Source organism: Rhinopithecus roxellana, chromosome 21, assembly GCF_007565055.1.
Source record: "Rhinopithecus roxellana isolate Shanxi Qingling chromosome 21, ASM756505v1, whole genome shotgun sequence".
NCBI classification, from domain to species: domain Eukaryota; kingdom Metazoa; phylum Chordata; class Mammalia; order Primates; family Cercopithecidae; genus Rhinopithecus; species Rhinopithecus roxellana.
In genome coordinates, this window is record NC_044569.1 from 31,260,458 (window position 1) to 31,332,546 (window position 72,089).

Consider the following 72,089-nt stretch of genomic DNA (forward strand, 5'->3'; position numbering starts at 1 on the left):
TGCTCATTTCTGAAAGTAAATATACAAGTAGAGATACTGACAAAGCCAAAAATGAAGAGATGAACATGGTGCCCTGTATGTACTGTCACCATCCGGAGAAAGAGCAAGTGGCACAACAGCATAGGTCACACTCGGGAATGTCACTTTAAAAAGCGAGTGAGAAATAAAATGCAGCCAAGGTGCTAAATACTGCAGCATTATATTGAATGAAAGAGGATCATCTACACAGTCATTTTCTGCAGCCCTTTTCAGAATTCAGTGCCATTGTTGGGGAAAGTTGTATTTCAGTCAACACCTTATTTGTTTACTCTGCAGCTGATTCTAACCATCCATGTGTACAGACTTTGCTCTGAATCTTGTCCTATCTGAGAGTAGAGTAGAATTGGATCATCATCATAACATGGGCACTAACTATGCATTAAACTAAATATTTCTCAATATTTTCCGTATATTTTATGCTATTTGGTTGGTGTAAACGTAATTGTGGTTTTTGCCATTAAAAGTAGTTGCCATTGATTCTATAATTCTAATCAGTGATAATGTTTTTTTTAAAAAAATACACTTACAATAAAACTCAGCAATTCAACTTCTAGGTAATTATCCAAGAGAAATACTTATATCTACTCAAAAAATTGTTTATAAATGCATAGCAGCCTTATTCATAATATCCCCAAATTCAAAATAACCCAAATGTTTATCAATTGATTAATGAATAAAAATAGTTGTGGTATTGGTAAAAAAAAAAAAAAAAAAAAAAGTAGTTGCCATTGAAAGTAATGGCAATGACCGCAATTACTTTTGCATCCATCTGGTAAATTATTCCTGTGTATGTTGTCACACATTTACAACAGATTCAGAAACATTTAATGGACTAAAATTCCCTTCCAATGTCATTTGTGATGACATTGGAAGACATTGGAATAACTCACTTGGAATGAGTACTTTTCTTTCCCATTTCCAACTCTTGCCAGTTTCTCACCCAGACAAAATTATTACTACTTGATGAATTTCTCTGCCACTTCATAAACACTGCTTTTCAAGGGAGTCTAAACATAATGCAATGCATAGAAACTATATATATATATATATATTCTTCTTGACTACATTTTGAGAGAAGTAAAATGACAAAATAATTTTTTATTTTGATGTAAGTATAAACTTGCCATTAACACAGACTTTCTTCTTGCATTATATTTTTTACAAAAAAACTTGTACATATAAAAAATAGAACAATAAAAACTAAATGAAATGACAAAATTGAACTCTCTAGGCATAAACCCTATTAAGACACACAAATGTGCCTTTTTGAACCTTTTTAACACACACAACTCACACACACATATGCATGCGCACATTTTACAGTAATAGACTCGTAATACACATACAGTTATGTGAATTGGTTTAAAAAATGCAACAGTATAACATGATTAACTTTTCGTATCAAACATGGAGACTTAGCACATTATTTTTAATAGTTTTATAAGTATTCCATAATATGGCTTCTTTTCACTTTTAATGTATGAGGAATAAAACAAAAAAAGGATATAGAAAGTTTTAAATATTTTTTACTATGTCTGCATTTCTTAAAACCCCTCAAGTCAAGGTTGATTGTAGGCTTTCTTTCAAAAGGTTCTTTTTTGATTAATAGCACCCCGATGACACTGAAGAAAGATGCTTCATCTGAGGTGGTAACTGTCTTCCTCAACTCACAGTTGATGAATGGATGTGAAACCCTGTGAGTCCCTGTGAGAACGGTATAACCTCAAAGATGGTAGCCATTATTCTTTGCTTCTGTGACTGTCTTTTCTTCTTATTAAAACACTTCAAAAGTATCCAGTATTACAAATATTACTTTAAACTGAGTATTTTATTCAAATAATATTTAGATAAGTATAGGGTATGTCTGTTTTAAATTTCTATCAATAAACAATATATATTTTTCATGGAAGTCAAGAATAAGAATTAAAAATGTCCAATCTACTAAATTGTTTCTTTTTTATAGCCAATAAGTGTCTTGTTTTGACTTCTTAATTTATTAATAATACCAGAATTAAGATAATTTTCAGCATAACCAAAGACCATGTATCTTTAATAATTTCTGCCCTGATATAATAGAGGAGTATTCATATTCTTGTGACTGCTGGGTGTTTTAATATTTTCCTGTTTCATGGATATTTAAACACAGCTGCTGTTTTGTACTGAACTACATCACCTTTGATTTCATTGCACCCTTTGTAAACTTAATTCTTTATGATGAGAACTGTAATGAAAAAAATAAAGGTATTACTTGGGTCTAAATGCCTTGCTAGACTACATTTATATGAGTCACAATTTGTGACTATCACATTTCTAATTGCTATGATAATTTCTATGACAGCTTATATATAAAACAAAAGCAAAAAACTCACAAAAATTTAAAATATCTGACATCAGTGCATGAGAGCTCTGGAGAACCATGGTTAAGGGATAGAAGCTGAAACAGGTTTGCTGAAGTATTGCAGGAAGATGTGATAAAACCAAAGCCCCAAATTTGGCTTCTGAAGATTTGTTTGTTCAAATTCTAGTCATACTTGTGTCAACCAAAGCTATTCCCATTTCTACTGTAAGAAAAGAGAAGTTTTATTCCAGAGAAAGGCAAAGCTGCCACCTAAAACCTAGAGGCAGCCTAATATCCAGATGAATATTTCCTTTGAGGCAGAAAAATTGTCTTTGTTGTGAGGTTTCGGGGAGTATTTTGACAATGGGCACAGATTTTAGAAGGTAGCTTACAAGGAAATTTAGAAAGAGACTGTTGGGAAAGAGCAAGTGATAACAATGTTGTAGAAGTAGTAAAACTAGTAGTAGCAATACCAGTAGTAGCAATAAGTGGTAGCAGTAGTAGAGATAGCAGTAGTGGTAACTAGAATAAGATGGGGAGTGTCAGGGAGTTGAAATTGCTTGTGAGTAAAGCAGAGTGAGTTAGCTTCAAAATTGCTGACACTCCCGAAAGTAAAGAAACAAAACTCAGAACTAGCCAATCTTTTTAATAGAATAAGCTCTGTGGTCAAACACAAAATCTTTAGTACAACTTGGGCCTAAATGATGTTCTGTGTGTAGGTCTTTCTCCCCATCTCCTTCCACCTAGTACATTCGCCTCTACATGAGGGATTCTAGTCCTGCTGAGCCAGGGCCTGGATTATTTAGTGACACAGATACCAGGAATGAGACAGGACGAACAGGTGCCTAGAGGAGAAAGAAGGGGAAGGACTTGGTGAAAGAGGCTAAATCTGTTTAAATAATTCAAAATCTAAAACTAGGTAAATAGCAGGCTGAAAAACTAGGATAAGGAAGTGGAGTTTTCTATAATGTTTTGGCAAGTGAGAAACTAAAGATATTGTGGAATAACAAATTTGAGTAGAGAGAACGTGGGATACATTTATTAATGAGATGAATGATTTGTATTCTACTGCCTGTCCTTCTATGGACTAGAATCAAGAGCAATAGCAATTCTAAATTAATTTTCAGTCTTTTTTGAAATGTGCTTTTGAAAATATGACCTAGCTCCTGTAGTAAACCACATGGACTGAGGCTTCAATGTAGTTATTTTCTTAAACAATGTCACTCACGTGCTAGAAATGCTCATGGCACTGAGATTTCTTCCTATGCAACCTTGTGTGTTCTACATATGTTTTGGGAGGCTGAGAATTTATGTCAGGTTTAATTATATGAGGGAAAGGGATTTCACCCTCTCTGAAAGTTCAAATTATTTAAATGAATTAAAACACAGGCAAAGGAATTAGTTTTCAAAGGGAATCTGCAGATGAATTTCCTTGATTGCTTGAGAAGGTGAGGAATACAGAGAGCATGCATAGCGGGGCTTCAGCAGGCTGCTGGGGAGGGTCTCCTCAGTGAGGTCCTGACCAGCAACCAGGTAAGAAGAAAATGCCAGAATATCCACGACTGGGAAAGGAAGAACTATGAGCAGTTTCCCAGCTGTTAGAGTCAGAAGGATTAGTTGAAAATGGAGAGAAGGCTGGCAGGGTAAAGGAAGACAGTCTGGAGTTAGTGGAAGGAAGAGATAAATTGATGATATTGTCTGGCTCGGTGTCCCCACCCAAACCTCATCTTGAATTGTAATCCAAATTGTAATCCCCACGTGTTGGTGGAGGGATCTCGTGGGAGGTGATTACTTCATGGGGGTGATCCCTGCATGCTGTTCTTGTGATAGTGAGTGATGGTTTTATAAGGGGCTTTTCCCCTTTTTGCTCATTCTTCTCCTTCCTGCTGCCATGTGAATAAGGACATGTTTGCTTCCCCTTCCACCATGATCATAAGTTTCCTGAGGTCTCCCCAGCCATGCTGAACTGTGAGTCAAGTAAACCTTTTTCCTTTATAAATTATCCAGTCTCAGGAATGTCTTTATTAGCAGTGAGATTGGACTAATACAGTTGAATAGTGAAGTGAGAACGGTAAAGAAAATAATGCCTGGCTTCCGTGAGAATGGCCCTTTACACAGCATCAGTTAAGGCAGTAGGAAGTATAGAAAGAGAGACACTTGTAGATCTGGTTCAACCAAAGTCCACCAAGCGATAATCCAGATGACTGCAGGGAGAGAAATAAAGGAAAATAGAGAAAATGAAAGTGAAAAAAATAAAAGAGTAGTAGCACCTCTTACACACACACACACACACACACACACACATACACATACACGCACAAAATAGGATATTCCATCAATTGCTCCTGTGGTCTTGTTGGTGTGGTTTGTAGATATTTATATTTATTTATTTATTTATTTATTTATTTTGATTGAGAGGGAATGAAGGAGTTAAGATATTCCAGGGAAAGTCCTTGTAGAACTGCAGACCACAGTTGGAGAAAACCCAGGCAATCGCAGCTCCTGCAGCTGTAGCCATTCCAAGTAGCGCAAGTGCAAACAAGTGTCAGCATGAGACCAGAAGAGGAGACATGAGTCTTCTTGTCTCTAAGTTAATAAATCATGTTTCTCATTGGATTTATTAATGAAATATTTGTGTGTGTGTGTGAGTTTTCTGTTGCTGTTATAACGAATTTGTAAGAAATACAAATTTATTACCTTACTGTTCTGAGGTTACAAGTCTGACATGTGTCAGAGGGGGGTAAAGTCAAGATGTCCCCAGGGCTATGTATTCCCTTCTGGAATCTCCAGGGGAGAATCTGTTTCCTTTCTTTATTCAGCCTCTAGAAGCCTTCAGCATCCCTTGGCTCATGGCTTCCTTCCTCCATTTGAAACCAGTCATGTTGAGTTTCCCTGACCCATTGTTTTATGGCAACAATTCCTCTTCATCAGACCTGGGATGGGATGGTTTTTTTTTTTTTTTTTTTTTTTTTTTTTTTTAATGACTTACGTGATTATATTCTCCCCATGTGTGTAATTCAGGATAATCTTCTCATGTCAAAATTCTTACATTTAGTCACATAATGCAACGTAACTTATTCACAGTTTCCTCAGGTTAGGACATGGACCTTTTTGGGGGCAGGACAGAGAGGGGGCATGATTCTGCCTACTATACTTTGTAAAACTTAAAATCCTGCTAGTTAAGTGAGTGAGGAGAAAAGTATTATTCCATATTACTCTACCTTAAAAGTTTCTTGATGCATGAAATACCTTACACATGTATTCGAATTAAAAGATTTGAATTGTTTAAGTGAACAAACAAGCAAACTGGGAATCACAGAAAACAATGATAGAATCAAGAGTAAATGACCTCAACAGTCACACGTATGTATTTCATGCACAATAAGGTGAATCAGCCTCTTCTCTGATCTCTTACTTATGCAGTCCAGATATGAAAGTCGGTCATGAATTTGTTTCCTTAAATTTAATAAAATATTGATCCTTCTAAGACTGAATAAATTTCTAGGTGGGCAATTGCCATATTCACTGTTTCTGTTCTTTCCACCCGAGCCAGACAATTCAACCTCAGAGTAAAATTTAAAACCAAAACTCTCTCTTTACTCTGTCCTTATCCACCAAACAGGATTTTAGAGATAGAGAGAGAATAAATTATTTCTTTGACAATATAGCATGTGTTTGTCTTTATTTTCAGATGAAATAATGATTTGACAACTGCTACATTTATAGTTCAATGGAATATTGAGTATGTTTTAAATTGAATGTCTGTGGCTAAGAGGGTACAGACTTCTTGGAGGTGAGACACGTGATAAAATGTGTTTGTGTGATAAAATCCCTATTGTAAAAAAAAATCGTGATTTTTTTACTGCATTAGCAAAATTCATCATTTTAGGTAGTTTCCAAATTTACTCTAAGGCGTAACAAAAATTGAAATTGAGAAATTTGAATAAAATTAAGGCCATACTTCTCTATTTAGATTGATGGAAATATGTTCATTAGTAGAGGCGTGCATCTGCTTTTGACAAAATAAATTAATTAAATCGATTTGACATAAATAATAAAAGTTTTTTTTTCTTTATTAAGCATTAGAGGATGCACACTCTGGTAGACAGTCATCATTGAACCTTTAGTTTCAATAACAGTTTCAGTTACTTCTTTAGCATAAGAGTTCTGTAAGATGGGAAGATGATATGTATGCAATTTGAAATGTGTATTGAGGAAATAGGAAAATAAATTTGAGGCTAATTAAAATATTTTTAAAAGTTAGAAACAAAGTATCTTTTTCTTTAAAGTATCTTTTCCTTTTCTTTATTTGTCTGGGTTTTGTAAAAATAAAAAAGAGCTCAACTTCTTCCTATGAGCTGGAAAGCAATGACCTCTACTGAGCTGTTCAACAAGGATAGTATAGGGTAAAAAGTGAACATTTGTTCATGTGTCTGCAAGTGGAGCTCACATATGACCCAAGGTTACAATTGTCTAGAACTGTCTGTTTTTCATCTGTTTTTGGAGCTGATTTTATAAATCCAGGACTTGGAAGTCTTTTTATTACTTTCAGAGTATTTTTCTGTTATCTTGACCTAGTGCTACCATAGTCTCTGTGGACAGAAGAACTAGATTTCACTTTATGCAGTTGAGACAAGGAAATTAACTTAAAAAATTTAGACTTACTATTACATTTTGAGCACCCTAATATTTTGACATTCCATATTCACTAGATTGTGATCTCCTTGAAAGCAGGAATTATGTCCAACTTATTTAGCTTTATATTCAATAGGGTCTATTAGAATGGGCACAACTAAACAAATATTAATATGTAATATATCTGTTGCCTATTCTTCAACTAGAGCAATATTTAAATAAATCAATTTCCAGGTGAAATAAAATGTGATTTGTACTTGAACTTTATAATTTCTAAGTGGACATTTCTCTTGTTTCTCCCATAGAGCTGATAATTTTGAAATCTGGGACTAATTTTTCAGTTTCTCTGGAAATTACCTTTGTGATTTCCTGTACTTAGGAAAACATGCCAATATAAATAATATAAAACAATAACTTTCTTTTTTTATTTATTTTTATTTTTTTATTTTTTATTATACTTTAAGTTCTAGGGTACATGTGCATAACGTGCAGGTTTGTCACATATGTATATTTGTGCCATGTTGGTGTGCTGCACCCATCAACTCGTCAGCACCCATCAATTCATCATTTATATCATGTATAACTCCCCAATGCAATCCCTCCCCCTTCCCCCCTCCCCATGATAGGCCCCGGTGTGTGATGGTCCCCTTCCTGAGTCCAAGTGATCTCATTGTTCAGTTCCCACCTATGAGTGAGAACATGCGGTGTTTGATTTTCTGTTCTTGTGATAGTTTGCTAAGAATGATGGTTTCCAGCTGCATCCATGTCCCTACAAAGGACGCAAACTCATCCTTTTTTATGGCTGCATAGTATTCCATGGTGTATATGTGCCACATATACTTTCAATTAAGTTTCATGTTATTGGAGATTATGAATGTAAAAAAAAATCTGAGATCTAAAAGAAGGCATCAGGATACAAAGAGATACATTAGAATTCATTCATCACCTATTATGTATTGATATTGTATTTTATAATTGATTAATATTTTAACAGAAGTATCCATAAAGAATAAAATTTGGAACAATGAGGATTAATAGCTTATCCTTCACAATTCCAGAAATGTCATTGTTGAATTTGCACTGGAAAATCCTTTACATATAAACATGTTTATCTATGTTTGTAAGTTAGTGAGTACGTTTATTTTGCAATTTCTGGTTTTGAAGCAGAATCCAGTGCTTATAATCAGAAAATCATTGTGAAAAGAATGATTCACACGATGAGCTTTGCAGATATTTAGTCCTAGATCTAGCATGGCCTTGTCATGTGGTCGTAGAAAATTTATTATTCTCCTTGAGTCTCAATATCCTTCTCTTTGGAAATGTATAAAGTGATATCTATATCTCACATGTGTGATGATTTCCGGTATACATGAAAATGCCCAGAAAAGAGTCAACAAATAATAACTATGATCTCTCTATACTTTTAAAATCAAATAATAGAATATTTTCTCTAAGAGCTTATATACACATACATACAAATATATATTAATGTCATTAACCTTGGAATTAGTTAATAGTTTATGTTAACCCGCATAATTTGTAAATTTTTTTTTTTTTTTTTTTTTTTGAGATGGAGTTTCCCTCTTCTCACCCAGGCTGGAGTTCAGTGGTGTGAACTTGACTCACTGCAAACTCTGCCTCCAGGGTTCACGCCATTCTCTTGCCTCAGCTTCCTGAGTAGCTAGGACTACAGGCCCCACCACCATGCCTGGCAAATTTTTTTTTTTTTTTTTTTTTTTTTTTTTTTTTTTTTTGTATTTTTAGTAGAGACATAGTTCCACAGTGTTAGCCAGGATGGTCTCAATCTCCTGACCTCATGATGCGCCCGCCTTGGCCTCCCAAAGTGCTGAGATTACAGGCATGAGCTGCTGCACCCGACTGGTTTATTTTAATGAATATCTCAAAATATCTTTATAATTTTTCTTGAGACATTGTCTATTAGTAGTAAAATATAATTTATAAACATAATCATTGTGCTAGACTATATAGATGGGTTTAATATACTTATGTTAAATGTGAAATAATATACATTTTTCACTTATAAATGTAAAAGATATACATGCATTTTTAAATTCTAGTGGTGTTTTATGACTGGTTGTATTTCGGCAATTTTGTTGTGGTTTAAGATAGAAACTAACACATTATTTTATTTTTTCTATTTTCAGTTCTTTCCTTTTCCCAGTGAAACACTGAATTCTAAATTACCATCTGTCTAAAGTGCTTGTGTTGTAGGAAAAAAAACTGATTTATTTACAAGGCACATCTTGGCAAATATTCTTAGATCTCACCTAAAGCCTCCGAAAAACCAGAAACTCTTTCATCATTCATAGGATCAAATGAAAGTACTTCACATCACTTTGTGTCATCTACACAGAGCACATACAATATTTAAACTGTAGTGTATGATAGAGCCTGAAAATCTGCTTTGTCAATTTTTTTTTGGCACTTGCCCATGCCTATGGCTCCAGCAGAAAGTTAGAACAGCACCTTCTATCTACATTTGTGTCTACAATCAATGTCACTATCTAATTCAGGGAATTGCTTTGTGTAGAACAACTACAAATGGAGATGCAGGAACACACAGAGAAATTGGAAACACACAGAAAAGGCATCACATGAAAAAATGCATTGAATTCAGTTCTGTTGAAGAAAAGGAAAACAATAATATAGTAATGTTAAGCATATAAAAGATTTGTGGAAACTATTATGCCATTAGCAAATATTTGGACTCAGGTAAAAAAGAAATCTGCAGCAATAGTTAGCTTGTATATTTGGGTCATTTCTATGCTGTATACAGATATGACATCCCCACTCCCCTTTACAGATAAAAACACAGTATAGCAAAGTATATTTTTATTTAAAGTATAGGCTGTTTGAATTCTGAAATGTTCAATGATATTATCAGTATTGTCGAAGATCTACCAGGGAAAGCCAAAATAAATTAGCAAATAAAAGAAAAATAACTCAACATTTTGTTTTCTTTCTGATCGAAAAGGTCTGGGGGCAAGGGACCAAAAAGAAGGTAGCTATGGTGTCATGGCCAGAATCAGTAGGCAGTCTCAGAGGACTGGGGTGGGGTCTGTGGTGCACTGGTAGCCGGCGCAAATGATGGTTTCGGCATTTCGTATGCAATCATGTAAAGATGAATCAATCAATTGAAAGGTTTGGCAGCAGTAGCTAGGGCTATTTTATTTTATTTTATTGTTTCATGTGCAGGACATGCAGGTTTATTACATAGGTAAACGTGTTCCATGGTTTTTTGCTGCACCTATGGACAGTAGCTGAGTCTTGATCCAAAATAAATAATTAACTATACATGTGTTGTCAATCATATTCTATCTGAGAAAGAAAGTTGGGATCACAAGCATTTTCTCCTTTACGTCAAACATGGTTAAATTGAAGGGGAGTAAATCTCTATATCTATACTATCTTGTGTTGCTTCAAAATAATCTCTTAATTCCATTAAATTAAATTTCCCTCATGGATAATTAAAATGGTACTTCTTTAATCAAATATTCCAGATTCTATTTTCCAATAATTCATTATTACATATAATAATATATAATACAATACAATAAATAATACAACACAATACAATACAATACAATAAAAACAAAATACTACAAAGGTACTTACAGACAAAAAATTCATAAGAGCACCATTGACAGTAAGATAATCCAAGAAAAGATCAGCAACAAGTAAATTGCGATTAGATAAGTTGACATTTATTGATAAAATGGAATATTGTACAAACATTATATTTTATAAATACTGTGCAAGAAAATGCTTTAGCTGCAATACAATAAACATCACTGACAGACTTAAACTCTTATTAAATTCAGGCTGACATCAGACTTCTTACATTTGAAATTGTCTTTTATCCCACTTAATGATTTTGAATAGAATACACTAAAAAGAAACTGAGGAGAATGTTTTACAAATCCTAATGTAATTGAGAGATGCTTGGCACAATTCATATGAACATCATTTAAAATATTAAAAATTAAGAAATAAAAACCAATGGTCGCACAAGATTTTATTTTAAATGAGAACATTCAGTCATTTCACGCATTTTAACAATGTATCTACTATGTGCACAATGCAATGTCAACTGCTGTCAGTAAGGGGTGATTACAAAAATCAATGAGGAAAAGGAAAAACATCAGAGAGAAGAAAAAAATAGTAATGTTTGGTCAGAATTTAAAGAAAAGCATTGTCATTTAGAAGACTTAGAATTAAAAGCTCTGGGGTACTTCTACCTGAAGGATAATAGTCAAATACAAATAGATTGGACAGTGAAAAATAGTAATTCATAAATGCACTTTACAAAGTAATTCCTGCTTTGCAGGTTGCTCCGAGGCATACTAAGGTCAGCAGATGTTCTCATGTCCTTAATATCAAAGTAAGACTTGCTGAACCTTACTCTTCATGGACATTTTAATATTTCGTATGATTACGGTGATTGTATACCATGCAATGCATTCTTTTATAAAGCTCATAGTTACTATACGAAGTTTACATTTTATGTGCAATTTGTCACTAAATATGATAGCAAATTTTGTGCTGTTTTGTGGCTAATGGTCACATTAAAATGACTAAAAAGTTAAAAAATATAAATATGAAAGCTTTTTAATCCTAAACATTATTTTAAAAACAAAATAGAATTTAAAAATAGTAATACCTCATAAAGCAACCGGTGTTTGGTTAATCCAAGCAAGGTTTCGTTAAAGTAATAAATTACTTTTAAAATAACAAACTTTGAGGAAACAATTACATATATGCATATATGTCAGAATAACAAATGCCTATTTTGGTGACCAGACGAAAGTACAGATAAAGATAATTGACTTCCCCATGGAATATTGGAAGGCAGGAACTTGAAGAATCACATAATTTCTGCATTTAAAGCGCCTGATGTATATGTGTGTGTAGGAAGGCATGTCCCTTGTATTTATACACTGTCTATTATTATGTAGATTTAAAATAAAAGGTTTTCTGACAGCAAGAACTAAGAGAGACATTTACCTGGCCACCAAACAGTTGTGTCTCTCCTTTTATAATGTTACTGCTGAGAATAGGTTGTCCAGTTAAGAACTACAATTGTATCTTGCTGGATCCATGTGAATAAGCTTTTGCGTGTGGGATGTGATTGGAGTTGCTTTCAGATCTCCCAGTGGAATGTTAACTACAAGACAACCTAGAGGAGGGTTGAGTTACTACACTGAAGAAACCTAGCACCCTGAGTCACCCTGTGACATGCTGCTTACTGATCAGCAACACACGTGGAATTCTTTTTTTTTTTTTTTTTTTTTTTTTGAGACGGAGTCTCGCTCTGTCGCCCGGGCTGGAGTGCAGTGGCGCGATCTCAGCTCACTGCAAGCTCTGCCTCCCGGGTTCACGCCGTTCTCCTGCCTCAGCCTCCGGGTAGCTGGGACTACAGGCGCCCGCCACCTTGCCCAGCTAGTTTTTTGTATTTTTTAGTAGAGACGGGGTTTCATCGTGTTAGCCAGGATGGTCTGGATCTCCTGACCTCGTGATCCGCCCGTCTCGGCCTCCCAAAGTGCTGGGATTACAGGCTTGAGCCACCGCGCCCGGCCGGAATTCTTTAAGAGTGAGAGAGAGACTGCCTTAGTGTTAAGACGGCTGAAATGCATGGATTGTTATTATAGCAGCCACTGTTGCCCTAACTAATCAACCAGCTCTTCTAGTTCAACAGTGCTATGAGCAAGGTGTGTACTAAATTGAAAATAGGTAGAATAAGCTAAAATTGGCATAGTGAGTGGTCAGTTGAAACATTTTAAATAGCATGTCTTTGCTATTGTGAATCATGTTGCTATGAACACATGAGTACAGGTGTCTTTTTGGTAGAACAATGTATTTTCCTTTGGATATCTACCTAGTACTGAGATTGCTGGGCTAAATGGTAGTTCTGTTTTAAGTTCTTCGAGAAATCTCCAAACTGTTGTCCATAGTGGCTAAATTAATTTACATTTCCACGAACAGTGTATAAGTGTTCCCTTTTCTCTGAAACCTCTCCAATGCTTGTTATCTTTTATCTTTTAAATAATGACCATTCTGACTCTTGTGAGATGGTATCTCATTGTGACTTTGATTTGCCTTAATGATCAATAATGTTGAGCATTTTTTATATGTTTATTGGCCATATGTATTCTTTTGAGAAGTATCTGTTCAGGTTATTTGCCCATTTTTAAATAGGGTATTTGTTTTTTGCTTGTTGAATTGTTTAAGTTCCTTATAGATTCTGGATATTAGACCTTTCTCAGATGCATAGTTTGACAATGGGAACTACTAGAGAGAGGAGGATTTGAGGGAGACCAGGGTTAAAAAATTACTTATCAGATACTACGCTCAATACCTGGGATGTGGGATCATTCACAAACCAAACCGCTGCATCATGCAATTTACTTATGTTACAGACCTGCACATAGATATCCCCAAACCTAAAACAGAAATTGAAAAAAATGAAATAGATAAATACAACTCATTCTAAACTACATCAAATGGAATTCAGTGCTTCTCTTAGAGTTCAAAAATTCAATCAGCAAATATTGAAGTGCTTCAGAAGCTCCAGGAATTCTATTAACACTCATGCTCTAGAAAAAAAAAAGCATTATGATGCCTTGCAAAAAAGTGCTGAGGACTCTGAGTTCTCATTTCACAGGAAAGACAAACATTTCTCATTTCTTCAGTCAGAGCACCAAGACTCTGGTGAATGGAAAAATGAATGCTCAGAAATGAACAAAAGATCTTGAAACCGTAAAGAACCAGAAAGCGCTCAGTTTACTTGGTCTTATTGCCACTTCTTGGACATGATAATGTCAATCATTCTCAAATTTTCTACTTTTTATGAAAATAATTTCCAAATCTTCATTTCCATTTTTATCAGCACTTCTTGTATATTCTTTCATGTATTAATCTTATGTATTTCATTTTTTCCTGCACATTTTAACTAAGCTACACTATTCTGCCTTCCAAATTAACAAGTCAGAAAGCCAATTCTTGACCTGGGTGGAAATGATAATAATAATAATAATTTACTAAATTAATTATATTATCTGTTCATGACTATTTTGTATAGAACCCCATAAGGCAAAATATAGATGAATAATTTCTCAATGATTATGTAATTAGTGACAATTAAGTTTTCAAACATCTTTGTTTTTGACACACCATGTATTCAATTTACATATATTTACTTAGCAAGAGAAAGTTTTATTGGTCCTGGGGAAATAAACATGAACATGAAGCATTTTTTTCTTCCTTTGTGGAGTTTAAGTGACATTTTGACATTTGATTAACCTTTTAAGCTGTCCCCTTGCTTTTCATTTCCCCTACACCGTACTGACAGAATTCACATTCTAAGAATACCATAGAACATATATCCCCCCGTTACCCAATAATATAAATAGTTGTTATTAAATGTAAATTGAATTTCAAATGTCTTAGTTCAGCATATAAGACATATGTGACATTTCCTTTTGTATTTCCATTAACCCCTTTGCCTATTCTTCCTGGTGCTTTAATTATTGTGTCAAAGTATGTTATGAAATATTCCACTTGTGTCTTGGTTGGTTCCATTGAGCTTCATTTGCCTTGCCCATTATCTGTGTGAGACCCATCATCCAGCGTTATGCTCAGTCATGATGTTCTTTAGGAAGTCCTTCCCTGGCATCTGCAGTTTCAGCAACGATCTGATAGATGTCATCTTTTAGAGGTCATAGCAATTATAATTTGTATCATTGCTGATGCTATAATTTATTTTTTGTATATATGTGTGTGTGTCTCCTCAAACAGATCAATAATTCACTGCTTATTGTGAAGTACAAATTACTAAATAAAACTATCACAAAAATTAGCTTCATGGAAAAATTATCTGATTTTTCAATTATCTTATTAATTGTAGCATGCACCAGATTAGGTGATAGAACTGAGGTACCAATAAAGAACACAATCATCAGTCATAACAAAAATAAAATGACATTCAAATTCCCATATTATGCTCATAGTGCCTACCAATTGTGTGTGACTTCTTGAATTTTGCCAGTATGTTTATTTTTATGTGATACTCAAAATACATAGAAATAGTTTAATAAAATGTAATTATTCTGAGAGAATATTATGTTAAGTCAACAGTTCATGTAAGTTTTTTTTTTTTTTTGAGACAGAGTTTCAATCTTGTTGCCCAGGCTGGAGTGCAATGGTACCATCTCGGCTCACTGCAACCTACGCCTCCTGGGTTCAAGCAATACTCCTGCCTCAGCCTCCCAAGTAGCTGGGATTACATTGTACCACTCCCAGCTAATTTTTTTTTTTTAATGTATTTAGCACAGGCAGGGTTTCACAACGTTGGTCAGGCTTATCTTGAGCTGCTGACCTCAGGTGATCCACCCGCCTTGGCCTCCCAAAATGCTGGGAGTGCTGGAGTGCCGGACCACCATGCCCAGCCCGTATAATCTTTTAAGAGAAATCAAAACATGAATGTAATTAATTTGCTAGTAGTTGTTCTTGCTTGGTCCTAGCCAAAATCTATCATTATTCTCCATATAGCCATCGGTAATCTGTTAAAAATGAGAAAATATCAAAATATAAGATGAGGATATGAATTTATATACTCACAAGAAATTCATGACAGACAAAAGAACTCAATTATGAAAGGAAAAATAATTTAGCAGAAATCTAATAAAACCTCAGTCATAATTTTTGAATTAACTTGGGAATGTTATCGGGTAGAGAAGGAAACATTAGTATTTAGTAGTTATATTAAAACTCATTCAGCAATAAAAAGAACATGTCTTAAATCAAAAAGAAAAAACTAATAACTTTTAGTCAATTAGAGTAATTAGATGGCACAGGGTAAAAAACAAGAGAAATTTAAATGGTTACCTTTCCTTATTACTGAGCAAATTCTATTTGGTATTTTTTTCTATATAAAACTGTACTTTTTAATATTCTTATCATTTCATTTATTTTAATTTAAAAATGTAGAGTTGTCAATTGCAATTTAATATTTCCCTTCAATTATTTTCTCTGACACATTTTAAAAATTCATTTATCACATATGTCCCAGTACAGTTAAAAGGCAGGAAAATCACCTCATCACACATTTGTTCAGTGCTTCCTGCGGGAATATGTAGTTGTTCATATTATCATGCATGTTGTTATCCATGAATAAGTAAGCAATCATAGTAGGTTAGGAATAGAAAAAAAATTAGATGCCATTGAATTCATTCCTTTAACTATATTAAAGAAATGGAATTCCAGATGTTTCCACAATTAGGTAATAAATCAATACTATCCAAGTATCCCAACAGAATACAGACCTAATGCATGTAAATTATTATTTTAATTCACACACTAATAAATTGGCAGTAAGTTTGTGCAATAGTTTTGCTAAAGATTCACAGACCAAAAAACAGAACATTGTTCAGAATAAGGGAGCAGTCAATACAAATTTATTTCTGTTGGAAATAATGAAAAATTATTTAAGTACCTATCCTAAAGCATTGGCACACACACAAAAAACAAACAAATGAAAGCAAAAGCAATAAAACAAACAGTGTAAATGTACTAATTTCTTCCATTAGTGAATTAATGCAATTAAAAGCTTGTAATACAAGTAATGAAAGTTAAAGGATATTGTCTAATATTAAAATGTAATCAATAGAAAAGCAAATATCATCTGCAGATCTATCAGTTTTTATAATACAAAATACATTGAAAAACTAACACCAAATATAAAATTGTGCACTAAAATTAATAACTGAAACATGAAGATGATGTATCAATGCAAAAATTTGATAAAATCCACCATAAAAAGGAAAAAAAGTAAATAATTGATTAGGCAATAGGGAAAAACCCAACTTTTATCTTACATAAGAGATGGATCTTTCATAAATCTACTACACAGTTTGGAAGTTAAAAAAAAAATTAGGATACATATGCTAAGCAAATGGACAAACAGGAATCAGGATATTAAGTTTCCTTGAGACAAAGATAATTCAACCACTTTATAATGAGTGGTGAAATCTACAACAAAGATCCAGCACTTTTCACTAATAAATAACATGAAACTATGAATTAAAATATATAGAAACTACAAGAAGAAATATGAGATATACTGTATGAACACAAGGCCTTAACAATCCTGTTTCAGGGCACAAATATTAAAATTATAATGCAGTCCACCTCCAAGACAGAATATACTTGCCTTTCAACTGTTTGAGAGCATGTAAATGTGACCATTTTGAAATGACAAGGATAATAGGAAACAAGTATATTGGAAAATTTTAAAAAGTAAACATTTTGTTCAACTACACATACAAAAACATTAGTAATACGAATAAAGGAGGGCCAGGCGCAGTGTCTCATGCCTGGAAACTTATCGCATTGGGAAGGTTGAATAGGGAGAATTGCTTGAGCTCAGGAGTTTGAGAACAGCCTGGGCAGCATAGTGAGACCCCATCTCTACAAAGATCAAAAAATTAGCCAGGGATAGCAGTGCACGCTTGTATTTCTAGCGACTTGGTAGTCTGAGGTGGGAGGATCGCCTGAGTCAGGGAGGTGGCAGCTACAGTGAACCGTGATTGCACCACTACCTTCCAGCCTGAGCAGCAGAGTGAGACCCTGTCTGATTACATCACCTACTGCAAGAGTTCAACCAAGAGTGCTCACCCAAGACAACAGAAGAAACTGACCTTGCTCAATATATTTATGTGTAGTATGGGAGACATAAGTGTTGCTTCCTTGAAAAACCATGCAGATAAAACTGATGTAATAGGTGGTTTTGATATTGAGATACTAATGGATATTAACTCATCTCTTTTGCTTTTACTATGAACAATTCTACAATAAGCATAGTTTTAGGTATGACTATCAATTTAAATGTAAAAAAAATGACAACATGTAGAAATACTGGAAGAAAACAGAAGCTTTTATGTTTTCTTTTGTAATCCTGGAAACATAGCCGTTACTCTAAGAAAAATATAGTGACTAGACTATAAAGAATAAATTATTTAATTTCAGCAAAAATACATAAAATAAAATAATCAAGCAAAAACAAATAAGCACAGAAAAAATTACCAGTTGCAATTTATGCAAGAAAAGGGGAGAATGGATCATTTCCTAGGAATGATTACTGAACCCATGAGGAACCATGGAGCCTTTTGTCTTTGATTTACCATGTTTGCAACCTTTGATTACCATGCAAAATTACTATTATTTTATATGAAAAACATAAAAGGATGAATAATTTATTTTAAAAAATCAAAGTCATGAACAACAATGAACAATTTCCATTTATATCAAGTACAAGACACATATGAGCATAATTACTCTATCATTTAGTGTTATTATGGACGTTTTTCACATAGCTAGTTAGAGCTAGTTTAGAAATAAAAACAAAATATTGGAAAGTGTAAAGGAATATTGACATTATTTACAAATGATTAAATTAAATCTGGAAAATTTATGAGAATGCAAAAAGAAGTATTAGAAACATATCATGTAAATGTCTCTTTGTAAATCAAAATAGTTTTATAATATGTTAATTAGAAATTCATTACTGAAGAGATCTTATATGCTATGGAAAAAAAATCAGGAAAATGCCTAAGTAAATTTAAAAGACCTAGATTATTTAAAAAGTAACCATTAATTCAAGAAAAAATATAAGGTACTAAAACAAAAAGGTTTTTTTTTTTTTTCTTAAGTAGAAAAATTCAGCATTAAGGAAAAATAGTTAACCTAGGATTTTGATGAAAATTCAAAATGAATTAAAATTAGTTTACTTACTCCCTCTATATGAGAGGGAGTAAGACTGTGACAGTGGCATACCAATTATTAGGAAGAAAAATAAGATCTAGTTGTGACTTACATTAAAATACATTATAAAGAAAATTTAGTTATATCATTTAATACTGGTCTCATATATTGAGTTATCACCACCTATAACTCCTTCACTCCTCCTTAAAAACATAAATATTAATACTTTTCTTTCTATGGCTCTTTGGAAGAAAGAAGTAGTCATTACAAGTCAATGCTATCACTAGAACAAGTAGAACATATTTAATGTACATAACGAAATACATTAGCAAAATCATCAAAGAAATTTAAAGCAACAAAATAATGTAAAAGTTTAGATGGACAGAGCTATGTCTTAATGAGCTGATGATTGTATAACCAACAGTTATTTTTAAATTTTATTTTCCCCTTCAAGAAGGGGAAAATTTGGGCTCAAGCAGAATGTCAGATCTAACATAAGCTGCCAAGAAGCAGAGAAACTAGCAGTTTTTGGGAGTTTCACTGAGACGTATGACAGATCTGAAAATTGAGGGACTTCTAACAACAACTAGGTATTCCTTCATACCTTCTGTGTTTTGGATCTTTGTGGGAAGTTGAAGAAGTAGGCTATTTTTTCTTTTTTCAAAAGTTAGATGATGATGTCTTGAAGTATTTTAGCATTCACAGAAGAAAATTAAAAGAGGACCCACACTGTAGCATCCTTCAAGTCTCGCCATCACAATTTTGCAGATTTTGAAAACTTGCAATAAGAGACCGGGTAGACTGTGGAAAGTTTTCAGTGAAAGAGGCAATTTCTTTGCAGAAATTGAAACTGAAAACAAAGGAATCTTGTGAGTTTTAAATCAAATGCCCACTAAAACAGTGCTTGAAGAACACGGGTAAAACAGAGCATCACTAAGGCTGACTTAAGGCTTGAACCTAATGACAATGGTTGAAATCCAACACTGGATTCAGGTGATTGTTCTCTCAGTCTGTTGTCTTAATAGGCAATTAAAGAAACAATTTCAGGTAGAAGATATTACCATTTGAGGGGACTCTACTTCTTTTATAGTCAATGGTTAGTGCACTATGAAAATGTACTAGACATAGACTATAATCAGAAAGATTTTAAAAAATTAAAAAGGGCTAAGAGAGGACCCAGAGAAGATCAAGTTGTTGGAGCTGATGAACAAGTTTTTAAAATAATAAGGGTTAGTATTTTTAAAATATAATACACCATGCACAAAACAGATTAAAGAATCAAAATTGTACCAGATAATTAAATTTGAATAAAAGTATCAAAAATCACTCTCAATACATAAGGGGAAAAATTAATTTGAAATACAGATGAAGTTAACAGCAAATGGCACTCACCAAAACACAAGAATAGAAAACTCAAAGGACTGTCAGTAGAAAATACCCAAACTGAGTCACACAGATGGACAATGAATGAAAAATAGGTCCCCACAGCTACTAAAAATATATATAACTGCATTACAATAGTAAGAGAACGTATAGGGCAGAAAATATAATTACAGCAGTAATTCCTGAGAACTTTAGGAAACTGATTTGGAAAATTCAACTGACTGATTCAAAGTCTCGGAAAAACAAGTATGATTAACAAAGATTGTCATACTTGGGTGTATCATACATAGTACAACTCAGGTAAAGGAAACAAAAACATAAAATTAAGAAAGAAATTAGGGGAAAATGATACAATACCTTTAAATAAATGACCAACAACTCAAAAGAAATAAAATCTAGAGAAAAAATGCATGATTAGAGCACTGAAAAATAACTGCAAACCAATAATTTTGTAACCGGACAATACACACTTTATATACGCACACACAAAGATGCTTTCAGACAAAGTTTGAAGGAATTTGTCTCCAACAGACCTTCAATAAAATGAAAAATTATTCAGGTCAGGCCCGGTGGCTCACGCCTGTAATCCCAGCAATTTGGGAGGCCGAGGTGGGCGGATCACAAGGTCAGGAGATGGAGACCATCCTGGCTAACAAGGTGAAACCCCGTCTTTACTAAAAACGTACAAAAAATTAGCCGGGCGAGGTGGTGGCGCCTGTAGTCCCAGCTACTCGGGAGGCTGAGGCAGGAGAATGGCGTAAACCCGGGAGGCGGAGCTTGCAGTGAGCTGAGATCCGGCCACTGCACTCCAGCCTGGGCGACAGAGCGAGACTCCGTCTCAAAAAAAAAAAAAAAAAAAAAAAAAAAAAAAAAAAAAAAAAAATTCCTTTGTATTATTACTGCACAAATTAAGTCAATTTGCATAAAAGTCGTGTGAATGCTGTAGTTTCTAAAATAGCCATTAGATGTAGGAAAAGAAAAACTAGTGAATTGTTAAAAGATGAAAAAAATGGAATATTAAAATTATTTTGTTAATACAGGTAGACAGCTTAAGAAACACAGAACATTGCCAGGCACAGTGGCTCGTGCCTGTAATCCCAACACTTTGGGGGCCCGAGGCAGGCGGATCATGAGGTCAGGAGTTCGAGACCAGCCTGGCCAGCATAGTGAAACCTCGTCTCTACTAAATATACAAGAATTAGCCTGGCATGGTGGCGTGCACCTTTAGTCCCAGTTACTCAGGAGACTGAGGCAGGAGAATCGCTTGAACCCCGGAGGCGGAGGTTGTGGGTCAGCCAAGATTGTGCTACTGCACTCCAGCCTGGGCCACAGCATGAGACTCCGTCTCAAAAAAAAAAAAAAAAAAAAAAAACCAAAAGAAGGAAACAGAACATTAAGTGAATAAGTCGAAGAGTCAAAGAGAAAATCAGTGAGATAGTAAATAAAAGTCTTAAATTACATGTATTAATATAAAAAATAAAGACTAATATTTTCAGAGTGTATTAAAATATATACGTATCAGTCTTAGGGGAGGTACACTTTAATTATAAGGGCATAGAAAAGTAAAAAGTCAAAAAAATGGAAAAAAATTATGCAAAGATTCTCATCCCACAATAAAAGCTGGTATAGCTATGCATATATCAGAATAATATGTTTAAAGATAAAAATATTCCTGGGAATATATCTATTTCAAAATGCAAAAAGATTTTATCTACCAGCATAGTATAATGATTTTAAACTTTCAATCATCATACTCGAAAGCCAGACAGCATACGAAACAAAATAAATATTTACAAAGCTCAACTCCTTTTTTGTAGAGGAGGCAAAAGTGTATAGGTTTAGATTTAAGAGATTTATAAGTGGCAAAACACACCCCTTTGGCTCCTCAGTTTCTCCATGCATCCTCCACACACATTTGAACTTCTATACTTCAGTGAAACAGCTATATACTTCCACTGAAAGATACAAGTATTTTTCTTTTAAGAGAAGTTCTTGCCCTTACCCCAACTGAGGACATGCAGAATCTTAGCAGACATGATCCATTGTTAATTATATTAATTACTCCACAAGCTCAGTTACAGAGTACTCTTCTATCTAAAGACTAAATGGTAAAATTAATGTTTCATAACTTGATGTCAAATATTTATAGAAAAATAGGTAATATAAATAACTAAATACTTCAGCTGTTTCATGGAAGTATGTAATAAATATAAATAATAACCAGAAAGGAAATCAAATCAATACAGTTCTCATTTCTGAAGTTTGTCACAGGGTGTAGTTGATATCAAGGGCTTCCTTCTTTTACTGTTTATTCCATGTTTCACCTTCCCTGAGCCAGAACTTTCACTGTTCAGGTTGGTTTGTCAGTTTGTTTGTTTGTTTGTTTGTTTGTTTAATCTATTAGCATAATTCAAAGCTTCATCAATAAAGTATCTGTGTCTTCAATTATCTTGCTTTTGTTGTGGTCATCTTAGTTGTTGTTGTTGTTATAGTTTTGCCTTAATCTTTACTCTTGGATATGGAACTATTAAGAGACCACAAATAATTGCCTGGGTTCCAAATACAGTACCTTTTACTCCCATTATGTAGCAGCAACTCAATTTCTTCATGATCATCAAGATCATTTTTTCTGGCCAGTAGATTAACTCTTTTTTTTTCCTCCTGCCTGTTCAGTCAGTGGCACAAGGAACCCAAAATGTCCAGAAGAGAATCTCATCTTACAATTCAATTGAGTCATTATTGTTTTCCCTGTTTGAAGCACCACCCAAATGGGTTTTGGGTTTTGGAAACCAAGACCCCAAATCAGCAGGTTTCTGGCTAAAATTGTTTTTACTTTACTTATAACATAAAATGAAGCAATAATGAATAACATTAATAAAGAAAGCAAGAAAAAAAAAAAAACAAGAAAGAAATTACCAGGCCCAGGATATTTCACTGGTGAACTCTAGCAAACACTTAAGGAAGATGTAACACTTACTCTTCAAGATCATTCTCGCTTTCAAAAAATAGAAATTAAAGAAACACTTTTTACTTCATTCTATGTGGCCAAAATCACCCTAATTCCAGAATCACGTAAAGACATTACAGAAAAGAAAAATTACAGGCCAATATCTCTCAAAAACATAGCAGATGTATTAGCAATCAAATCTAAAAAATGCATAAAAATAATTATATACCACAATTTACTAGGGTTTACTCCAGATATTCAAGGCTAAACATTTAGGTATTCAAAAATCAATTAATGTAATCAGTCATATTAACAAACTAAAAAACAATCATATGAGTGTGTTAATTTGTGCAGAAAAAGATTTATTTGTATTCAATAGCCATTCATGATAAAACCTCTCAACAAATGAGATAAAAGGGAATTTCTCCTATTTTAAAGAATATATACCGAAAACACATAGCTGGCATCATAGTTAATGAATAGAAACTGCATTTTTCCCCCTATAACTGGAACAAGGCAAGAATGGCCTCTCTTGCTATTCCTATTCAATATTACACTGAGACTCCAACCTAGTGCAATAAGATGAGGAAAAGAAGTAAATATATAAACATTGGCAAATATATCATAAAATTGTCTTTACTCACAGGTGACATGATTGCCTAGGCAGAAAATCTCAGAAAATGCAAAAAGCATAACGAACAAAAGATCTTCAAAACTCTTGGATTTAATGAGCATGCATAACAAGGTCGTAAGATATGTGATTAACATGCAAAATTTGATTGCTTCCAAAGAGGAAAGTATGAAAAGGGGAAAAAATAGAATAACTTTATACTGGAGAAACCTGACAGATATTAACTCAACTAGGTGATGAAGTTTAGTATCAACAGTGACGAGTCAGGATGAGAGCGTAGATGTGGTCTTGATCTCATGAAATGAAAATGGTACTTTACTTCTATGGTCTTCTTCCTAAAAAATTTCTTAGTCTAGCATGAAATAAACATTAGACAAGTTCCATTTCAGATACTTTATACAAAATTACTCATCAGTACTAAGCGTCAAGGTCATCACAGACAACAGGAATCTGAGAAACTGTCACAGCCAAGAGGAAGTTAAGGATATATGACTATTAAATATACCATGGCACCATGGATAGGACTGTGGATACAAGAAGAGATGATAACTCAAAAATAAGGAAATTCGAATCTAACAGGGACTTTCGTTAATGTTGGATCTTGAAAATTCATGCTTAAGAAGAGAGGGTTTCCCAGCCCGGTAATAACATTTGGATCAATAGACACAGCAATTCTTGCCTCTGTTTGAAATCTTAAGCAAACTCCTCCAACACTGCTGTCCCCAATTAAGAATGGTAATAGTAAAAACCTATCAATGATAAAATTAATAATGCATCAACATGAGTTCAACATTATGACAAATGCATCATACTAATGTAAGATATTAATAACAGGAAAAACAAGAATTATGTACTACCTTCTCCAGAACACACACACATATTCTAAACTTAAATATTTAATTTAAATACCAGTGAGTAGAACACACAAAAAATGAAAATAACTAGAAGAGGCAAACTTGTGTAAAATTTAAGCAATAGACTTTTGAAACAAGCAATGGATCCAAACAAATATTTTAAAATACAGGACATATTTTCAACTAAATGAAAATGGTGGTCTACCATATAAAAACTTGTCAAACTTGACTAAGCATTGCTCAAACGTATTTTTAAAACTTTCAAGTTATGTCAGGGAAAAAATTAGAGAAAAATCTCAAGAATAATGCGCTTTTTATTATTTTAATGTTTTTATTTTATTTATTTGCTTTTTTTTTTTTTTTTTTTTTTTTTTTTTTAAAGGACAGGATCTTTCTCTGCCACCTAGGTGGTTCTCAAACTCCTAGGCTCAAGCAGTCTTCCCACTTCATCCTCTCAGGTGTCTGGGATTACAGGCACAAAGCACTGTATTATTTTATTCCAAGAAGCAACCACAACAAAACCCACCAAATTAAACTAGAGAAATATAGCAGGAAGAGAATCATAAGGGTAAGAGAAAAAGAAATTAAATAGAAAACACAAAAACTATACAAAAAATTAGGAATATCGTGTTAGATTTCACAACATTGATAAAATCCAATAAAACTGATCAAGAATAGAAAAATAAATACTTTATTAGCCATGAAGTATGAGACCTCACACAAGTTTCTAGAAACATTAAAAGGTAAGATGATATAGTGAAAACTATACAATAAATTTAACAGTAGGGACACAATTACCAAAGTTTTTTAAAATTATACTTAAATCTGAGGATTTAATTTCAGATTTACACTTAAACCTGAAATATACTTTTGTGACTTAAATGTTTTTTACCATATGCCTAAGACCAGATTTATAATTATTGCACATTAGATGTATAAAGCTCACAGAAATTTTATTTATGTTATTTTAATTTTTGATTGCACTGATAAACACATTTATGGAAATAATCATAAACATTGAATTCAGGAAAACAGAAAGGTGGCATTAATCAGTGGCTATGTATCATAATATATTTTTTCAACCCAAAGTTATAATAAATTTGCCAGCATGATAATTAAATACAGGATATTTGGAGAAATCGTTTCAGTAATATTGGAGCTAGTTAATACCTCTATGAAGACTTTAAATATAAATATATCTATAAATATAACTCACTGCTTTATGTATCACCCAGACAACTATTTCAGAATGCAGCCACACGCATATGAAAGTCAGTCCAATTAAAGGATTCTTAACATATACATACACAGGAATTCAGAATTATAATATGAATTTCGAAAGTTAAAATAATCACTAATATAGGATGACAATGATGAGAATAAACTACAACTTCAATTTAATAATTTTAAAAAGCACACCAAGAGCTACACTTAAAATGTTTGACTTTGTTTGATTTCCTTTTCTTATACTACTTCTATCTGAAAATTGTGTATTTGTATTCACAGATACACACAAATGCACATCTAGCCACATAATTTTGTACACATATGCATTTCTTCCTCCCCTCATTTAAGTCTCCCTTATCAAGTTTGCCACAAAGTCCTGTAAGTTCACCCCAAAGCTTCACTCAATTGTTTTTAATCCATTATCAAGGGATGAAAATGTCACCTCTCTAATTCAGGCCCTTGTAATCTCTGATATACAATAGAAGATTCTATTTTTCAGCGTTTTTATCTTCAAGTTCACTTCCATAGTGTCACCGTACGTATCTTCTGAAAGTAGAAATAGAACCATGTCATGTCAGACCTGGATGATTTAAACTTATTTGTTAGTTTTCTAGTATGCTCCAGATAAAATGTAAGTCTTTAAAAATCCAGTATGCTTTTCAGCCTGAATGTAAATTAAAATAAAATGTTATTAATATCATCACTTCCTATAATCAGGACCCACTTTTTGTCAAGCAAACCTAATAAAGGATCTACACATCAGAGATGTTAAAAGTTCCTAGGTGATATTGATGAGTTGAAACCCACTCTCTCAGCCTCATATAGAGTTTTGTATAATCTGGTCCTTGTTCCATGGGGCTCATGAATCTTCACTTTCTTGTGCAAACGCTATCTTCTCCTGACCTCAACGAGCTCCCTCATGTCCCCCCACCCTCATCACCACCCACATATTTCTCCATGGGAAACTCTTCTTTCTTCCCCATTTTTCTTTGTGGGAAACTCCTTTCCTGTTTTCACCAACCTGACCATTTTCTCAAGACTCATCTCCTACTCCCTGTCCTTTCACTACTCTTACCTTATCTGTTCCCTCATAGCCCCTCATGTCACCAGAACACCTTAGTAGCTATGACTCCTTGTGCTCGAGGACTACCTAGCACTCCCATCTGTCTCTGCCCTTCTCACGCTACTGTAAATCTGTCCCTCTATATGCATTGTAAGTCCTTTGGCGATAGAAGACACCTGTCTAATTCAATTTAGTAACTAGCAGAGGACTATACACATGGGAGATGTCTGTGATATACAAATTAATGGCCCTCCACCCCAGTATGTTCACATCTTGATCCCTGGGAACCGTGAATGTGACCTTTTATGATCATTGGCATTTTGCAGCTGTGATTAATTTAAGGACCTTGCAATGCATGTTTTTCTTGGGTTATCAAGTGGGCTCACAGCAATCAGAAGGGTCCTCATAAACGGGAGATGAAACATCAGAGTCACATCGGAATCCCGAGGCTGGAAACAGAGGTTTGAGTGATGGGAGAAAGCCACTAGGAGGCAAGGAATACAGGCTCCCTAGAAAGAGAAAAGGCAAGGAGGCAAATTTTACCTTCAGAGTCCCAGAAGAAACCAACCCTGTCCACACCCATATCCCCAAGATTTAACTTTATTTCATAAGATCAGTTTTAGGTTACTGACCTTCAGAACTATAAAAAACAAAATTTTTGTTGTTTTAAGCTGCAAAGCTTGTATTTATTTGGTAAAGAAGCAATAGAAAAGTAATACAGTACTCAGTTTATTGAATTGATGAATTGATTTCTTTTAGTAATCACATAAATTTCTGTAAGATTTGTTATACATTATTTACTTTCAAACATGAATTTAGTTCTTGCATAAATATAGATGATTGTTTCTCAATTTGTTGAAGCAGTGTATTATTTCCACAATGATCTGTAAAGTAGCTGGGTGTCATGACCTAAATATTATTGTTGATCTTTATATATACAAGGAAAACACAGAGTCATCATTCATTTGTAGCTGCATTTATCTCTGGTTTTCAAGCATTTCTATAAAATAACAATTAAGCTTAGTGTGATGGTTAATACTGAGTGTCCACTTGATTGGATAGAAGGAAGCAAAATATTAATCCTGGGTGTGTCTTTGAGGGTGTTGCCAAAAGAGATTAACATTTGAGTCAGTGGGCTGGAAAAGGCAGACCCACCCTTAATCTGGGTGGGCACCATCTAATCAGCTGCCAGCGCAGCTAGGATATGAAATAGGCAGAAAAATGTGAAAAGTCTTGACTGGCTTAGCCTCCCAGCCTACATCTTTCTCCTGTGCTGGATGCTTCCTGCCCTTGAATGTCGGACTCCAAGTTTGTCAGCTTTGGGATTCAGACTGGCTTCCTTGCTCCTCAGCTTGCAGACGACCTATTGTGGGACCCTGTGATTGTGTGACTTAATACTCCTTAATAAACTCCCCTTTATGTGTGTGTGTGTGTGTGTGTGTGTGTGTGTTTGTGTGTGTGTGTGTGTATATATATTCTATTAGTTCCATCCCTTAGAGAATCCTGACTAAAACACTTAGCTTCTCCTTGTCTCTTTCTTTTGATCTTCTGTGAAGCCCTGGCTTAACTCTTCCTGGAACCGTTTCCTGTGACAGTGCATGTATCACAAGATGGTCCTGTCAAAGATATATCATGTTAATTAAAATATGTGATATTCAATAGGAACCCAAACAGCACAACAGAAAATGGCAAAAGATAAACATTTCTAAGTAAAATAAAATTCTGAAATGCTTTGAATTGAGGCATAAATGCCTCACTGACAGTCTGAAAATGACCTATAAAATCTAGAAGCATTCACCTATCTAAAATTCTGAAAGTTATGAATTCTATGACAACATAATTTTTATTTACTTTGCATTTTCCTGAAAATAATTATCAAGCTCACTAAGGCAATAATGTTATGGAAGAAATTAAATGAGCCTCAAAGGTGAGTCTCAAATCTATAGCAGGAAGCGCCCATGAAATTTATTATATATAGCTTACCAATGTCTTCTAACCCCTGCAGAACTATTCAATCTGCTGTTACACACATACAATTTCCATAGTACTGGAATGGCAATAAATACTGCTGGAAAAATCTGATTTCTCACCAACTCGTTGAGCCCCCATCATGATTTATGTTCAACCTGGAGCCCACCAAGGAATGAAGATAATAAAAATCTCGGCCTGAGTAATAGAGTTGCCCTGACAAATTCCATGCTGTGACAGAAGCTCTTTCACATTCTCCTCTGCACAAAGAATATGAGACTTGCCAGGCAAAAATCTAGAGTGAGACTTTTCTCCAAGTCTCTCCGTTGTATCTCCCAAATATTCATAATTATGGGGTAATTTTGAGATAACTCTTCTCAGGAGAATCTTTTTTTCTGGCTCACAGATCCTTTAATTATTTGATATATAGTTTTTTAAAAATGAAATGACACAAACTAATGCTCCGTAGCTTGGTCTATCCATTACCTGACATTTTAGAGCAACATTTCTGAGAAACCCCTTAGTCCTGAGACATTCACAGATGTTACATATAACTAATATACTTTAATTGCAATGCAGACAAAACACTCTCTTTAAATACATTCACAGAGACATATGTTTCTTTTCATTGGCAAATTCACAATTACAGTGACTTTCTAAATTGTTTAAAATTGCTATTTTATTCTTATTCCTCTTTACTTGGAGCTGAGCCAGTCAACTTAATTGTTGCAGACTTTAACACTGTCACCTTTTTAACACAATGAATGTGTGGAATGCTCTCTTCTGTAAAATAACCACAGTCACAATGATACAGAGACACACTGACACACACACACAAACACACACATACAACTTGTAAAGTAAAATCAGCTTCTCTTAACCTACAAGGAAGAAGATAAAAGTGTATCAATATTCCCTTAAGCTGTGTTTCGCAAAATGTCTGTACACATATCAAACCCTTAATAGCTAAGTGTTCTGCTAGTTTAATTAGTTTTCCTCACTCTATATAAGCAGTATTCCCACCAGCGCAGCATTACATTTTGTGTCTCAAATTCAGTAAAGGAAAGCTTCATATATAAAACAGAACAGTGCTGTAAGCATTAGAGGAGGAAGATTTAGAACATTCTCCATTCCCATCTACTCTGTGATATGTAACATTTTGCTAATCTCAAATAGCCCTTGATAGAGATATTTGGAAATGGAAACATTGTGTGTGTGTATGTTTCTTCTGCTATTATTGGAAGAGATGTGTGTAGTGTTTTGCATTGACAGTAAAACTACCATGGCTTGCAAGCAAGTGTTCAGAATTTAACTAAAACTTCCGGGAAGATTACAAAATAAAATGTTAGCCATACTTTTGGACACAAAGAAAATGTATCTAAATTATGTGGAAAAACTATACAAGGTGACGAGATCAGTACTCAAGTGAAATATTATGGTTTAAAATATGTATTTTGGGGCATTATAAAATGAATAATGTTTATTTTTGATTAAATACAGAATGTTTATTTTTGATTAAATACAGAAATTTTGATTAAATACAGAAATAAAATTTAGTCTCCTTTCCTAAATACACAAGAGTTTAGCATGGAGTGTTAAAAATCAATACGAAATTCACCAATAATCACACATAAAGAAGGTAGGCCAAATATTCAATTACATATTATTTCATTTATATTTTCCTTTTGCAGGATACTGTTCCAAACACTGTTATGTGTTATTTCATTTAATCCTTAAAATATCCCTGTGAGGGAGACCTTTTATACCCCCTGAGGCACCGAGAACCTAAGCCACTCACTATCAAAATTATACTCTCACCCAAATAAATGTATAAATATATTACAATAAGGAAGCTTTTATTCTATTCTAGTAGATATTAACTATATTTTAAGTCACTGAAGTCCACTGAAAAAACAAGATAAAATACAGAAAATTACCTGATTATTATATGATAATTTCATATAAGATATCACTATTTATAAGGGATTAAATAATAATGCATCTAGTAAATATTGCAGATAAATTTGGCTGCCAGGAGTAAATAAATTCTAACTTCAGAGCATTTATCAAAGTTAATTCTAGGTATAATATGATAAAAATAAAACACTTCCAGCCGCAGATAATATTTTTAAGGATGAAAGGAATAATTCATAATTACCCCATAATTTGTAAGCAAAATGTGAATACATTTATGGATATAAATGTTAAATATATATTTAGATACATGTTTCAAATTAAATGTTAAATCCAGACTATGTGAAAATATTGAAAGAAAAATTGGTAGACAAAGGGTTTACAATTTACGGTATATATGAAAACTTATGCAGATAAGAATAAGGCAGAAAGGAGGAGGAAAAAAGAACGGAAAGATGGAAAGAAATAAGAAAGAAAAGGAAGAAAGGAAAATTTCATAAAATAAGAAAAAAATAAATGCAGAATGTTAATTGGCAATCAGAAATCAGACAATTCTAATGGTCTATAAACTAAGAAAACATGCTAACCTTATCAGTAACCCAAAGCATGCAGATTCAAATACAAGTGAATTATCATTTTTAGCTGATTTTGGGTTGTGGATTAGGAGTTGAGGAAATACAAAAATACCATTAAAAAGAAAAAAATGATGTCACTTGTATATTGTTAGTGAAAGGAGAATAATGATCATGTTTTCTAAAGTACCCTGGCACACTGTTATCAAAATTATAAACTCATATTACGTTTGCTTCATAAATCCCACTTTGGTAGCCTATGTCACAGAAATTAAAGCACCAGTCCATGAATATGCACTCCATGGTAGGTCTGGAAATGCTGTTGGAGTTAGGAGGCTTGGCTCCTGTTGTTGGACAGTATGTGAAAGATTAATCCACTAGATGCATAACAGTTTTTTGCCCCAAATGTCTACTTAATTGCACATTGAGTAGCTGTAACAAACTGTGAAGATACCAGTAGAATTTAATTAAGTATAAGCAAACTATCTCTGAGAGTCTTCAAATTTTCTAAAATCTCATGTATTGAAAATAACAAATATTCAATTTTAACATAAGGCAACATTAAGACACATTAAATTATTTTGAGAGGATGAGGACTGCAATCAAAATCTTACTCTACAGAATCATTCTGAATCTTCAATAAGGAAATTGACTTCAACGATGAATCAAATGATTCTTTGTTCCTCCCTATGACATACAAAAAGCTGTGTTTGTTTATGAGGCAAAATCTGGCTTATAGCACCACACTACATTTTGGACTGTTTCATTTTGTAATTGTGTTTTTTAGTCACCTTATTTATCTGTTATAACATCTATATTGCCCTTTAACAATTCCCAGGTGATAATCTTAAATGTGCCCAAATTAATGTGATGGTTACCTTTGGTGTCTCAATTAAGACATTTTTGCTGGGCGCGGTGGCTCAAGTCTGTAATTCCAGCACTTTGGGAGGCAGAGACGGGCGGATCACGAGGTCAGGAGATCGAGACCATCCTGGCTAACACGATGAAACCCCATCTCTACTAAAAAATGCAAAAACAAAAACTAGCTGGGCGAGGTGGCGGGCGCTTGTAGTCCCAGCTACTCGGGAGGCTGAGGCAGGAGAATGGTGTAAACCCGGGAGGCGGAGCTTGCAGTGAGCTGAGATCCGGCCACTGCACTCCAGCCTGGGCGACACAGCGAGACTCCGTTTCAAAAAAAAAAAAAAAGACATTTTTAGAAGTAATAGATAAAAATTTTTGGACACGTTTTGTGGCTTGGAATTGTTGTGAACACTTTACATAATACTAATTTTAATTCTCTCAACAAACCTTTTAAATAGTGCCATAGCATTATTCCTGTTGTATAAAACAGAATAAACAAGTCACAGACACATATGGCCAGGTCATCCAGCTACAAAATGTTACCGTGGGATTTGAGTCTAGGCAATTTGCTCCCAGAACTCAAATATTTGACCTCCATTTCCACCTTTAGATACCCATCAACACATAGTTTAAGACTCATTACAATGTATAATGCTGTACATATCACTGAGAAACTGGAATTAATTATGCAAAAATATTGCCTAAAATCAAGTGTCTCAGTGCTAGTGGTATTTCATGGTTTGGGTTGCTGCAGAAAAGAATTTGCAATCATATAATTCAATTCCTATTTCTACCACATAATATTTGAGTGATGTTAAGCAAGATGCAAATATATATATATATATACACATATATATGTGTGTGTGTGTATATATATATAAACTTTAGTTTTCTACCCAAAGGTAAATGAAAAATATCTATACTGTGGAACTATTGTGAGGAGTAAATGAACTAATAGACAAGAAACACTTTCTGGAAAATTTCACCACATAAGAGATGTAAGGAAAACTTTGAACATAGAGGGAGTTTTCATATACCATAATTATTGGGCATTTACTGTGGATTGGGAAGCTATCTTTGTGGTTAGTATCTTTCATTGTTGTAATACATTTATCATACTTAATGAACTACGATTGAATATCATTATTAACTAACATCCATACTTGATTCAGGTTTCCGTGGATTTTACCTAATGTCCTTTTTCAGTTTCTGTATCCCATCCAGTATGCCACATCACATTTAATTGCCGTGTATCTTGATTATAATAATTTCTTAAACCTTCTTTATTTCTGAAGACGTTGACTGTTTGAGGAGTAGTGGTCAGGTGTTTTGTAGAACGTGCCTCAATTAGAATTTGCTGACTTGGTCTCACAATTAGCCTGGGGCTATGGGATTTGGGGAAGAAGACCAGAAGTAAAGTACCATTATCTTCACATTATACCGAGAACACATATATATCCTATCAACATGACTTTGGACTGTGGGTGTTCAATTTGATCACCTGAGTGAGGTAGTATTTGTCAGGTTTCTCCACCATAAAATTGCCCCATTTTCTCTCTTTCCATACTGTATTCTTAGGAAGGATGTCACCAGGCATAGCCCACACTTAAGGAGTGAAAATTTGTTTTCCATATATGTAAGGGTAGCATAACTAGATAAATTATGTGGAATTATTCTTTACAAAAGATTTGTCCATTTTCTCCAAATTGTTTACTTATTTCATTATTGATTTATATAGGTATGGACTCGTGGCTTTATCATCAGTATTACTTCATTTATTTTTCTCAAAATTTTCCAGCTTTGTCCACTGGGAGACCTTACAGGTGGTTCCTTTACTCCTTTGACATTCTTCTATCATTAACCAGCCATTATGTTAAACAATTGATCCATTTTCATTAAAAAATTAAGTATAAGATTGTCATTCCTTGTTGTTGGGGATAATGAATTGTTTTCTATTTTTTTTTTCATTTTTAAAGTAACAACGTTTTTTTTATAGTCCGATGAGTGGATTGTCAAATTATGTGCCCATACATGTATGATCCCTTCTAACCAATACTTTGAATATAAAAACCAATTATTATTTAAATCCAATGCTTGTAAAAATTTTCTATGTAAAATTTCTGAATGGTTTGAAAACCAGCAAACAAAAGACTTCAATTGAAAATATATGTGTGTTATAGATACCAAATGACACACATACAATTTGTAATTATGTATCTTAATTTTGTGGCACTCTAAAATCAATCACATAATTGGAAGTAAAACACTGCTCAGCAAATGCAAAAGAATTGAAATAATAACAGTCTTTTGGACCGCAGTGCAATCAAAATAGAAATCAACACTAAGAAATTTGTTCAAAAGCATACAATTACTTGGAGAATGAATAACCTGTTCTTGAATGACTTTTGGGTAAATAATGAAATTAAGGTAGAAATCAAGTTTTTTGAAACGAATGAGAACAAAGATACAATGTACCAGAATCTTTGGGAAGCAGCTAAGCCAGCGTTAACAGGGAAATCTATAGCACTAAATGCCCACATCAAAAAGTTAGAAAGATCTCAAGTTAACAACATGACTCACAACCAAAAGAACTAAAGAACCCAGAGCAAACAAACCCTGAAGCTAGCAGCAGACAAGAAATAACCAAAATCAGAGCTTAACTGAAGGAGACAGAGACACAAAAAACATTCAAAAGACCAATGAATCCAGGAGCTGGTATTTTGAGAACATTAATAAAATAGATAGATCACTAGGTAGACTAATAAAGAAGAAAAGAGAGAAGATTCAAATAAACACAATCAGTAATGATAAGAGGGATATTACCGCTGACACCACAGAAATACAAACAACCATCAAAGAGTATTATGAACACCTCTATGCACATAAACTAGAAAATCTAGAAGAAATGCATAAATTCCTTGACACATACAACCTCCCAAGACTGAACCAGGAAGAAATCGAATCCCTGAACAGACCAATAATGAGTTCTGAAACCAAGGCAATAATAAATAGCCTACCAACAAAAAAAGCCCATGAGCAGTCGGATTCACAGCTGAATTCTACCAGATATACTAAGAAGAGCTGGTACCATTCCTAACGAAACTATTCCAAAAAGTTGAGGCAGAGGGGGGACTCCTCCCTAACTCATTCTATGAGGCCAGCCTCATCCTGATACCAAAACCTGGCAGAGATGCAAGAAAACAAAAAAGGCAATTTCAGGCCAATATCGCTGGTAAACATTGAGGCGAAAATTCTCAAGAAAACACTGGCAAACTGAATCCATCAGCACATCAAAAAGCTTATCCACAATGATCAAGTAGGTTTTATGCCCAGAATGCAAGTTCGGTTCAACATACGCAAATCAGTAAATGTGATTCATCACATAAACAGAAGTAAAAATAAAAACCACAGATGCAGAAAAGACTGTCAATAAAATTCAGCAAAACTTCACGTTAAAAACTCTCAAACTAGGCTTTGAAGGAATAGACATCAAAATAATAAGAGCCACCAATGACAAACCCACACCCAACATGATGGGCAAAATCTGGAAGCATTCCCCTTGAAAACTAATACAAGACAAGGGTGCCCTCTGTCACAACTCATATTCAACATAGTATTAAAATTCTGGCCCGGGTAATCAGGCAAGAGAAAGAAATAAAGTGCATTCAAATCTGAAAAGAGGAAGTCAAACTATCCACGTTTGCAGATGGCATGAGCCTGTATCTAGAAAACCCCCTAATCTTAGCCCAAAGCTTCTTAGGCTCATAAACAACTTCAGCAAAGTCTCACAATACAAAATCAATTGCAAAAATCACTGACATGTCTGTATACCAACAATGGTCAAGCAAAGAGCCAAATCAGGAATGAACTCCCATTCACAATTGCCACAAAAAGAATAAAATACATAGGAATACAGCTAACTGGGTAGGTGGAAAATCTCTACAAGGAGAATTACAAACCACTGCTCAAAGAAATCAGAGACGACACAAACATATGGAAAAACATTACATGCTCATAAATAGGAAGAACCAATATTGCGAAAAAGGCCATAATGCCTAAGTAATTTATAGATTCAATGCTATTAGCATTAAACTACCATTTACATTCTTCACAGAACTAGAAAAAAAAATAAAAATTCATATGGAACCAAAAAAGAGCCTAAGTAGCCAAGGCAATCCTAAGTAAAAGAACAAAGCTGAAGGCATCATGCTACCTGACTTCAAACTATACTACAGGGCTACAGTAGCCAAAACAGCATGATACTGGAACAATAACAGACATATAGAACAACGGAAAAGAATAGAGAACCCAGAAATAAGACTGAACACCCACAACTATCTGATCTTTGACAAACTTGACAAAAACAAGCAACAGGGAAAGGATTTCCTATTCAATAAATGGTGCTGGGATAACTGGCTAGTCATATGCAGAAGGTTAAAACTGGACTCCTTCCTTATACCATATACAAAAGTTAACTCAAGATGGATTTAATACATAAATGTAAAACCCAAAAGTATAAAAACCCTGGAAGATAACCTAAGGCAATATCATTCAGGACATAGGCACAGGCAAAGATTTCATAGCATATTTTTTCTAAGTCATTTTGATTGAAATAAAAATGAAGATTTTGGGGTGAGTGAAAACAAAAAGTACGAGAAAAAAAGTAAATTTATCTATACTAAAATGAAATCCCCAAATGCCGTAATTTTAAGTCACTATTGACTTATCCACAGTGAAAACTACCATAATTCAACGTATACCTTTAAAATGGTGTGCTACTAGAGATATATTTTTTAATAAGAAGACAGGCAAGGAACTCTTTGTGAGAATTACTTAAGTGATACATATGCTTCTAATACTTTTAAGAATATTCATCTCCCCAAAAAAGAATATCATGAACAAATATCTTCCCATTCATGATATAATTATGTAAGCTGTGAATTACAAGTCAAGCAACCTTATTTTAATTATATTTGATTTTTATATGTACAATTTAAAATTGACCTATTTTATGAAGTTACTTACATTTAAAATGTAATTGCCTGGATATATAATGATCTACCACTACAGCAGTAGCTATTAGTTTGTTGGGGTAATTCCACGGTTGATTCATTTTACTTTTGCAGCTGAAAAAACTCATGCTGAGCAGAGAGGCATCTAATTTGCTCATCATCTATGCTGGAAACTTTTTTCCTCTTTTAGCTTTGACCTTTATGACCTAAAAAAAAATGTGATAATATTTTACAGTTAATAACACAAAAGAAGAGAATAACTAAAAGTAAAATATATAAGTATGAAATTCATTTTAAACCCTGATTTTAAAAATTAATTCAAATCTAGAATTGATAGGTTTGCTTGATCAATTACTGGCAATCTGTAGTGGGCAGAAAACTCTGAGCCTCTGGTGTAGAAGGATTTTTCAGGATACTTATTAGCAGCAATGTTTAACGAAGAAGAAAAATTTAACTTCAATGATGACTTTATGCTTTAGAATTTTATAAGACAAAATATGCATAGATTTCTATTTCATTCAAATTCAATATTTACAGCTATATTATTTATCATCGAGTGAAACTTTAAGAAATATTAATTCCTAACAGCTAGGGACATGCCTCTATGAAACGCTTCCTTCACTTGCTATTTAAAATATGTTTCCTATTTCTACATCAACTACTATATATGTATATAATTTCTTCACCTTTCTTTTGAGTTTACTTGAGAGAAAAATGTGAAATCAAGGAACAGCAAAATCCAGATAAGTAGAAAAGGATTACAATCTACTTACTGTCAAGGAATCAACCTTATTTGTTGATTATAATGTAATCCTTCTTTCCATGCATCCTATCATGAGTGTTATTTAATCTAATCTTTTGAAAGTTATTTCCTCTGAAGAGACTAAATTAATACTGTATAATTATATAAAGAGTTCAAAGAGCCATTGAAAGTTGAAATAGAAAAGAGTTATTTGGTAGAGGAAAACAAGTAAATTAAGTTTAACTTGCATTTTAATTTGTCATTAACAGTGCTAACAACACCTAGAGCAAATCAGATTCATGCTTTTGTGTCTGAATTATGTAATTTCAACTTCTAAATTATGTAGTTTATATGAAAGAGTTATACATTAGGTCTTTTGTAATTATCATCATAATCCTCATATATCCTACCCAATCTAATGGTTGTGGTTTTATATGTTATGTAAGTTGGATACTGTGAAAATAAGTCAGTGATCAAATTTCATACTTACTGTTATAAACTAAACATTCTATGTACTTTTAATAATATATTTTATAAATATACAGTCTCCCATCAATCAATATTTATGTCAATAGCTACATTTATATTTTAAAAACTCTTCACATATATCTTTGTACCATTGCACAAGTAGTTTTGAAGTATAAATTTCTAAAAAGAAAAAGAAATGGTAGTTATAAATAATTCATAATTCTGAATTTTAAATATATTATTAAAATATTCTAGAAAAAGTTCTTACCAATTTGCATAAAATCATCAAGAGTGAAATAAAGTTTTGTTTTATGTTTTCACATTGCCTATTTACCGATCTAACAGGGGCAAAATTTTACATCATCTGCTTTTGGCTATGATATATTCACTTCTGGAAGATTAATACTCCTCTGCAAACATGTTAAAAATTAGAAAATAAAGATATAAGTGTATTCAAAGTATCAAATAAAATGTTATTTTAGTACAGTAAAAAATAGTTAACCAGGACTTTAGATATCAGGATCCTGAAGAAACCACGAGAGCAGAGAAGGCAGTAAAGGTTTCTGGAGGAAAGTAAGCTCATTTACAACCCCCACAATGTTTCAAATACCTGCTATTCATTAAAAATGACAACTATCAAATACTTGGTATCTATTAAAAAATTACAAAGTAGGGAAAAACACATGACCAAATGTGGGAAAACTGTGAGAAAAAACAAACAAACAAACAAAAACTACAAAAAAACCTGACATTAGAAAAGGACCCATGGAGATTTTGATATTGGCTCTGTTATCAGACAAAGGTCTTAAAATACAGTACTATTATCTTCAAGAGGAATGAGACTAATAAACTGGAAGACAAGGTCAAGACAAAATCTCTAAAGTATTCAAAAAAGATGATAAAAAAAAAACAAGATAAAAGCAAGAAATTCAAGTAGAAATGGAGAGAATTAATAGAAGAAAATAGTAATATCTGCAGAATCAATGCCTGAGAATTTATAAAACAGATATGGGCAACAAATCACATATGCAAAATCTCTGCAAATCTAAGCAGTGTACATGCAAATAAAGCTATATGAAAGCACATCACACTACGCTGAAAAAAAAAACACAAAAAGAAATCCTTAAAAATCAATGTAATATTAAAAAGTGTATTTATGTCTTTTTAAACAATAAAAACAATAACAGTGACACCTGAGTTTTTAAAAGAGCAATAGAAGCCAGAAGACAATAACTGATGTTTTAAAAGGATAAAAGAAAATAACTGTCAAACTATAAATATATACCAGCAAAAATATCCATAAAAATAAATACATATAACAGTTCATTGACGATGTATAAAATAAACACTGTAACTTTTGTTTTACTTTTGTGACTTAAATTTTTTTAATCATGTGCCTAAAATCAGATTTAAGAATTAACTTACCCATTGGACATTTATACTTTTAAATGAATGGTACAAACACTTTCACCTATGTCCTGTATCTTGCAAGCTACAGGCTTCACAATCTGGAAACAATAAAAATAAACAGTTTCTCTGCTTATTTTTATAATTTATAAGTAAGTCTTTGAATATGTTAAATGGAATTGCTGTTAAAATTGCTGTGAATAATAGCAACTCCTACTCCTAAATAAGAGTATTTTGTGAAATCCGAATGTTTTAATTATTTTGACATCTAGTGATATTTTATGCAGTAAACTAGAAAAATTTTAAAAATGAGTACTTTGTCCATTAAATTAGTCCTTTATTTAAAGCCATAAACTCGTGGATTTATTGTTAGATAACTCAGTCTGACAACTACAAAGAGACTTTAAACTATTGAACCTTGACAAATATCTAGGGAAAAATACTGAATAAAGATGTCAAAAGGTTTCCTGAAAATGATTTTTTGTTTACAGTCAGGGGAAACATACATTTTGTACTTTCCATTTTCTGTTTCTTCCAGGGATAAAATAGTTAGTGTTAGCAGTGTAAATTCTATTCTTAGAGAGCTGGAGCTAAAATGGCTCAAATGGTTTAGAGCTCCAGATACTTCAGGGTATGCTTAAAGGGAATTGTTTGGAGTAGTTTCCCTCTCTGTTGTAAAATGGTATTATTACGTACTTGAAAAGTTATCCAAAATGACAAATAATTGTGAGAAGAAAAATTTCAAACGGATTTGAAAACTAGAAATAGCTAATAACGTCTCTACTGTAAAATTAACATGAATGATTATATTAATGCATTCACTATTTCATGTCTGAAATGAAGACATGGGGCACTCCAGAGTAAGCACAGATAGAATATTAATATAATTGACACATCTCTGCACTCATACAAATTACGGCATAAAATGAAAAGTGGAAAAATTATTAGAATACATGGTTAGGTATAGTGTGCTATGCAAACATGGAGAGAGTGTCTAACACTAAATTAGCCATAAGGAAGGATTAAGAATTTCAGGTAGAAGGAACAAGGTCAATCCTCAAGGCCTCGACATGTGAAGGACTTAGAAGTATAATCAGCATGGAAAATAGAGGATGAACAGTGAGTCAGGACCAGAGCTAGTGGAAAGGTAGTCGTGAAGGCCGTAGTATCTCCTGTCACAAAACTTGGGATATTTTCTCAGAATAACAGTAAACCACTGAAGAGTTTAACCATTGCTAGCTTTCGATGATTTTATATTTCAGGCAGGTACCATAGTGGCATGTGAGGGACAGATTAAAAAATTGGCAGGGCTAAGGGACAAAGGAATATGCTAGGCTGAGACCAGGATTAGGAAAAAAATATGACATTCGGTAGTTTTAATGGGGATGGAGAGAGGAGAATGGATATGAGAAAATTAAAAGAATGGTGGTGATTTTATCATTAATGTGATATTATTTTATTAATGTGAACTGTCTGACGCTCCACAATGAAAACTGTTGAAAACAGGGGTTGATCTGTGTTTGCTCCGTATCCATCCCATGGCCCTAGAAGAGTGCTGAGTTCATAACTAATCAATGAATGTATTTTTTAAACTGGTGACATTCATACTTCTAAAAATAATTCCAATTGTATTTGAGATTTGAGGAGTGTATGTGTAGGTCTGTTACATTAGTGTATTGCATGATGCTGACATTTGGAATATCAATGACCCTGTCACCCAGGTTGTGAGCATAGTACCCAATAATTCGTTTTTCAACCCTTGACCCCTTCCCTTTCTCCCCCTCTGGTAGTCCCCTGTGTATATTGTTTCCATCATTAGATCCATGAATTCCCAATGTTCAGCTTCCACTTACAAGTGAGGACATGCAGTATTTGGTTTTTTTGTTCTGTGTTAATTCACAGCACAAGTATATCTTCTTTTGAGAAGTGTCTCCTCATATATTTTGCCTGTTGTTATTGGGATTATTTGTTTTTTGCTTGCTGAATTGTTTAAGTTCTTTAGAGATATTAGACCTTTGTTGGAATGCATAGTTTGCAAAAATTTTCTTCCATTATGTTGGTTGTCTGTTTGTTGACAGTGTCTTTTGCTGTGCAGAAGCACTTAAGTTTAATTAGGTCTCATTTTTCAACTTTTGTTTTTGTTGTAAGTGCTTTTGAGGACTTAATAATACACTCTTTTCCATGATTGATGTCTAGAATTGTGTTTGCTATGTATTCTTTGAGAATTCTTAGATTTTGAGGTCTTACATTTAAATCATTAAACCATCTTGAGTTAATTTTTGTATATGGTAAAAGATAATGGTTTAGTTTCATTCTTCTGCATATGGTTAGCTAGATATTCCAGCATCATTTATTGAATAGAGAGTCCATTCCCCATTATTTAATTTTGTCAGCTTTGTGGAAGATAAAATGCCTGTTCCTGTGTGACTTTATTTGTGAATTCTCTATTCTGTTCCACCTGTCTATGTGTCTGTTGTTGTACCAGAACAATGTTGTTTTGTTACTGCAGTCTTATAATATATTTTGAAGTCAGGTAATGTGATGTCTCTAGCTTTGCCCTTTTGCTTAGTATTGATTTGGCTATTCACAATCTACTTTTAGTCCTACATAATTTTAGAATAATTTTTTAAGTCAGTGAAAAATGATATTGATAGTTTGATAGGAATAGTATCGAGTCCGTAGGTTGTTTTGGGCACTATGGCCATTTTAACAATATTGATTCCTCCAATCCATAAGCATAGAATGTTTTTCCGTTTCTTTATGTCATCCATGATTTCTTTCAGCAGTGTTTACTTGCTTGTATTTCTTGTAGCGCTCTTTCACGATCTTGGTTAAATATATTGCTAAGTATTATTTTTGTTACTGTAAATAGAATTGCATTCTTGATTTGGCTCTCAGCTTAAATGTTATTGCTCTATAGAAATGCTACTTGATTTTTGCATATTGATTTTATATCCTCAAACTTTACTGAAGTTGTTTATCACTTCCAGGAGCCTTTTGGCAGAGTCTTTAGTGTTTTCTAGGTATAGAATCATATCATCAATGAAGAGATCGCTTGACTTCTTTTCCTATTTGGATGCCTTTTTGTCTTTCTCTTGCTTGTTTGCTCTGGCCAGGACCTTCTGAATGTATTTATTTATTTTTTTCTTTTTCTGTGACAGAGTTTTGCTCTTGTCTCCCAGGCTGGAATGCAGTGGCGTGACCTTGGCTCACTGCAACCTCCACCTCCTGGGTTCAAGTGATTCTCTTGCCGCAGCTTCCGGAGTAGCTGGGATTACAGACACCCGCCACCATGTCTGGCTAATTTTTTGTATTTTTAGTAGAGACAGGGTTTCATCATGTTGGCCAGGCTGGTCTTGAACTCCTGACCCCATATGATCCACCTGCCTCAGCCACCCAAAGTGTTGGCATTACAGATGTGAGCCACAGCACCCAGCCTCTGAATGTATTTTTAATGAATGTAGAAGAGAGAGATGAAGAGGAGAACAATCAGACCAAGGTTCTCAATTGGATAACTGTTTAGATGGTGTTGCCATTTACCAACACAGAGATATCGAGCAGAGAAACTAAATATGGGAGTATATACAGATCTCATTTTTGGTGTTTTTTGTAGTTTTTAGTTTGAGATATGTTTAAGCTGTTCTAATGGAAGTATTCAGTAATCAGATGCATAAATAAGTCTAAATCTTTAGGAAACAAATTGGAGCTGGCATGTACATGACGTAGAGGAAGTCATAGAAAATTAAGAGATCTAACCAAGAGAGTATAGAGAATGATTATAAAGGAGAAATTAGGACTCAGAAGAAAATCAACAATAGAGACATACATAAATAGGAAAGTAAACCAAAAATAAGAGGTTGAGGGAAGGGAATTAATGGCTAGAGAGCTATCAGGAGAATTAAAACATCATAGTATTCATTCAACTTATTTTTACAAAATACTTGGCAATCGCTAAATACTAGATATTATTTTAGGTCTTGGTAATATGGTAGAAAACAATAGCTTCCTTCCTTCCTGATATTTACATTCTAGTAGAGGAAAACAGGCGGCAAACAATATAAATGTAAAGACATGCTACACAAGTAACAAATAAGCTGGAGCATGATGCAGGCAGTAAGTAAAGACAACGCTGAGGTGTGTAGGCCTTTGTTATTTTATAGAGAATACTTTGAGGAGGTCTATTTAGAGATGTGGCGTTTGAACAGGAACATAACTGAAACGAGGTAGAAAGCTTGTATCTATTTGGGTGGAAAAACATTTCAGACAAAATAAAAGCTAGTGCAAAGTGAATTAGGAAAGAAAATATTTACCATATTCTAGGCATACCAAGCAGGCTGGTATAGCCAGGGTGGAGAAGGCAGATGGGAGATAAAATCAAATGGTCACATAGATGGGGAAAGAACATCAAGAGCTTTGTAGGCCATTGTAAATACCTTTAACTCAGAGAGGCATGAGAAGCCATTGAAATATTTTTAGTAGAAAAATGACAGGATCTTATATTTAGAAAAATCTCTGATTCTTCTGTTGAATATAGACAGAAGAAAGGCAAAGTTAGAAGCATAAAGACCCATTAAGAAGCTATTGCAGCAGGCCAACTAATGCATATTAGTGATGTGAGCCAAAGTTATCATGGTGTAAGTTTTGAGCAGTTCTAAGGTTCTGAATACCATGTGGCAATTGAGACACAAGAATTTTTTTACTGGATCTATTACTGGGTGAAAGTAAAAGAGAATATTGGATTAATTCCAAAAACATTTTCCCAGAGCAAATGGAAGAACAAATTTGCCGTATATGCAATAAGTAAGATTAATAGCAGAGGAGTGGAAATAATTAATCAAATTTGTATTTTCAGTATGTTAAATTTAAAACATGTATTACAAATACAAGGACAGAAATCCTGTAGATATCTAGAGTTTAGAGGAATGTCAGAGTTAGTGATATAAATTTGAAAAGCATCATACATATCCAGCAGACATCTAGAATTTAGAGGAAAGTCAGAGTTGGGGATATAAATTTGAAAATAATTATACAAAGCAAAGAATATGCCCTGGAAATTATTTTTAATAACTGTGTTTCACACTGGAATATTCAATTGAGTCAAATCTGGCAGATATACAAAATAAGATGAGGATGAAATATTAACCAAGGGATTCATATATTGAGGGTTACTAGCGTTGATAGCAGGATATCACCTTTATATCCAGAGCTGCATTTAACTTGCTTGTGTGTGCATCCACCTTTGTCCGTTCTGCTACTGCCTTCTCACACCTGCAATCTTCTGAAGAGTATTAGCCCCTACCGTGGAGTGATGGGTTTCTCCTCCTTTAAATTAGATAGATGTGTCATCCATTCTGACTCATATCATGGTGCATTGACCAAGGGTGTAAAACCTCTGGGGAATCATCCAAAATGATAACCAAAAATACTAATCTTTTTAATGTCTCCACTAAATCATAGACAGAATGGGATAGATCTTCAAAGTTCTAATAAAGTTCTAATGTATTTAAAGCTCTAATGTATCTCAAGCTCATGATAAGATATAAACTTTTTACGAACCAGTAAAGTTAAATTAGCAATATTTCTATTTTCTCAATAAGTTCTGTGTACATTAAGTTAAATGAGTGCTTCTAAGTAAAACAATAAAGGTAAAGTTAATGATAATTTTATAGTTCTTTATAAAACCTTTTGTATATACTTCTCAGAAAGTGAAAAAAGATACCTTAGTAAAAACTAAGTAACAAATTATATTGCAAATAAGAAGCTTTAAAATACTTTGCTTTCAAAAACATTGAAGAACTAACTAACAGATCCATCAGCAATAAGATATCACTAGACAATTTTTGGCATAAACTAGAAATAATTTTTATGATAAAGGTAGATTGCTTTAGAATAGTCCTTTAATTTTTTTATAATTATTTAAATAAGCTTTCTAAACTCTCAAAACAATATAAAGTATTAGAAATAGAATTGATGCTAAGATCTGTCTCATTTACTTAGTAATAAACAAAATGAGAAAATATCCATCTGTGTTATTGAGATGTGTTTCAAAAAATTTGTTTATATTTTATAATTATTTATCAAAATATGTAATATATATTTGTATAAGATACTAAATGGAAATACAAATTCAAATACAAGAGAAAGTGAGTGATGTAACAATCTAATAGTAAAAGATGTTATTTCATCCAAAAATCTGAAATTCTAAATGTTCCAAAATCTGAAACTTTTTGAGCACTGACATGATGCCATAAGTTGAAAATTTTACAACTTACTTCTTGTGACAGTCTCCATCAATAGAAAGGTGCACCACACACAATTTATTCAGCATCCTCATGGGCAAAAAAAAAAAAAAAAAAAAAAAAAAAAAAAAAATACTCCCATCCTTTTTCAGCTATAATATGTCTTTTCTGTGCACACTCAGATTCCCCTACACAAATACTTCCACAAAGGGTAGTAAAATGGCACGTGTGCAGGCTGCATGGCTAAGGACAGTATCCCTGCAATGCCCCACAAGGGGTCAAGACCTACCTGCATTACTCAGTGTTTTCTGTTTGTTTATTTATTTATTTATTATATTTATTTATTTATTTATTTTGCTCCCTCTCTGTTCTGCAGTTCAAAGATATTTTGGAAAATGTCAAAAAGGCCTGTAGATATCCTTTGGGTAACAGTGATAAGGAAAAAGGAACATTCATTTTTTTTTTGCAGTACACAAAGTCAAGATGCTGGAGAAACGGGGAAGCAGTGTAAGTGAAATATTTTACAGAAGAATATGCTGTTAGAAATACCATTATACATGGCCTGAAGAAACAGAATAAACTGTCAAAGTTCTATTCTGAAACCGATGAAGAAAAGTTAATGAAAAATACAAAAACACTGCATAAAGCTGGAAATGAAGATCTCCCTCATGTATTGAAAGAATTGATCCATCAACATCACAATGACCCCGGCCACTTAATTGGATGCTGCTCATGAAACAGGCAAGGATCTATCACCATCATGATGAACTGAAAATTGAGGAAAACTGGGAATATTTCTACTGGTTGCAGAAACTTAAGAAAATACATTGGTATTACATTTTCAAATATTTGTGGAGATAAAGTACCTGCAGATCATGGGGCAGCAGAGAAATTCATTATGACCTTGCCAAGGTCATCAATGATAGAAATATAATGCAAGGACGAGTCTATTCTGCTGGCAAAATGTCACCGTTTGGGTATTATTGTCTCAGAAAGACACTGACTACAGCTGGGGAAACAGTCCCTATAGGAATTAAGGATGCCAAGGACAGAAATTTGTTCTGGGAAGTGCTAATGCAGCAGGCATGCAGAAGTATAAACTTGCTGTGATAGGCAAAAGCTTATGTCTTCACTGTTTGCAAGGAGTGAATTTCCTACCAGGCCATTGTTATGCTCTCAAAAAAATGCGCGGATTACTGGGGACAACTTTTGATCTGATTTCACAAACATTTTGTACCAGCAGCTCATGCTGACTGCAGGACAATTGGACTGAATGATGACTGTGAGATTTTGTTATTCCTCGACAACTTTTCTGCTCATCCTCCACCTGAAATTCTCACAAAAATACTGTTTATGCTATGTGCTTTCTCCTAAATGTAACTTTATCAATTAATCACATGACTGGTACATTCTTAGATCAATGAAGCATAAATATGAAAATATTTCCTTGAACCGCATGTTAGCAGCAGTGAGCAGAGGCATGTGTGTGGAAGGTTTTCAAAGGTAGTTTAGCACGCAGGATGCCTTACATGCTGTTGCCAATGCTGGGAACAGAGTGAAAAAAGACACAGGTGTGCGTATCTGATTCAGCTACTGGACTGTGATTATGTTCAGTGATGATAATGAACAAGGTGATATCAATGAGAAAAAAATGGTCTGACCTTCTTATGCAAAAATTATACCTTCAGAGTATGTCAGCAATCTGAAAGATGTGAATATTTAAGAAGGTTTTAATGTCAATAATGAGGTTCCGGTTGTTCATTTATTGACTGATAGTGAAATAGCCTAAATTTTTCTGAATCAAGGTTGATTCTGATTATAGGTACCGTAAAGATTACACTGTTAACACTTCAGAAAATGTTCCTATGGATGACATGGTGGAAGTGTGTGATGGGCTAATTGAAGGACTAGTGAAGTGTGTATTCATAACAGAACAAGAAATCATGTCCATTAATAAAATCAAAGAGAGACTTCTAAGGAAAAATATATTGTCAATCATGCCTGTGACTCTGGAGGAAATACTCTAAGAAGCCATCCAGCAGTATGCCTTCTCATCCCTGCAGGACCCGCTTTCTGGTCCTTCAACTGCTAATGACGTTTACACACACACACACACACACACACACACACACAGAGTACAGTAAGCCTTTAATCAAAACATAGCATCAAAGGTGGAGACTGAAAGTTTATCATTGTTCATTGCTGCTGTTGTCTAGCAGCTGATCCAGGTGTTCTGCTGTGTTGCTGAGTTACCCTTAACACATAATATTCTCACTGTATTGATGTGAGGTCACACTTTTTACCATTAAGTGCTTATGTGTAAACAAATGTAAGAAGAGAATTGCTTATTAGTAATACATGAATTCAGAGTCAAGAATGGTGGAAATGTTAGACGACCACAGATTGTCCACATGGGGGGGCCTGCCTTTGCTTTCTGATAATTTAATGTGCACGTATTTTGTTGCACGCACAAAATTATTTAAAATATTGTATAAAATTACCTTCAGGCTATGTTTGTAAGGTATATATGAAACAAATACATTTCATGTTTAGACGTTGGTCCCATCTCCAAGATATCTTATTATCTGTATGCAAATACTTCAACATTGAAAAAATCTGAAATACAAAACATTTCTGTTCCAAAGCATTTTGGGTAAAGGATACCCAAACTGTATAGATGTGTGTGTGTGTGTGCGCATGTGTGTCTAATGGATGGTGATGGTGACCAAATTGTTGTTGTATGTGGAGGGTCCAGTTAGATAAAATTAGAAAAACACTTCAATAGTTTTATTTAAATATGCCAGTATTTATTATATGTGGTAATTATATCATTTGATCATATGCACCCATTTAAATGAAAAGTTTTGGTTTCTGATAAAAATATTTGAGGCTTTACATAGCATTGAAAACATTGAATAAAAAGGGAATAAACTAACTTGAAGTTAACCCCTCTAGATTGTCATCTGAGTTGGCCAGGTTCAACACCTTCTGATTCAATACTACCTGACATTTTTCTTTACATAATGACTATTTAAAACATTGACAAAATGAAATGACATAAAGACATTATTATGAGCACGTACTAAATTATAGATTTAAAAATCTTTTAAGCCGCTATTGAAAGCTATCTCTAAAAAAAATGGAGGAGACATTACCCATTAGGGTACCATGAGTTCTAGTTATTTGGCTGAATTGGGCTTTGGATTCTCATAATAGACGATTATCTTTTCCCACTAAGTTTAGCAGAAGCAGAAAAATTAAGCTGCCTCTACATAATGCAAATAACCTGTTTGTATGATTGATAGTTATATTGAACTTATAACAAATAAACTAATTTATTAAGACAATCAAATTAACATTAATCATCTTCACAATCTCTGATAAAAAAAGCTTGATAGCATCATTTTAGGGTGGATTTGAAATTTCTAATTAAACTTTTTAGCTGTGAATTTAGAGGAAATTCATTAGTCTGTCTTCTCAATAAAATTATACTGTATATTATCTGAGTCTATATAAGTCAGAAGAATTCTATAATACAATATAAGTATTTAATCAGGGCCTGAAAAATCAGTTGCTTATTTTTCACATTCTTGAAATTCTAATTAGTACTTGTCATTTTATTAAAAATACTATAAAATATCTATACTGGGGAAAATTATAATATAATTTATTATGTAAGTTTACAGTAAGAATTTAGTGGAGAATATTTATTACTTAGTTTGTAATAAACTCTAATCTTACATCTCAGATTTCAGGGCATATTAGCAATGCCACAGCCACAGTGATTGCTGTCAAATGAAATCGATGACATTTAAACATTTTAGTTTAGCAATGATCACTATTAGCACTGTCAGTGAAACTCAGATGTATAATTTATCATCTTCTGTTATAGGCACTGACCTGTATTCACATCCTACTATGTCAGATGGAAAAATAATGATAACATTTCTTAAAACTGAGCAACAATAACCTTTTGTTAGGTAGCCGAGGGCCAAGATATCCAAGTCCAAAATCTCAAGTTTTGTTAAAAAGCTGTGAATAAGATATTCTTTAGAAAATATCTTTTCTTATGCCCCATCTCATTTCATTTTAAATCTGGTGTATCAGAAAAAATTGGATGAATGTTAAATGAAGAAATTATGCCTCTGCTGTCAAACATTCTGAATTTGAATGTCTAACATCACTGTTTTTAGTTTTATTAATTGTTAAATTAATATATATACACACACATGCATATAAGTGCATACACGCATACCTCAGAGATATTGTGTATTTAGTTCCAGAAATCCACAGTGAAGTATTACAAAAAAAAAGACTCAACTTTTAAAAATTTCTCATTGCATCTAAAAGTTACATTTGCACTATACTGTACTTTATTATATATAACGTGTGCAAGAGAATTATGTTTAAAACTAAAGTTCGTATCTTAATTTAAAAATACTGTATTGCTACAAAATGCTAAGGATCATTTGAGCCTCCAGGAAGTCATAATCTTTCTGCTGGTGGAAGGTCTCTGTTGATGGCTGCTGACTAATCAGTGTCAGATTGATGAAGGTTGGGGTGGGTGTGGCAAATTCTTAAAATAAGACAATGAAGTTTGCCACTCAGATTGATTCTTTCTTTCAGGAAAGATTTCTATGCTCTTTGATAGCATTTTACCCACCACAGAACTTTTTTTCAAAGCTGAAGTAAATCCTCTCAAACTTGACTACTGCTTTATCAACCAAGTTTATGTAATATTTTAAATCCTTTTTGGTCATTTCAACAATGTTCACAGCTTCTTCACCAGGAGTAGTCTGCTTCTAGAATCTTCTTTTTTTTTCCTCATCCATAGAAGCAACTTGTCATTCATCCAAATTTAATTATCAGATTTCAGAAATTTAGTCACGCTCCTAATTCTAGTTCTTTGGCTATTTCCACCACATCTTTAGTTACTTCCTCCACTGAAGTCTTGAATCCCTCAAAGTCATCCATGAGAGTTGGAATCAATTTCTTCCAAATGCCTAGTAAAGTTGATATTTTGACCATCTACCATAAATCATGAATGTTTTTGATGGCATCAACAGTGGTGAATCCTTTCCAGAAGGTTACTAATTTACCTTGCCCAGATCCATCAGAGGAATCACTCACTATGGTAACTATATACTTATGAAATGTATTTTTTAAAATAAAAAGATTTAAAAGTCAAAAGTATGCCCCGATACATTTGTTGCAGAATGGATGTTATATTACCAGGCATGAAAACGTTAACCCTCAATGCCCACCTCCATCAGAACTCTTGGGTGACCAGGTGCATTGTCAATAAGCAATAATATTTTGAAACAAATCTGATGGGCTTTTTTTTTTTTTTTTTTTTTTTCCTGAGCAGTAGGTCTCTATAGTTAGCTTAAAATATTCAGTCCACCATGCTGTAAACTTATGTGCTGTCATCCAGGCTTGGTTGTTCCATTTATATAGCACAGGCTGAGTAAATTTAACATAATTCTTAAGGACCCTAAAATTTTTAGAATGGTAGATAAACATTGGCTTCAACATAAAGTCACCAGATGCATTAGCCCCAACAAGAGAGTCAAGATGTCTTTTGAAGCTGTGAAGGCAGGCATTGACTTCTCTTCTCTAGCTATGAAAGTCCTAAATGGCATCTTCTTCCAACACATGGTTATTTTGTCTACACTGAAAATCTGTTGCTTAGTGTAGACACCTTCATCAATGGTCTTAGCTAGATCTTCTGGATAACTTGCTGTAGCTTTCATATCAGCACTTGCTACTTCACCTGAACTTCTATGTGTGGTGATGACTTCTATCCCTAAATCTCATGCAGCAACCGCTGCTAGCTTCAAACTTTTCTGCAGTTTCCTCACTTCTTTCAGCTTTCATAGAATTGTAGAGGGTTAGGACCTTGCTTTGAATTAGGCATTGGCTTAAGGGAATGTTGTGGCTAGTTTGATCTTCTATTTATACCACTAAAACTTTCTCCACATCAGCAGTATGGTTGTTTTTCTTTCCTATCCTTGTGTGTTCACTGGAGTAGTATTAGTAATATTATTCAAGAATTTTTCCTTTACATTCATAATTTGGCTATTTGGCCCAAGAGGCCTAGTTTTCAGCCTATCTCAGCTTCTAACATTGCCTACTCACTAAGCCTAATCATTTCTGGCTTTAAGAAATGTGTATAAAATAGCAAAGACATGGAATTAACACAAATGCCCATCAATGATAGACTGGATAAAGAAAATGTGGTACATATACACCATGGAATATATGCAGCCATAAAAAGGAATGAGATTATGTCCTTTGCAGGGACATGGATGGAGCTGGAAGCCATTATCCTCAGCAAACTAACACAGGAACAGAAAACCAAACACCACATGTTCTCACTCATAAGTGGGAGCTGAACAATGAGAACACATGGACACAGGGAGGGGAGTAACACATGCTGAGGCCTGTCATTGGGCATGGAGTGGGGAGAAAAAGAGTATCAGGAAAAATAGCTAATGCATGCTGGACTTAATACTTAGGTGATGTGTTGATAGGTTCAGCAAACTACCATGACACACGTTTACCTATGTAACAAACCTGCATGTCCTGCACATGTATCCTAGAAATAAACTAAACTAAATTAAAATAATAAATGTGTATAAATGTATGGTGTTCAAGCATAATTTTGTTAGATGCATAGATTGAGTAGTAGTGAAATCAGAGTTTTGAGGGTATCTATTACCCAGATAACATATATTGTACCCATTAATCCCTCATCATCCATCTCTAGATTTTGATTTACAATGAGATGTTCTCCTCATCCTTTCACTTGACTACTTAAGAGACCAGCCATTGCAAATTATTAATTGGTCTAATTTCAACATTGTTGTTTCTTAGGGAATAGCAATGCCTGAGGAGAGGGAGAGATGTGAGAGCAGCCATTCCATGCAGCAGTTAGAACATACACATCTATTAATCGAGTTTGCCATCTTCTATGGGTGTGGTTTGTGGCAGCTCAAAATAAATGCAGTAGTAACATCAAAGATCACCGATCATCATAACAATTATATCAATAACAAAAATGTTTGAAAAATAGCAAAACATAGACACACAAACAGAGCACATGCTGTTGGAAAAATGGTGCTGATAGTCTTGCTCGCTGTAGGTCTACCAGCAGCCTTCAATTGGTGAAAAACATCATATCCGTAAAGTGCATTAAAGTGAAGCACAATGACAGGAGCTGCACTTGGGCACACATTCTATTGTATGTTCATCAACACTCCTGATGCTGCTTTAATATCAATATTTTATTTATGGAAATAGCAGATTGTTTTCTTCTGCTAATAGTGGAACCTGACCTGAGGAATTAAATATGAGGCTAAGAGATCAATCTGACTAATAAATAATTTTTTTTAGTAATTGTGATATTAATATATTTAGGTAAAAAAATGTATACAGTATTCCAATAATTCTGTATCCTCTGGTGTTTTTTACTTATTATTTCAGCTTTTTTTTTTTATTCTTATGGTTTTTTTCTAAGCCAGCTTCTGCTTGCAGTTCTTGTTGATGTCTGGGTAACACAATAAAAGAAAGCAGAGTTTTTACATAATGTTTTTTGCATCTCTCATTTATAGTATTGGTATTACTGGACCCTTGTGTACACGCTGGAATCCTGAGATATTGCAAAAGCATTCAGCAGACCATGTGCTGCCAGAAAATTTAAATCTCCTTTACATTCTTCAAAGTATGGTATTGTAAATAGTTTTACATGAGATATTTTAAGAGGCTTTAATAGTTATGTGGTTCAGATAGGCACTGCTATAAAATTGTAATTTCCATTAATCTAATTGAATCAGAGACCTTTGACTATTAAAACATACATTTTTTATCATGAACATACTGTGTGTCAAAACCTAGGAATACAAGTGTTAAAGAGGAGAAACTGTTGTTATATAGGCATATGGCCTAGCTAGAAAGGATATCTGTAATAAACCAGTTAAATACAGCAGGCAATTTTAGAATGCTAAGTATTAAGGCAAAAATCACATGGGATAATGGAATTGAGGCTACTACTGTCTGAAAGTTTTGTGTCCTTCTCCAAATTTATATTGGGGGTTGAAACCCTAACCCCAGAGGTAGTGCCAGGTATTAGGAGTTGGGTGTTGCCTTTTGGGGGTGATTAGGTCACGAAAGGGGAGCCCTCATGACTGGAGTTGTGCTATTATTACAAAGGGGACTCTAAAGAGTTCCTTTGACCTCATACCTTGTGAAGACATAAAGAGAAGGTGCTATCTCCAAATCAGGAACAGCCCTCCCTGGACTCTGAATCTGCTGCCTCCTTGATCTTGGACTTACCCACATCTAGAAATGTGAAATAAGCTTTTATTTATAAGCCACCCAATTTAAGCTATTTTCTTATAGATACTGAAACTAACACAGAGTGACTTGTGTCGGCATGGGAATATGGGATCTCTGTCTGTCTGTCTGTCTGTCTGTCTATCTATCTATCTATCTATCTATCTATCTATCTATCTATCTATCTATCCATCCATCCATCCATCCATCCATCCATCCATCTATCCATCCATCCACCCATCTATCCATCCATCCATCTATCCATCCATCCACCCATCTATCCATCCATCCACCCATCTATCCATCCATCCATCCATCTATTCACCCATCTATCCATCCATCTATCCATCCATCTATCCATCCATCTATCCATCCATCTATCCATCCATCCACCCATCTATCTACCTACCTACCTACCAACCTATGGAAATAAGTCTGTTAATATTCCTACCCTAGAGGCGTTCAGTGTTTTTCAGCCTTGAGTGCTTTTCTAAGGGACCATAGTTAACATCTCGTAGCATAATGTGTATTGTGATGTTCTTGAAAAAAAAAAAAAAAAAATCCGTGGGTCATTTCTCAAATTTGTAATTGAAGAGAGCTTAAGGAATTGATTGCTTATGAATTTAGGATAGGGTGAAGGGGAACAATAAGGGCAAGCTAAGGACTTAAGGAGTAGTAAGATAAGAGAGCTCTGAACATGCTTTGGTCTGAAAGGAAAATAGCAGACAGCTAATGACACTCAAGGCAAGCCATACTAGAAGGCATAGACCACCTACTGGCTTTCAGTAAAATGACATAATCATTGCCAAAATGGACCCTTAACAGAGAGTAGGAGTGGTCTTAAATGTCCACACTTATCGCTCTTTCTGATCTCTAATCTTATGCAATTTCCTCACATTGACTGAAAAGCCATATATTAGCAAATATTACTCAGAGTTATATACAATAACATTGATATTCAGATTTTTTAAAGAATGCCTTTGTTTAGCTCACCCATCATCACCAACACTCTGAATGAACATAAAAATATTTCCAGAGACCATTATTGCAAATAATTTTACAAGGACAGTGATGATTATCATATGCTAAAATATTATGGGACTGCTATCACTCATTTAAATCCCCAGGAAATATCAAATAGCCAATTTCCTTAAGATTCAGAATAAGTGACTGAGTATTTTCTGTGAATGTTCATTTCCTGCTTTTTTAGAGATTAAATGTTCTTCCCAGCATCCCTGAACTCAATGAAACTTGCAAAGTTTGAAAACTATGTATATAAGGACTTCAAAGGCTTAAAAAAGCTGGCAAAGACACATTTCAAACCAGCAGTTTTTCAACATTTTACAGATTATTTTGCATGAAGTAAATGGTATTAAAGTAGGAGAATGTGATTCTATAGACAGAGATATATGATCCCCAAGGCATCCCTGCACATTCCAAATACTCAACCCATTTTGCATTTGGAAAATGGAGCAAGCGTTTTTTCTCAGGTTTAATCTATTTCACACTGGTGAGCTGAAGAAAGGAACAAAACGTCCACTTGCCAGGTCTACTCTGCACATTCATCATATGTCCTCATAAACCTGTGTCATTTTAAAGGTGATGCATTTTTGTTTTTAACAAAAGAATTTAAAATGCTCTGACGGACACTGAGTATAAGAATGTCAAACACCATAGATCTAAAAAATGTACATTATAAAAATAAGTAGGCACAAAAATTAAAACATATAAAATGCAATGATTTTCTGTCATTTAAAAAAAAATTTGTATTTACTCAGTATTCTTTCTGGTTTTCTAAGATCCTAAATTACAAGGTTCTTAAACAGTAACTTATCTAATATGCCAAACTCTATGCACCCTATTTGAACATTAATTTTAACATTTAAAGTAACAACAAATAAAGTCACCATTTAAATAATGACTCATGGAAGTCTATACAAACCTGAGACATTCCTGAGAACCAGCAAACAATTGTGTGTTTATAGGCAATTAACATCTTTCAGTGCCAGATTATTATTTTTTCTATTTGAGTAATAAGAAGCTTATATTTGAAAATTGAGACAATAAATATGAAATGATTTATGTATATTAATGTATTTATTTCAGTTATGAAATTCAATTAAGTACATACTTTACCAAAGTGTTAAGTTCTTTTTCACCATATTATCAAAAAAATGAAAATACCCATTTCCTCGAAAGACTATTCCAATTCCATTGGAAAATATCTGTGCTAAAACAACCCTACTCATAGAAAAATATTATTCCTTTATGATCGAGGTTAATGCACAAATGGAGTCATTTATAGACTATGGATCACTTCACAAAGTGTTGGCTGCTATATCCTTCAAACCACATGGCTGTGAAGTTTTGATTTTTACAACTTTTATTTTCCAAAGCTTTTTGAATAACTGGGTATACTTTAACAAGCAAAAAGTCACATAACAAAAATTCATGATTATTTCATTAGGCTGGAATAATATCAAATATAGTTTCAATATCTTACATGTATTGTTAGGATGAATATAGATTACTTATACCTATTAAAATATAGATATAGAGAAATACAGATATAGAATTGTACACACATATAAATATAGACATACAGGTACACATGTATACTTGTATATATATATTACAAGTAGAGTGTATACAGTAGTTCCCCTTATCTGTGGAGGATACCTTCCAAACCCCTGATGTCTGAAACAGATTGTATTTGAAACTGTCAAACTGGATTAGGAGGGACTGCTGTATGTGTATATATATATATTATACATACACACATACACACATATATATAGAGGGACTGCTGTGTGTGTGTATATATATTATACATACACACACACACATATATATACACACACACACAAAACTAGTGTATATTACACGTGTGTGTGTGCATGTGCGTATGTGTCCATGGGCAAAGGAAGATAGATTGCAGGCATGTGAAGATGCTAACTCATAGGGATGGAAGGAAGACCACGATTAAGATACCATTACATTGGAAACATCGAGGAGCTTTATAAAGACCTCTCAGGTAAACATATGTTTTTGAATGCTGTATAAAATATGTATACACTTACATGCCCATATTTATGCAGTGTCTACTGTTCATGAGGCAAGAAAAAAAAGATACACATGAGATCTTAATTCTGTGTCCTCCAAAAACTGACACAGAGCTTTTTTTTTTTTTTTGGAGACAGAGTCTTGCTCTGTCCCCCAGGCTGGAGTGCAGTGGCACCATCCCAGCTCAGTGCAAGCTCCGCCTCCCAGGTTCACAGATTCTCCTACCTCAGCCTCCCCAGTAGCTAAAACTACAGGCACCCACCACCATGCCTGGCTATTTTTTTTCTGTATTTTTCAGTAGAGATGGGGTTTCACCATGATAGCCAGGATGGTGTCGATCTGCTGACCTCGTGATCCGCCTGCCTCAGCCTCCTAAAGTGCTGGGATTACAGGCTTGAGTCACCGCGCCCGGCTGACACTGAGCTTTTGATTAGTCTGTCCGGGAGGGTGATATCATTTAGATATCTGTCCCCACCCAAATCTCATGTTGAGCCATAATCCCCAATGTTGGAGATGGGGCCTGGTGGGAGGTGTTTTGGTCATGAGGATGAATACCCCATGTCTTGGTACTGTCCTTACAATAGTAAAAGAGTTCAAGCGAGATCTGGTTGTTCAAGTTTGTGGCATCTCCCTCTTAACTCTCTCTTTCCCCTGTTCCTACCATGTGACATGCCTGCCCACACTTCACCATCCCCCAAGAGTATAAGCTCCATGAGTCCCTCCCAGAAGCTGATCAGATGCCAGTGCCATGCTTGTTTGGTTTGCAGAACTGTAAGCCAACTAAGCCTTTTTTCTAAACAAAAAGTTCTCAGTCTCAGATATTTCTTTATAGAAATGAAAAAATGCTCTAATACAGAAAATTGGTACCAAGGAGTGGAGCAGTGCTATAAAGATACCTGACAATGTGGAAGCAGCTTTGGAACTGGGTCATAGGCAGAGGTTGGAAGAGGTTGAGGAACTCAGAAGGAAATAGAAAGATGAGGGAATGTTTGCAACTTCTTAGAGACTCGTTAAATTGTTGTGACCAAAATGTTGATAGTGGTGATAACAATAAAACCCAGGCTGGTGAATTCTCAGATGGAAATGAGGAAGTTATTGGGAACTGGAGCAAGGTCACATGTGTTGTGCCTTAGCAAAGGGCTGCACTGTGTCCATGCCCTAGAGATCTATAGAAGTTTGAACTTTAGAATAATGACTTAAGGTATTTGGCAGAAAATATTTATAAGCAGCAAAGCAATTCAAGATATGCCCTAGCTGTTTCTAACATCCTAAACTCAAGTGTAGGAACAAAGAAAATGACTAAAAATTTGAACTTATGTTTAAAGGGGAGGCAGAGCATACAAGTTTGAAAATCTGCAAGCTGACCATGTGGCAGAGAAAGAAACAACATTATCAGGAGAAGAATCCAAGCAGGCTGTGGAGCAACCACTTGCTTGAAAGATTTACATAATGAAAAGGGACCCAAGTGCTAATAAGCAAGATCCTGGGGAAAAGGCCTTCAAGGCATTTAAGAAATCTTCTAGGCATTTCCTCCCATCACAGACCCAGAGACAATGGGGTACTGACTGGTTGCAGGGGCCCAGGGCACCACTGTCCTGTGTCACCTCACAGTAATGTTATTTTACTGTGAGGCTGCTCCTCACCTCCAGGCCATTCCAGCTCCAGACTCAACTCTGAGGACCCCAAATACAGCTTGGGCTGCCACTTCAGAGGGTGCAAGCCATAAGCCTTGACATGGTGGTTAACCTGCAGATGAGGAGAGTGCAGGAGTGAAGTCTGTGGGTGAGCCGTATGTAGGAGTAAAGGAAGTTTGACAGCCCCCATCTATATATCAGCGGATGTACGGGAAAGTCTGGGTGCCCAAGCAGAAACCTGCTGCAGGGGTGGAGCCCTCACAGAAAACTTGCATTAGGGCAGCATGGGGAGCAAATGTGGGAATGTGGGATTGGAGCCCTCACACAGAATCCCCACTGGGACACTCCCCAGTGAAGCTTTGGGGACGGGGCCACTGTCCTCCAGACCTCAGAATGGTAGATCCACTGGCAGCCTGCACCCTGCACCAGGAAGAGCCTAAGGCATTCGGCTCCAACCTGTGAGAGCAACTGCAGGGACTGTAGCCTGCAAAGACACAGAAGCCCATCTTTTGAAATAGTGTGTCCTGGATGTGGGACATGGGGTAAAATAAGAATATTTTGGAGCTTTAAGCTTTAATGATGCCCTGCTGGGTTTTGAACTTGCATGAGACTGATAGCCCCTTTCTTTTGCTAATTTCTCACTTTTTGAATGGAAATGTTTACCCAGTGCCTACACTCCCATTGTATGTAGGAAGTTAATAGCTTGACTTTTTTTTTTTTTTTTTTTTTTTTTTTGTAGACTCATGCTCATAGGTGAAAGGGACATGCCTTGGCTCACATGAGAAATTTGAGTTAATGCTGGAATGAGTTAAGACTTTGGGGGACTGTTTGAAAAGGCATGATTGTATTTTGAAATGTGACAAGGATATGAGATGTGAGTTACAAGGATTTGGATATTTGTCCCCATACAAATCTCATGTTGAAATATAATCCCCAGTGTTGGAAGCGGGGCCTCAGGGGAGGTGTTTTGCTTATGAAAACAGATCTCTCATGGCTTGGTGCTGTCCTTGCAATAGAAAGTTCATGCAAGTTCTGTTTGTTTAAGTGTGGCACCCCCGTACCCTCTCTCTTGCTCCTGCTCCCGCAACATGAGATGACTGCTCCTGCTTCATACTCCACAATAAGTACAAACTCCTTGAGGCTTCCCCAGGAGCCAAACAGATGTTGTGCTATACTTGTACAGCCTACCAAACCAGGAACAAATTAAACTCTTTTCTTTTTTTTGCGGTGGGGGGAAGTGTGTGGGTTGAGGCAGAATCTTACTCTGTCACCCAGGCTGGAGCACAATGGCATGATCTCGGCTCACTTCCACCTTCACCTCTTGGTTCAAGTGATTCTCTTGCCTCAGCCTCCCAAGTAGCTGGGACTACAGACGCACACTACCACACCTGGCTTATTTTTGTATTTTTAAAGTAGAGACATGGTTGTGCGATGTTGGCCATGCTGATCTTGAACTCCTGACCCCCGGTGATCTGCCCGTCTCAGCCTCCCAAAGTGCTGGGATTACATGTGTTACAGGTGTGAGCCACTGCACCCAGCCAACTCTTTTCTTTATAAATTACCCAGTCTCAGGTATTCCTTTATGGCAATGCAAGAATAGCCTAATACAGCGGGGCAGGAAGACCCGTAATGAGATGGGGAAGTGACACAGGGAAGATGCATTAAATGGAGTGTTATGAAGCCAAGCATCACTGGGGATATCTGGAACTCAATGCTGTGAGGAAATTCTGAGACTCGTCTAAAACAGATACCTCTGAATGATTTCATTCAAGGAGCAAGAAGCCTAGGGTATTTATACATCAGCTTTAGAGTTACCGTTTGAGGACAGCTCCCAGGGTATGCTAGCTTCCTGGCATTTCTGCCTGTGGTACTCATGGGGGGAAAAAAAAGCTTTCATGACAGTCATAGAAACACAGAGAAAAACAGCTGAAAGTCTGGGAGACACTTTGCTACCTCCAAGGGAAATGCTGGGGCCCCGATCACCTCTGTAGTCATTCACAGACACATTTATGTATATGTCAAAAGCCAAGTGTTTGTGTTCGAACATTCATGTATATGTAAATGATAAATATATTTACATCCGCATATTGACAAAGCATGACAACAAATATCTCATGTAAGTGATTTTTTGGGGCAATAGAACAAATTTGTTTGTGATACAGTGTGGTATAGAATGTTATGCATTATTAAAATGTTAACATAAAAAAGCACTGGGATTGACTTTGAAAAAAATGACAGCTAAAATGAACACAGTTTCCTTTTTTCTCAAAGGAAATGATGCTCTGTGGAATTTCACTACACAACTATTCAATTTTAGAAACTTTATCACAAAAGGCAAAATATTTTTGGAGAATATGTGCACATTTCATCTATGACTTCTGAATATTACTAATGAGCAACAAATAGTGTTTTAAAAGTTGTTCTTTTAAGGATGAAGGAGTCAAATGTATGATTTTACAAAATTGCAATTTCTTATTCTAAGTTTTATGGTAAACTCGCAGTGGTGTAATTGATGAAAGAAAGGAAGAAAATAATTCCTATATCCTCTACAAGCTGTTTTTCTATTTCTATTTAAGAGAAAATAGAGAAATATTAATCCTTTTGCTATAGAGTTGTAAAAGGTATTCCTTAGGAGGAATAATTCATACAAGGAAAAAGTATCGTTTACTATCTGTCTCATATACATTTTCCAAAAATACATCTTTTCCTCAAAATAAGAATTAGTGTTTTGTCAAACCATTTGATTCCCTACCTTCTCAAGATATATACTTATAAATGTTTATAAATAAATCTCTTCCAGTATGCGCAATTTTAGAAATTATATTTAGAAATTCTAACATTGATAACTTTTGATAGCAATTACTTGATTGACCATTGACCAGTATTGAGAATACTAAATGTTATATTTTAAAGATCTATAAAGAAGTGAAATTGTGCACACATTCCTCTAAAAATAGAAATTCATGTAGTAAGTTGTGACTTTTAAAATAAAATGCATTGTGTAGATTGAAACTCTTATATTTAAATGTAGAAATGAATTTTAAATAAAAATATCAAATGAATAAATGGAAATACAAGAAAATTATGTGTTTTTGTTAGGTTAATATCATCACATAGCATTGTTTTGCCTTTATTACTTAATTTCTCTGCTATAACATTATAGTACTTTCATGATATAAACATATTAAAGCAGACATTAAGGATGTGAGATATACAATGCATGTCTTTAAAGTAAGTGTTGAACCTAATGTCAAAATTTTATGAAACAGGGCACTTTATTTCTTAATGTTGTTTCATTTTAATTTGGCCTAAAAGTTTCTGTTTCTGACGTGTAAGTACTTATCGTCCTTAAATTTTCTAAGAAATTACAAAATGATAGGGATTACTATCAGTCAATCTGGTTTCTTCTGCTTCTAAAATGTCACCATAGGAAGAAGGGGGGAAGGAAGGAAGCACTGGGGTGGGGTGCAGTGGGGTGGGGAGGAGGGTGCTGGGGAGCAGGGACAGGCCGTATTGATAGGAAAAGTGATTGAAACACTGGAATCCAAGCTGAGGAGTAAGTGGGGGCATTGCAGCTGAAGAGAACAAGTTTATCATTTTCATGGGTAGCCATTCTTGGCTATGTGTTGACTATTCCGGTCTTATTTCTCCCAACTCAGCCAGCTCCATTCCTTCCTGATCTACATTCCAAAGCCGGTGAGTAAATCTAGCTCGTAGGGCTACCAAGTGGTCATTCACTCATGGTTTCACATAAATGGCTCCAACTCTGAAAAGTCTCATCATTACTCTCACTATTCCTTCCATCAAGTTAGTAGGTACCTTTTTTTTTTTTTTTTTTTTTTTTTGAGACTGAATCACGATCTCGGGGTTCACTGCAACCTTTACCTCCTGGTTCGAGCTATTATCCTACTTCAACCTTCCCAGGAGACTGGACTACAGGCACATGCCAGCACGCCTGGCTAATTTTTGTATTTTTAGCAGAGACGGGGTTTCACCATGTTGGCCAGGGTTTCTCACACCTCTGACCTCAGGTGATCCACCTGCCTCGGGCTCCCAAAGTGCTGGGATTACAGGTGTGAGCCACTGCGCCCGTTACCCAGTTACCCAGTTAACTTCTAATTGCCCTAATCATCCCCCAGGTATCAGTCTAAAACTCATTTTTCTCAGTGAAGTCTTTTCTTACTCTCAATAATTGCTCTTGGAGCACCTTGACATTTTTCCTCATTTGCCATATATCTCATGTCATCATCATTTCTTTTTTTAATTGCCTGCCATTCCCCATATTAAGTATGCACTATAGAATTAAGCTCAGTAAATGTGCCTAGTATTCAACACTTAGCTTAGGCTTTGCACATCACAAATGAGCCGAGAGAGAGAGAACTAAATCCTTTAGAACAAGGACTTGAAAAACACAAAATGGTGTTATAGGGTGCATAATGCATTACAATTTTCAAAGGATTCTCTCATACACATTGTTTTAGGCAAGACACTTGGTTAAATTTTTATTTCTCCTCACATATTTTTGCTTAGGCAAGGTGTTGACTTTATTCTCTCCTATCACTGTATGAATGGGCGTGTAACCAACACTGTAAAGTGGCTCCTCCAATCCCCGTCTATGAATTATAAAGTGGGATCTTATTCCCACCACAAAAGGCATGGGTATGCTTCCTGATTGGTTTTCTTAGTGTGAGCGTACCTGCCCCTGGATCATCTGGCATAGCTAGAAGACTAAGTATTATTTTTGGCCTACCTTGGCCACATACCGTCCTGAGGGATTGGTGGAATGTGATTTTATTTTCATTTAAGAGGTAGAGGAGAGGTGATGGGAAAATATAATTGGTAGACACTACTTAAATTGCCTCAATTTGTTACACTGTCAGTATTGGAATATTACTTTTATTTAAATGAGGAAGCTGAAGATCATAGTGATTAACCATATGTTTTAAGCACTTAATATTGATCCGGGAAATTGAGAGATTATCACACACTGATGTCAAAATTGGAGTTTTTTTTTTTTTGTCCGAAACTCACATTTTTCTTCATATGTGCTGTGTATCTAAACAGACATATTGCCTACTGCTTAGTTAGAGTCTGTTGGTAATTCACCTTATCCCCAGGACACCTCTTCCAGATCTGGAGAGCAGGAATTTTAGAGTGTATGCATTGATGTGAGAAACACAGTAGGGGATTCAATCCAAAACAAAGTTTCTTTTGCTTTGCTTTTCTTCATTTCCTGACAGTTCTTCCAAATAATTGTTATATAATGCTAATATTGGAGAGATAATAATATAAACATTATGCAAAGAAAGCATCAATGGTCATTAAGTTACAAAAAGTGAGTGTTAGGCATGATGTCTATAAAAAACAGTATGAGAGTTTTCTTGCTATTCAGTTGCACTGACTTGATAGGGCCAATACCTAAATGTTTCACAGTCACCCTTGTATAAATCTAGTGCACTCTAGTCAGGAAAAAAAAAAAAAAAAAAAAAAAGCATGGTAGCTCTTTCAGATTGCTTTTCCACATTATAAACATTTAAGTCATGAAGTATCATAAAGAACATGTCTAGATTTGTAATGTTACAGATGAGGAAATGGCGACCCTTAAAACTGAAGTGAATATTCAAATATTAAGTAGTTATTATCACTCAGAATCAAAATGAATAACGGAGTCTTCTAAACTCTTTAGCCAGTGCTTTTTCATTAGGCCATAATTACCAGATGCTATGTTACCACAGAGTAATAATTCACTTGATTTAGGAATGGAGTTGTATTTCAAAGTATATACTATGACAGGGGACACATTTATCTTGTGACTATAAAACACTCTTTCTCTATATTTAAAAATGGGAACTATCTTAGGGACATGTACAATGTATCAGAGATCAATAATACATTAAAATTAAACCAATAAGAAAGTACTAGTGATAATGTTATTCTCTACATTTTCATATAGAAGCAAGTATGTTATAAGCAGTGGCAAAAAACGATAAACAGCAATGATGAGAAAAAAATGAGGCTCTTTTGTGTTTTTAGGGAATATATGTTTGATGTAAATTAAATTAATAAAGAAGTTGATCCACTCTATTTTATACCAAAATTTCATATTTTAGGAGATGGTGTCTTACTGAGAGAGAAAAAAAAGGTTTATAACTGTATTAGTTACTTCTGGCTGCTATAATAAATTATCATAAATTTGGTGGTTTAAAACAACACAGATTTATTATTTTACAGTTCTAGAGGTTAGAAGTTTGGTGTGGGTAATCCTAAGCTTGCCCCAGCATGTCTGCAGTCTGCATTCCCTCTGAAGGCTCCAATTCTTTTCCAGGTTCTAGAGAGCTCCTGTGTTCCCAGGCTTTTAGTTCCTTGCTCCATCTTCAAGCCAACTACATAACACCTTCAAATCTCTCTTCCTCTCTCTGACCATGGCTCCTGATTTCATCATCATAGTTCCTTCCTTTTAAAAACACTCTTGTGGATACATTAGGCCCACCATAGATTCAGGATAATCTCCCAATCTGAAATCCTTAATTACATACTTAAACCTTATTTTTTCACATAAAGCAACATATTCCAGAGATTAGGACATGGACACTTTGGGGAGAAGGGTATAATTCAGCCTGCCACAGTCTCCTATTGGACGGATATGATGACTTTTTGAAGAGAAAAAACATCTGACATATAGTGCCTTGGTACTTTTAATGTTTGATGTTGGGATGCCAATTCAGTTCTTCATTGCCAGTCTTACCAAAATTTCTTATACCAAAGTCCTAGTTTATTCATACATATATAATAAATAAATAAATAAATATTTCCTTAAATGTGGCAGTTGGTTTCTTAAGAAAAATATATAAAATTGACAAATCCTGAACTAGACTAACAAAAGGAGACTCAAATGACAAAGTTTGAGAAATGAAAGAAGAGATGTTATAAATAATGCCTCAGAAATGTAAAGGATCAAGAGGGATTTTTATAAACAATTGTATAGTAAAAAAATGAATAACCTAAGAGAATGTATAAATCTCTAGAGATATAGAATGTATCAAAGCCAAATTGACAAGAAATAACCTGAACAAACCAATAAAAATCAGGAGATTGAACCAGTAATCCATAACCTCCCAACATAGAAAATACCAGGGCCAGTTGGCTCTACAGGCAAATTCTATCAAAAATCAGAAGCAAATGAATACCAATCTTTAACCCTTTCAGAAAAATAAAAAAAGGAAATAGTTCTCAACTCAATTTTATGAGGCTAGCACCACCTATGCCAAAGCTAGGCAAAATACCACAGAAAAAAAGTATAGATATAGATGCAAAAATTGTTAATAAAATGCTAGCAAATACCACATCAAAAATATTACACACAATGACCCAGTGGAATTTATTCCTAGGATGCAAGGTTGATTCAACATAAACAATTCAGTCAATGTGATTTACTGCATTAACAGACAAAAATGGAAAAACCACACCATCATCTCAATAGAATCAGAAAATACATTTGACAAAGTTTAACATCCATTCATGGTAAAAACCCTTACCCATTTAGATACAGAAGGAACTTACCTAAACACAAAAAAGACCACATATGAAAAACATGCAGCTACCATCCCAATCAAAGTAGAAAAACTGAAAGCTTTTTCTCTAAGATCCAGGAAAGGGCAAGGATGCCCACTCTCCCCACTTTGTTTAGCGCAGTACTGGCAGTTCTAGCCAGAGCAATCACACAAGAAAAGGAATAAAGAAAGATATTCAAACAGGAAAAGAAAGTAAAATTATCTCTGTTTCCAGATGACCTGATCCTTTTTGTAGAAAACCATAAAAACTCTTTTAAGAAAGAAACTGTTAGAGCTAATAAATAATCTAAGTAAAGATGTAGGATACAAAGTAAATGTTTGTAAATTTTTTTAAAACAAACAAAAAAATTCAAAAAGGAAGTGAAGAAATCAATCTCATTTACAAGAGCATCAAAAAGAATAAATACTTAGATTGAAATTTAATGAAGGAAGTGAAAGATTTGTCCACCAGAAACTATAAAACATTGATGGAAAACATTAAAGATGACACAAATAAATTGTTAAAATCCCATGTTCATGGACTATAAGAATTAATAGTGTTAAAATGTCCATAGTTTTTTACAGATTCAATATTATGTCTTTCAAAATTCCACTGGCACTTTTCACAGAAATAGAAAAAAAAGTAAAAGTTTTATTGAATCATAAATTACACTGAATAGCTAAAGTAATCTTGAGCAAGAAGAACCAAGTTGAATATGTAATACTTCCTTATTTCAAATTACATTACAAAGACATAGTAATGAAAACAGTATGACACTGACATAATCATAGGCACATAGACAAATGAAACAGAAAAGAATACTAGAAATAAATTCACACATATACAGTCAACTAGATTTTGGCAAAGTTACCAAAAATATCTAATGTAGAAAGGATAGTTTCTTCAGTAAGTGATCATGAGAAACTCGATAGTCACATGAAAGAATAAAATTGGACCCTTAAGCAATACACAAAAAAACTCAAAATGGGTTAAAGATTGAACATAAGATCTGACACTCCTAGAAGATAGAAGAAAATCTCCTTGACATTCATCTTGGCAATAATTTTTTGGTTATAACACCAAACACTCAGGCAAAAAGGCAAAAATAAACAAGTCGTACTACATCAGACTAAAAAGCTTCTGCACAGCAAAGGGAACAATCAACAAAATAAAAAGGCAATCTAAACATGGAGAAAACATATTTGCAAATCATGCATCTAATAAGAAATTGGTCTCCAACGTATATGAGAACTCAGTAGTATATATAAGTAATCTAATTAAAAACTGGTCAAAAGGGCCAGGCATGGAGGCTCACGCCTGTAATCCTAGCACTTTAGGAGGCCAAGACAAGCGGATCACGAGGTCAAGAGATCAAGACCATCATGGCCAACACAGTGAAACCTCGTCTCTACTAAAAATACAAAAATCAGCTGGGTGTGGTGGCGTGCACCTATAGTCCTGGGTACTCAGGAAGGTGAGGCAGGAGAATCTCTTGAACCCAGGAGGCATAAGTTGCAGTGAGCTGAGATCACGCCACTGCACTCCAGCTTGGCGACAGAGTCAGACAGCATCTCACAAAAAAAAAAAAAAAAAATTGGTTAAAAAACTTGAATAGATATTTCTTATAGGGAGACTTACAAATGATCAACAGGTATATAAAAGCATCCTGAACATCACTATCTTCAGAGAAATTCAAATCAAAACCACGATCACATATCATATCACACCTGTTAGAATGGCTATTATGAAAAAGACAAGAGTTAGCAAGTGTTGGCAAGGATGTGGAGCAAAGGAGACCCTTGTCTATTGTTGGTGGAAATGTAAATTGGTACAGCCATTATGGAAAAACATAATGAGGTTACCGATAAAATTAAAAATAGAACTACGATATGATCCAGCAATTTCACTTCTGAGTGTATATCCCAAGAAATGAAATCACTGTCTCCAATAGATATATGTATTTCTGTGTTCGTTAATGCATTATTTATAGTAGCCTGTGTCATTTAATGTATAAATGGATTAAAAAGTGATAGATAACTTATATGATATTACGCATATGTTGCTATATACATATACATGGTGAAATACCATTAAGCCTTAAAATATAAGGAAATCCTGAATTTTTGACAATGTGGATGAAACTTGAGGATGATATGTTAAGTGAAATAAGTCAGACACAAAGGAAAATACTGCATGATCTCACTTACACTTGGAATCTAAAAACTCCAGGTCAGGCATGGTGGCTCACATCTGTAATCCCAGCTCTTTGGGAGGCCAGGGTGGGCAGATCACTTAAGGTCAGGAGTTCGAGACCAGGTTGGCCAATATGATGAAACTCCATGTCCAGAAAAAGTACAAAAATTATCCAGGGGTGGTGGTGCAGACCTGTAATACTAGCTACTCAGGAGGCTGAGGCAGGAGAATTGCTTGAACTCAGGAAGAGGAGGTTGCAGTGAGCAGAGATTCCACCATTGCACTCCAGGCTGGGTGACTGTGTGAGTGCAATTCCATCTCAGATAGAATAAAACAAAATACAATAAATTAAAACAAATAAATAAACTAAATCTGCAAATTCATAGAAGCATAGAATCAAATTCTAGTTACCAGGTGCCAGGATTTGGGGGAAATAAAAACATGTTTATCAAAGGGGACAAAAATTTGTCTATGTAAATTCTAGTGATCCAATGTACAGCATGGGTAGCTATAGTTAATAATGCTGTTTTGTATTCCTAAAATTAGCTATGTGAGTAGACCTGAAGTAGTCTCACTGCACCAAAGAAATAAATGATAACCATATAAGATAATGATATGCTAATTCGTTTTACCATATTAATCATTTCACCATATATGTATATCAAAACATCACATTGTATACCACAAATCTATATGCTTTGTATTTCATTCTTTTTTAAAAAGAAACCATCCAATTAAGAGTATAGTAATCAAATCATCAGAAGACAGTTACTTGGAATCTTATGAAACAGAATTTGGTTTCAAATAGAAATTATAATTTATTCATTTCTTTCAGGAAATCCATGAATACGACTTTCTCTTATTTATTCTCTTTTATTAAGGTGTTAATTTTATCAACAGATCCTAAGCAAGATCTCTTTTTCTACATATATTAGAAATGAATATAGAATATATATATCTCCTTCTTAGGCATATTGAATTATCACTGGCTATCTCTCTTTAAATGGAAGTAATTCAAGTTCTGTATACTAATATTTATGAAGTTACTGGGCCAAATGTGATAATTCAACATGTAAGATAGGCATTTTGTAATTACAGATATATTATTGTTGTTCCATAGAATGTGGCAACAATTTAATGAAATAGATGTATATTTTGTACTTAATCCTTACTTCAGTGCAGAAATCCTTTAGATAACAAAGACTTTAAGACATTTAAATGATTTTATGTACACTAGAGAGACATATGATTGCATGAGAAAAAGGGTAAATTCCTTTATAGTGCATCCATCACTTTTCTGTATAATCTTACTGCAGACCAAGCAATAGCTTTATTGTTTGTGCATAATTTGTGCATGGAAATAGTGCACAATTTTCAGACTTTATGGAGGATCTTACTGAATGACTTGAAGGACAGTAATATGAGACACAATTTTCTCCCTCCTAATTAATTTTAAAGTAAAGTATTCATCAAAATATGATACACTGGAAAAGAGAAGTATATAGACTGTCTTTTGAATTCTGATATATTTCAAGTGTAATGACCTTACAGTGGAACATTAAAATTTGTCTTATATATCATGAAAATGTTGAAAGGTTGTTTTTATCACATACTATTTAGGATGTTATTTTAGCATGCTAAATTTTCTTATATTTAAATTCTTCTCTTTTATACAATGGGCAGATAAATGTCACATCTGTTTATAACATTTTGATAGTGATGTTCAAAGTACATTCATCCTCAGTTATGGTAATTTAAATAACTCTTTTATCTATCAAACCATTACATGAAGTTAGGGTTTATAAAATGTTGGACTCACTGCAAATTTAACAGAATATATGCAAGAATATGTGAATCTAACACTGTGTCCTGAGGCAAGTGGCAGTTTAATATACAGTATTGGTTGCTTGAGTATGATATTCAGGAAATTCAAAACACAACAACATGTAAAGATTTCTTCTTTAAGTGATCAAGAAATTTATTTAAATAAGACATTGTTTTAAAAAATGTTACCATTTTATGAGTATCAAAAGCATCCAATCTCATCCATCAAATAGAAATCTCATGTGCACTCATATACCACAAATGCACACCCTAGATGCTCAAAAACTCTAGGAGCTCTAGTTAATTAAGGGATGTATAGAAATCTGGAGAAGTCCAGTATCTATACATTTTGAAGATTAAAAGTAAATAAATTTTTCATTTAGATGAAAGCAAATGGGAACATACTATAATCATAAAACCCAAACCTTACTCTTGTTGATAATGTTTTGGCAAGCTCAACTCACTGGTCTCTGTCTAGTCATCAAATAATGACAGCTACATTCATTAAGAATATGTCTATATTGATGAGAAATAAAATGAATGTTCATTCTATGGTAATATCTAATGAGGAAATTGATTTGAGTATATTTAATATTACAGAATTGTATTAGTCCCTTCTTGCATTGCTAGAAGGAGCTACCTGAGACTGTGTGATTTATTTTTTAAAAAGAGATTTAATTGCCTCATAGTTTGATAGGCTGTACAAGTAGGTTGGCTGGGGAGGCCTCAGGGAACTTACAATCATGGCGGAAGGTTGGGGGGAAGCATGCGTGCCTTCACATGGTGGAGCAGGAGAGAGAGAGAGCAAAAGAAGTGCTATGAACTTTGAAACAACCAGGTCTCCTGAGATCTCACTGTCAGAACAACAAGGTGGAAGTCAACCTCTATGATCCAATTACCTTCTGCCAGTCCCCTCCTCTAACACTGAAGACTACAATTCAACATGAGATTTGGGTAGGGGACATAGAACCAAACCATATCAGGGATTATTGGCAAGGTTAAATGTAATGGTACTTCACAGGCACTTGAACATATGGGACAAGAGTTTAGAAATAAGGTAAAGAGTCTGGATAAAATTTTAGAGATATACTCATAGAGGCAATTCAACATATTACGTAATTAAATGTTTTTACCAAGGTGGTGAGTGTATATAGCAGTAATTTTCAATCTATGGGATACATAAGAATCACTGAGTGCATGTTGGAATCTGTGCTACAGCTTCAGGCTTTTGGATCAGGTAGATCTGGGTGAAGGCTAGACAATCTACACATGCCAAAATCTCCCTTCCTTATTCTAAAGCAGATAATCTGTAGGATTTACTATAAGGAAATTGCTAGTGAGTTATGAATATCAAATACAGGTTTATCTTTTAGATGTAACTATGTTTAAAGAGAAGGAGTGAAAAGAAGTGT